General features: G+C 42.8%; 1 protein-coding gene and 1 long non-coding RNA gene across 3 annotated transcripts; both read right to left on the reverse strand.

The window, feature by feature from the left end:
- Positions 1-21,274: 21,274 nt before the first annotated feature.
- On the reverse strand, positions 21,275-22,092 carry LOC113624040 (uncharacterized). Its single transcript, XR_003434178.1, has 2 exons — positions 21,791-22,092; positions 21,275-21,513 (listed from the first exon to the last, which is right to left on the reverse strand). It is a non-coding gene; the product is annotated as an uncharacterized LOC113624040 (long non-coding RNA).
- A 4,624-nt stretch (positions 22,093-26,716) lies between these two features.
- DDX1 (DEAD-box helicase 1) lies at positions 26,717-60,468 on the reverse strand. 2 transcript variants are annotated; one of them, XM_027113790.1, is made up of 26 exons: positions 60,369-60,467; positions 57,296-57,347; positions 56,927-56,990; positions 55,897-55,926; positions 54,823-54,919; positions 52,682-52,729; positions 50,935-51,018; positions 50,613-50,696; positions 50,168-50,244; positions 49,528-49,600; positions 47,874-47,950; positions 47,647-47,761; positions 46,785-46,923; positions 41,671-41,731; positions 38,509-38,607; positions 37,617-37,706; positions 36,700-36,888; positions 35,694-35,745; positions 33,859-34,005; positions 31,430-31,521; positions 29,638-29,710; positions 29,412-29,484; positions 29,285-29,327; positions 28,079-28,174; positions 27,705-27,825; positions 26,717-27,053 (listed from the first exon to the last, which is right to left on the reverse strand). In XM_027113790.1, the coding sequence occupies exons 1-26, from the start codon at positions 60,382-60,384 to the stop codon at positions 26,923-26,925; spliced, it is 2,223 nt and encodes a 740-aa protein (XP_026969591.1). In that variant the 5' UTR covers positions 60,385-60,467; the 3' UTR covers positions 26,717-26,922. The 2 variants fall into 2 exon arrangements, with proteins under 2 accessions (XP_026969591.1, XP_026969592.1); XM_027113791.1 differs by having other exon boundaries at positions 27,044-27,096; positions 60,369-60,468.
- Between the last annotated feature and the right edge of the window lie 11,621 nt (positions 60,469-72,089).

The raw sequence follows: 72,089 nt of genomic DNA on the forward strand, positions 1-72,089 counted from the left end.
ATTGGGACTGGACACCACTTTCTGGCTTAGATCCACATTATTCTACTGCTCTCTTTGGAGTAAAGCTAGTGAATTTTCTAAGGAAAATGCCTTCCTCTGGGAACAGAAAAAGAAAAAAAATAGAAAAGACCTTTCGAGATAATGAGCAGAAGGTTGCCATCAACTTGATGCATGTCAGATTCTCCAAAGATGAGCTGCATGCAGCAAACGCCCTTCTTTCAAGTCCTGTTTATGGTTGCTTAAGTAAGCAATGGAGTGATCTGTCACCCCCGCTCTCCAGCCCATGAGCTGAGAGAGCAACAAGCCAATCTGATGTGAAATGATTTGGACAGTAAGTAAATAAATCCCACCTTGATAAGCCGGCCTCTGCTGCAGCTCTTCCACAGGCCCCAAACATTTTGATGAGGGCTTCCCAGGGGGAGGCCAGATACTCCTCCTCGCTGGAGGTCCCTGCAAAGAGAACCTCACCTCATCTGTTGACGATCGTTTAGGTGGAAGAGGGTAAGTGGGGAAAGGGGTGAGCCAGGTGACCTTGTTAGGTCTTTTCCACCAAGGAGGCTTGAAGACAATATTCAATTCCCATAAAGGCAACTAACTCAACTTGGGAGCATGGGTCCAGCATAGGACTTGCACCAAATTTCTGGTCAACTGATGCATTGAAGGACACACTGATTCATGGAGAGAGGGAGGAAGTTTCAAGGTTGCTTTGCCCAAGCAATTTTCATAAGTCTAATTACATGATCTCTCTGCTGTCTGAATGGCAGATTACTGGAGCAGGACACATAAACACCAAATCACCAGTTTATTGAGTAAGGCGTCTCTCTTCCTGTTTGGGGAATCTCCTGTGTTCTTAGTGGAAACATTTTTTTTTTCCCCAATGAGAGGTGGAAATGTTTTATTTATGTGCAGCCTTTCCTAGGTTTATACCTATTTCCTAATCACTAACCATTCTAAAACATTGCCCCAAACCAAGAAGCCATTTCCTTTAAAATGACCCGAAACTAACTGCTTGCTTTGTTTTTCTTTTGTTGTTGTTGTTGTTTTTTTAGTGTTTTGAACTACTCCAAGCTCTTTCCTGAATTGAATCTCATTCAAAGCGCAGAGCTGTCCCGCGGCATAGGGGTTACGACCACATACAATTCACTAGACAGCCAGATTGCCTGGATTTGAGTCCTGGCTCTATGTTTATCAATCATGTGACCCAGGGCAGGTTCTTTAGCTGCTCTATGCCTCATTTTCCTCATCTGTACAATGGGGATGATAATAATTTCTAACTTGCTGGGCTGTCCTGAAGCTTAATGAGTTCATCTATGTGAAGCGCTTACAAGAGTGAGGGTTTGCTGTCTTTCTTGCAACTCACAGCAGATCAAAAGGTGATGAAGCAGATAGAACCACTCCCTTTTGTCAAATGAAGACACTAGAGATTTTCCAAGGCACATGATGAGGGGACAGCCGAGCTCAGGCTAGAGCCCAGGTATCCTCTTCATCCCAGTGAGGGCTTTTCCCAGGCACCTAATTAATGCTCAACTACTACCTAATATTATCCAATATTGAGTGGGCTAATTGTGGCCCAAGGTTATTTATTACTGAAAATTCTGAGAGCTTTGCCTGAAAAATGAGAATTTCAGCTGTCAGGCAGGTCCACAAAGATGGGCCTCATCCAGCCAAGCTTTGGGGAGCATGGCCATGTCATACTCCCTTCTCTTCCTTTTCTGTTTGGATTTTGAATACCGTGGTACTTTTTGATATCGTTCTCTCTTTCTTCTTCTTTTTTTACTACTCAGAAATTCAGTTACTTTTCAGAAAGTTTGTTTCTTTACATTATAACAGTAATACATTTTATAGTGTTGAAAATTGGTGAAGAAAAACATTTTTTTAACTATGTATGATCCTATCACTCAAAGATAATCATTGTTTTGGTTTATTTCTTTCATGTCTTTTTTCTGCGTATGTGATAAGTATACATATGTTTGGGATTTTTTACATAATTTGGATCTTGGTGGAGGTGATGGGAGTGGAGGGAGTGGTCTATGTAACACGCTTCAAGCATTTTGTTTATTTACCTTTAATTGCTTTGGGGTTAATTCTTCAAAATATAGATAAAGTAGCAGAGTACAAGGATTAAACGCAAGGCAGCTTGGGTCCAAGTCCTATCTCTGGTACTTATTAGCTGTGTGACCTCAGACAAGTTACTTAGCTTTGCTGTGTCTCAGTTTTCACTAGGTAAGATAGGGATAATGATAGTACATGCCTCTGAAGGTTGACATGCTCATAGAATTGATTGACTTAACGTTTGTACTAAAAAAATATTAGAAAGAAGTAATATAGGCATCAACTTGGAACTTGATGATTTTATTTTGTTAGTCTGGACTACAGCTACATTCCCTATAGGATTTTTTTTTTTTTTTTTTTTGCGGTATGCGGGCCTCTCACTGCTGTGGCCTCTCCCGTTGCGGAGCACAGGCTCCGGACGCGCAGGCTCAGCGGCCATGGCTCACGGGCCCAGCAGCTCTGCGGCATGTGGGATCTTCCTGGACCGGGGCACGAACCCGCATCCCCTGCATCGGCAGGCGGACTCTCAACCACTGCGCCACCAGGGAAGCCCCCCTATAGGATTTTTTGGTTGCAAACAGCAGACACACAGGCCAATTTAAACCAAAAAAAAAAAAAGAAACCTTAAAGGATATTAAGTAGGATACTCAGTCTTCCAATGGGAAGGTTTAGATGATGACCACAACCATTGCTTGAGTACCTACTGTGTGCCAGACACACTGGCTGTTTTAGGCGTGCTCTCACCATCATTTCATTTGTCCTAAGTTCCTTGTAGGAAATATTAGGTTCTTCTTCTACATATTAGGCAAGTGAGTCTCAGAGGGATTAAATGACTTGCTCAAGTTCACACAACTGAGGAAATACTGGAACCAAGATTCAAACCCAGCCATGACCTACTCCACAGTGGAGCTCATTCATTCATTCACTCACTCACTCACTCATTCATTCATTCAGTATTGTAGAGTGCTTCTTCTATGCTGGGCCAGGGGTTCTCTGTGAACACACAGGCGTGATCCCTGTCAGCATGGGGCTTACAATCTAATGAGGGTGAAAGATGCTTGTCTAGTTATCACACGAATAAATGAGACATTGCAGCTGCAATGCAGGCTCTGAAGGAGAGGTCCATGGTGCTCTGAGAACCTGTACTTGGGATCTGACCTTGACGAGAGGGCATGGAAGATGCCCTTGAGGAAGTAATGCTTGAGCTGAGATGGGAAGTGTGAGTAGAGTTCATGGGCCAATGCCTGGCACCCCAGGAGGGATTCAGAAAGAGGAAACTGCAAAGTCTCTATGGGAGAAAGGAGCATGGAGTTAAGAGAGACTGACAGATGCCAAAGAATGTATCTGAAATGGAGGAAAAGAGAGGAAGGATGGAGAGAGGGGAGACCAGCGAGAGGAAGGGGCAGCCTATGTAAGGTTTCCAAGTTAATAAAGGAGCTTTGACTTTTTCTTAAGGTCAACGGAAGTCATTAAAGAATTGAAAACAGGGCAATGACACAGTTAGCCGAGGGACGGTCAGGGGTCGAGGATGATGCCGGGACTTTGGGCTTGTTTAACCGAGACAACGATGGTCTATTCGCTGACCTGGTGAATACTGGGGAGGGTCAGATTTGAGAAGGGTGACTACCAGTTTCGTTTTGGGGTAAGTTTAATAAGTTTGAGGTGCCGTTAAAATGCCCCCCAAAAAAGATGTTAAACAGGAAGATCCAGAGGTCTGGAGTCACACGGGACGCCCGGGACGCAGTTTTGTAAGCCGGTAACTTCATCTGTGGTTGAAGGCTGCTGACCGTTTGTCATTCTTTTGGGCTTTCCCTCATCTAAACCCGCTTCTCATGTTTGGGAAATCCCTTGTCTTAGGAGGAAAAGCCCACTTCCCAGTGTAGAAGCTGAGAAGGCCCGCTTTGGGGATGACCTGCCATTTAGATCTACGGCCATACCTCCCAGGACCTCTGTGGCCCTACAAGCTTCTGGTTTGGCTTGGCACTGAAGTAGCTCCTTCTGCCAGACAAGGGCAAGTCTTTCCCCATTTTACAGCTTGTTAAACCAAGGCGTAAACATCTCAAGAGAGGTGGTATGAGAGTCACGAAGGAGAATGAGCTGGGAAGGAGTCAGGAGGACTGGCTCTGCCACAGGGTGGCCATGTGGCCACGGATAAGCCCTCCCACTCCTGCTTTTGCCACGCCCCACTCCCACCCCTCCCACCTCAACCTACATGAGGTTGTGGACCTCAGGGATCTCCAAGGCCCTCACTGCCACTGGTAGATATGTACTTGCCCTTAGCAGCTTAAGGACAAACAGTCAGAGCAATCACCTGGTTAATTCAGACAGAGCAATTGTCTTACTGGTATGAGAAAGCAGATTTTATTTTCTGGCCCTGAATAATCGAGATTATTCATCCCCAAGGCTGTAAATACGCCGCCCAAAATAGCAAAGAGTTGAAAGAAGATGAGCTCATCAGCAGATTTAAAACAAAGTTCTTTTTTTTTTTTTTCTCATTAAGATTTTTTTCTTTTATTCTACATTTTCCCTCAGTATGAACTTCACCTCATTTTGCTTACCTAAACGAATGGAATAAACCAGTCCCGGGGGGGTATGGTGACCGATAATTGAGACAAAGCAGAAGCAATTTGGGCCCCGAGAGGTTTTGCCTGCATGATAGGCCAGCGCTGTCCAATCGAGCTTTCTGTGATGACAGACATTCTATCCTGTGCTGTAATTTAGTAGCTACTAACAACATGTGGCCAAGGCAATTAAACAATAGAATTTTACATTTTAATTCGTATAAATGTAAATTTGAAAGAACCATATGTGGCCAGTGGCTAATGTACTGGACAGGGCACTATATGTTTACAGCCAAGTGGACCTTACCAGGGACACGCCTTCTGTCCCAATAAGGGGCCCCAGGGTAAATCCACATTTCTCGGAGTTAATCATTGGGAGTTTGGTTCGGGACAGGGGATCGGGGGACAGGAGCAGAACTCACTCTTTCCCAGGGCTGTGTGTGGGTTTATTAATTGTCTACATGATTGCTTTTGTGAAGGGACTACCTCTCTGAATCCAGAGTCAGGAGCTCTGAATTTGAAGGTATTTATTAGGCTTAAATTTATGTGGTGTGAAATCTGTTAGATCATTTGCTCATCAGTGGGTTGTCTAGAAAAAAGGCCCATCTACAAAGGGTTTTCAGGGTGAGGGTCACTGGTGTAATAAGAAACATACCAACCCTGGCCTCCAGCGAAAGCTTGTGTGCTTTCAAGTCAATTTGGGGTTGGCGAAGTGGCCTTTTGAAGACCTTGCCCTTGGTAACGTTTCCTCTCTTATTAAGGAAAAGAGAGAGAGGCTGAGAGCACAATCATTTTCACTCTCGTTCAACTTAACCCAAAGGGGGAAGCCCCTCGTGGTTCACACTCCAGGGTGCAGAGCACGTGGTGCGACCAGGCTGGGCTGGAGCCTTCAAGCTCATAGGCAGGTGCTGGGATGCAACGACAAGGTCTGGTTAAAACGTGGACGAATCAAGCAGTAGGACTGGTCAATCCACCCCGATGGTCAAAGGCATGGTGATATTCACTGCAGTTCATTAGAAGAAATAATCCATCTTGGTTTTGGAGATCAGCTCATCCATTCAACAAGCACTGGCCATGGGCTACGTGCAGACTGTGAGCAAGGTTCTGGGGACACAAAGATGAAGACGAGGCGGCTGCTGGCCCGAGGGCGGCTCCCAGTGCACGGACCGGGGAGAAATCCGGATGAGAGGAGCTTCACCCCCAGGAGGGGGCACAGGCAGCCCAGTGGGGCATGTTATTTTTTATTTGTTTTTTACTTCATATTTCTGACAATGTCCAAAACGTTTCAAAGGAAGGAAAATAGAATAAGGGAACTTCGTAAGTGCTCAGGGATTAATTGAATCTTTATTAACGTTCTATACATTTACGGGGGGACAAGGGATCCTCAAACCGATATATCCTAACACTAATTACCGAGGCCCTTCCCTCCACGCTCAGCAATCCTGACTCACACCTTCTTCTGGGGCTTCTGCCTGATTCAAGAAATTGCTGGCAGGGCTTCCCTGGTGGCGCAGTGGTTGAGAGTCTGCCTGCCGATGCGGGGGACGCGGGTTCGTGCCCCGGTCTGGGAAGATCCCACATGCCGCGGAGCGGCTGGGCCCCGTGAGCCATGGCCGCTGAGCCTGCGCATCTGGAGCCTGTGCTCCACAACGGGAGAGGCCACAACAGTGAGAGGCCCGTGTACCGCAAAAAAAAAAAAAAATTGCTGCCCCAGGAGAGGACGGTGCCCCCCCTCACGCTGCTGTAGGGCTGCGGTGCGCCCGGGTTGCTCCCGGCCACGCTGGAGACACGTTCCTTCCACCTGATCGTGTAACGTGCTAAGTGCCACAAACACAAAAATTGTGGACGTTTCCGCGGGGTTGGAGGATGGCGTGTGCTGGGGAGAGGGGAGGCTGGACCTTCAGGCCTTTGGTGCCTGGCCGGGGAGGCTGGAGGCCACGGGAGGGGCACGAGCTCAGACTGTGTTAGGGGAACAGCACGGTGGCCAAGTGGAGGCCACAGGCCCGGTTAGGGAGCCTTTGGGACAGTGCACGTGAGAACCTTGTCACTTAAGGCAGCGTGAGGCCGAGGGCAGGCGGAAGGAAGGAAAGACGAGGATCCACAGGCCGAGGGGGCCGTTAGCGTCCGCACCAGCTCTTTCCCAGCAAACCCCCAGCCCAGCCACTGCCGCCCCCCACCCCCCCGGCACTGCCTTAATGCTAACCACCTGGCACCTGCCATCGGGGGCCTGACGCTGGCCAGGCCTCCTCGGGCACCTTTCATGTGACATTTCTCCCTCTTCAGCCTTCACAGGACGAGGGGTTACTGCCCGTGGCGCTGGAAGACGAGAAGCAGGCCCCGGGGGTGATGAGGGGTCCACTGGGGACCCCGGCTTCCCCAGGGCAGGGGTCTCAGCTCCGGTTCCCACAGGATCCAGAGCTGCTGGAGCTGGATGGGAGGGGTGAAGACCAAGGAGGGGGTTATTTGTGCTGTCATTTCGACGCCCAACCTGCAGCCGCAGAACATCACCAAAAGGCCCAGAGAAGGTGACAACCCCCAGCTTTTCCGAGGGACCCCGAACAGACACCAACGGTCAACAGGCGTGAGTGGCACTGATGGACCCCTTCCGAGGATGCGCTTCACTTCTGCAGAGCCTCTTCGCAAAACTGCTTGGTCTCCGGTCTCTCAAAACAGGGAGGGAATTCAAAGTATTAGGCATCACGACCAACGCTATCACTGTATAGGGAAAAATTATTCGAAGTTTATGGGTAATCTCAGGCATAAATCTCTTACAGCCAAGGTAACACATGAGCAGGAAAAGAAAAGGTAATTGGGGGTCCGGTGGTGCCAGGTTCAAGTCCTAAGACTGACACTTAAAGCCAAGCGACCTCGGCTTAATCGTGGAACCGAATTCCTCAAGGCGCAGAGACAATCCTGCCTATTATCCGAGGGTTAGGACGTTTCAAGGGGTGACAGCTGTGAAAACCTTCCTGGAGGGCCGGCGTGGGGAAGGGCCTCGCCTCTTCTAGGTGCCAACCGTGCGTCAGTGGGCTCCGCACGCCGTCCCAGCCCATCCCCAGACCACGGCTCAACGCCATTCTTTACGTCCCTGTGTTACAAAGTGCGGTTATTTAACTTGTGATGTGCGGTCTCACATCACACGGCCAGGAAGTAGCTGCAGGTTTTGGATCTGAGGTCGGTCACCCTCCACCATTTCACAGGCCGCGCGCGAGTGTTAATTAATGTGGGGAGCGGATCCAAAGCTCTGCCGCAGGAGATCCTAGATGGCGGGATGAAGCCTGGGAGGGCTCGGTGTCTGGGTTCCCAGGCACCCCCCGAGGGGAGGCAGGGAGGACCCGAGGGTGGTGTTGGATGTCTGTGGGAATCTCTGAGCTCGCTGGTCACTGGAACTGCCCCTCTCTGAGGGGTGATTTACACGTGGCAGCTCCGACGCTGTCCTGTTTGATCTCTGGCCTGAGTGCATGTAGGCGGCCATCCTGCCTCCACCCCGCAGGGCTCCCGTTACCCTCCTGGCCCGGCCACGCAAAGGGAGGGGGCCTGACTTTAGGCCCTGGTGGGCAGGCAGCCGGGGCAGAGGTAGGAGGGGGAAGGATGTTCTTCAGCACTATTTCCAGGGGGGCAGAGCAGTGGGGCAGAAAGAACAGATACCAAAGTTCTAAACTCAGGCCCAGACTTACCAGTTGGGAGGCTCTCGGGCATTTTTTGAACCTTCCCTGAGCCTCTATTTCCTTACTTGTAAAGTGGAGGTGGTCCGGCCTGCTTTATAGAGATGTGGGCTCAACAGGGACAGATAAAAGAGTCCAAGTCTCTTGTTCAGAGAAGCACTCACTAAAAGGTACCCATAATTTTATTATTCAGTCAGGAAAACTAGCCCTGCGACAATAGCCCATCATTGGCCCCAGCTTCTAGTTTGCATTAGTTAAATGAAAGGGAGTTTTCATTTAACAGGGCTTTTTTCGAGGTGGCAAGTCCCCAAGTCCTTCCCGCCTGCTGAGGGCCACGCAGCCCAAGCTGGTTCTGGGCGAACTGACCTTTGGTTCTGACTCTGCCTCGGGTCAGCGCACCCCAGCCCTCTGACTTGAAGCCCATGCGGGAAGGTGGGGGGACTTGGATGAGGCTCCCCTGACTCAGCTGCAGAGGTTCCCCAGGTCGGAAGCGTCAGCATCACCACGTGGTGAGAGTCCTCAACAATCATCGCTTTTAATGCTGCAGGAGGCGACGTGGGGGCGCAGGGGAGCCTCACCGTATAGCTGGCGAGCTAGCAGGGATGCCGCCTAGGAAGTCAGTCCTTTTCTAAAAGGAGGGAAAGCAGAGACATGGCAGCCATGGCAAAGCAGGCGCCATGAAACCACCGCTCTCTCAAATCCGGGCCCACGGGACTGGGTGGGAGACATCTGGGGCATGTGTAGCCCAGAGGGTGAACCTTAAAAGAAGGGACCCCTCGCTGTGGGAGGAGTTTGCTCCCAGCTGCCACCTCCCGGACTTCGCACACTCGTATGGGACACAGCATGCCTGAGCGCACAGCAGTCCTGAATACCTGGTCCCTGTCGGTTCCTTCATAGCCCGGTTTTGCATCAGGACCCAGGTCTGTCCTTAAGTCCCTGCTGAGTGGATGACCCCGGCCACCCCACGCCCCCCCCGCCATTCTAAGTCTATGATTCCAGCTTTCCACGCTGTCCCAGGAGTTGCCACTGCCTTTGTGTCCCCTCCCTGTGACACGTCCTTAGAGATGACACAGGGAGAGAAAGGCCCTACCCTGCCCCTGAGCACAGGTGGGGGGCAAGGCCCAAGGTGTTGCCTGATGAGTGGCTGGGCGACCGGAGGGACGGGGCGCTGAGCGGGGAGAGGCAGAGGGAACATACGGGAACAGGGAGAGCGAGAGAACCGAATCCACGTCCTACACAGGACGCCGGGCTCCCGGGCCAGGAGGCTGAGGTCCCAGGCCCCTCGGGCAGCTCCTGGAGGCACCCCAGGCAGCTCTGCAGCGAAGTGCGGCCACTCCTCCGGGGCAACAAGCTGTTGCATCTCCCGGGAAAGATGGGCCCAAGCTCAGATGGTCAGGACCGCTGTCCTTGGGAATTCCCTGGCGGCCGAGCTGTCAGGGCTCGGCGCTTTCACTGCCAGGGCCCGGGTTCAATCCCTGGCTGGGGACTTGTGATCCCGCAAGCTGTGCTGCCCAGACAGAACAAAACAAAGTGAAGAAGAAAAAAAAAAGAATCGTTGTCCTTCATGAGGTGAAAAACAAAACAATTTGGGAGGGTGAGAGCGGTGGGGATCCTGATGGGCCGACGAGGTGCTAACAGGGTAAGCCACAGATTTGGGCTCAAGATGCCAATTATTGTCAAAGAAGCAGACGACCTAACGGCTGGAATGGCGTGAAGGCTGAGGTAGAAAGGCAGCTGAGCTGCTCCTAAGATTTGACGGCTGCCCACACTTCAGGCCACCTGCGGCTCCATTAATAGAGGTCCGATGTCCAGTTCCAAGGAGGTGAAGACACTGCTTCATTCCCCACCAGCCACATCCTACTTAGAGCATTGCGTCGGTCCTGGGTTCCGTCTCTCATCGCTTGAGCATATTCAGAGAAAAGTGACGAGCACGAGGAGGTCCTTGAAGTCACTTTATAGCGTAGAGGGGCTCTGGCTCTGTGCCTGGAGAAAAGCCCAGTGGGGTGCATTTCTGAAGGACTTCACGGAGTAGAGAGAGACTTATCTGGTTTAGGGGGCGAGCATGTGAGGAGCAGTGGAGGGAATGACAAGAGTCCACATTTCAACACAGAGTTAGAATTGGTCCAGCTGTGACACCATGGCCTCACACAGAGCGAGCTTCCCATCCCAGCCTGTCACGTGGAAGGCTGGAGAGAGCGGGCCTGCGACGTGGAGGAGTGAATCCCTCTCTCTTTTTCGGTATCCTTGAGCTGAGATCCTGTGATTCTAGGAATTCTTCCAGTGGTGAACCCATAATGCAAGATGTGCCTGTCTGGATGCAGAAAGGCATCAGCCACCATGTTCTCCCTGCCGACCATGTGGACGGTGCAAGTTCATTGAGTCCAAGGAGCTGAGCCTCGGGTCCCCACCAGAGGTGATGTCACCGTGGAAACACGAGCGCTCTAGTCCACACCTTTCCAGGTCACTGAGCTGTCCCTGCAGCAGGAAGAAGCACTTCCTGGCCCTGGTCTCCTCTCAGGGGTCCCCACCTGGGTATCCTGTTTCTGGTGGGGCAGGGCATCCTGTGGCATCGCTGGAGCCTCCGGAGCCTCTTGGGGGGCGGGCCTGGCAGAGCCCTCGGTGCCGGCTACAGACATCACAGTGTTTACGTAGCTGGGGAGTCAGGCTTCCCCGAGGACAACCTGAGGGGCTGCACATCCCATGGGGGGAGGAAGTGGAGCCCGGGTTCCAGAGAAGACCTCCCTGTGGTCCTGTCACCACCCTCACTCCTCTGCAGCCAATTCTCTAATAAAAGCCTTTCCCCGTGTGTCTGACACTGCCCCTAAAAACCTTACCCAGCGCCTGCCATCTGCCAGGCCACGCCATCAGTGGGAAGGTCACCACAGGGCAGGCTGGGTCTGTCCCTGAGGGGTGCTCTGTGTGGAGGGGGCTCAGTGCCTAGTGGCGCCAGGGTGTCTGCCCCCCAGGAGCCCGAGCACCGCAGCACAAAGCCAAGACGACTGTGCTGGTTTGGCTCCGTCCACACTGGAGCCCCTCCTGAGGGGGATTGGTGGTCCATCAGCTCTGAATTTAGGGCCTGAGTACATGGGGTGTGGTCTGTTTGGCCACAGGTCTTGAACTGACCAAAATCATAAAAGACAAAAAACACCTTAGGGAAGTAGGACAGACCGTCCAGATGATTTCGTCCAGTATGCAGATGGGGAAACTGAGGCACTGGTCAGGCTAGCATTTTCTTCCTCTAGGTTCTAAAGCCTATTTCAGGCACTTCCCTGAGCAAAGCCACCAGGCTCTGGGTGTCCATGGTGTAGGTCATTCCCGTCCCACAGGACATGCGGACACCCTGCCCTGGGGCGCCACCCAGCTCCCGGCTCGTCCTTGACAGCCCACTGGCAAATAACTCAGCTGAAGGCAGGCAGATCAGACCCAACCACAAAGCCGTGGGACTGAACGGGGTCCCGCTGTGGGATCAGTGATGACAAAGACCACCAGCTTTGCCGTCAGAGAAATCAAGGCTCCAGTCACCAGCCACAGATGCTGGATACGTTATCTAACCTCTTTGAACCTCATCGTTTTCATTAGTGAATGTCCACCTCAATACTTAGCACACCTACCCATGCCTATTGTAGTGGATGTTTGACGCTCAGTCACCTTCCTTCTAACCACTGCACTCCAACTTCCCTTGGGGGCCCACCTTCCTTCCTCATCCCTTTCCTTTCCGGTGGCGGTCTGAGCTCTGGGGATGCAGCAAGCAAGCAACCTGGGCCTGGCCAGTCCTGCACCAAATCCCCAGCCACAGGGGCTGCTCACGAGTGGGGCTATGATCTGTGTTGTTCGAATCATCATAAAATATCCGGGTCTTACACAAGAGCAGTTCTCTGCTTGGCTGGACTCAGGGGCTCTGGGCCTGGGACCGATGGGAGGGGGGTCACCAGATACAGCCTGAGCACGAAGCCATCTCAGAAAACAGCAGAGCCAAGGAGTGCAGAGAAACCGAGGCTCGCTGCCATCGGGCGAGCCCCTGGATCAAGTCCTGTCTGAGGCCACTCTGAGTCCGGGCTTCTTGGTTATGTAGGCTGGTACGTTCCCTGTTAGGCTTAAGCCAGTCTGAGTTGCATTTGGTATCACTTGGAACCAGGAGGTTCCTAACTGATACATCTGTAAGTTTCTCATTTTCTACTCATACGGTCTCAGCGAAGCAGGAATTGCTCAGAGGATATTTCCGAGGAGTTTCTGCTGTTGTTGCCGTGGTTCATGCTTGTATAGAGAACCGGTCGACACACACCTGCTTAAATAAGTAAACATTCCTATCTTGAAGTACTCACTCCTCCGAATCATCCTTCCAAATTTACCACTGTCACCTCCACCTAGACGCTTTCCTTGAACTCTCCAACCTGCACCCAGTGTTCTGGGTCCTCAGTGTTCTCTCTGCCATCATACTTGTGGATCCTACTTGTATTCTGTCTACTTGTCTATCTCCCGCACAGGAGGAGGAAAAGATCTGGGTATTAATCATTTAGGCATGCAAGGCATGAGCAGGTAGACTGAGGAGTAAGTGACTGATGAATGACACAATGGATGGGAAAAATTCACATGCATGGACACCAAAATCACACAACTCCACCATCAAATATATAAAGTGCATGTTGCAGAGGGTGTTAGTTGCCTCTCCAATACCCAACTTTCCATTCTGACTCAGGCACAGAACCCCAAAATGCCTGGATAAGGAAGGAAAGAAGGAAGGAAGGGGGGAAGGGAGGGAAGGACGGAGGAAAGGAGGAAGGGAGGAAGGAAGGGAGGAAAGAAGGAAAGAAAGAAAGGAAGGAAGAAAGGAAAACAGAAGGAAGAAAGAAAGGAAAAATGAAGGAAGGAAGAAAGAAGAAAGAGAAGGAAAGATAAAAACCTACATGTTCCAGCCTCCCTTGCAGAGATGTGGCCTCTAGTTCTGACTGAGATGTAAATAGAAGTTGTTGGGTCAGACCTCTGGGAAGGCCCTTTAAAATCAGGTAGGGAGTTCCTTTTGCCCCTCCCTTTTTTCCCCCTTTCTGCTGTTCTAAGAGCACACGTGATGCTGGAGCCCCAGCAGCAAGCTAAGCCCATGAGGCATCTCTGAGGATGGAAGCTATGAACTAAGTATGGCAGAGCAGAAGGAACCTGGACCTCTGATGATGGAGGACCAGCTACATCAGCCCCAGACTGCCTGCCTCCACATCTTTTTTTATATTTAAAGTAAATAAATAAGTAAATAAGCAAGTAAATAAATATTTTGCGTTTAGGTCACCACTATTTTGAATATGCTACTGTATGTAAATGAACCTAATCCTGATGTAATATATCACCAAATTTCTACACTGATACTCACTGACAGTAGGTATTTCTTTTATTCTAATTATAAAAAGAAATTTTAAATCTATGTCCGACATTTGGCATAGTGCCTCTGTGCCAGATATCCTGAAGACACAGATATACAGAAGAGGAGAGGGAGACGTTTTATAATTGATTAAAATGCACGTACCAGTTCATCACTTTCCCTGGCAAAAAAAAAAAAAAAAAGGGCGAACCATTTTACTGATTTTATGGTGTGGAAAATTAGAGATTGTTAATTTTAAAGTTACAGTTAAAGCTTATATTTCCTTATGTTAATTCTAGTCCCTTCTGCCCCATCAACAGCAGGTGGGAAGGCTCCGGGTGGTCAGAGTAATTCCTCAGCGACTCCCTGCCATGGAGCCTGCGTGGATCAAAAGGCCAAGAGAATGAGGAGACTTTTCTCCTTCAAAATAGCTCCGCGGCCCCTTGAAATGAATGAGCAGCTTCTTTAACAGACTTTTCACCGCCCCCCCACCCTCCACCCCCGTCCCCGCTCACATTCCCCATGGTTGGTGAGGCAGAAAATTCACAAGAACAAAGCTCTCACCCTAAAAAGATCTTCTTTTCACTTTAGGGTCAATTCCACATTGGAGGCTTCCAGAAGAGTCATCTTTAAATTAAGCAAAGGAAAAAAGGGGGCCCTTGCACAGAAGCCAGGGAAATCACACACACGAAGGTGCCCAGCGCCCGCCCTCCTGCCTCGCACCACACACATATCCTTCAGGGGGACCCGTAAATAGAGCTCCTCAAGCAGGCTCCCACCACGCAGGGGTGCACCAGGAATCACTGAAGCCGGGAGGCCAAAAAATGGGTTCATCTCCCTGCCCGCTGTGAGTCTTGGGCAACTTCTAGGGGCTTCATCTTGTCCTTCTGAAAAATGGGCAAACACCCTGCCTTGCTCACATAGCAGAACGTCTGGCCCCAAAGATATGCCATTTGTGAAGGCGCTCTGCCTCCTCTCTGCCCCCCGGGGCAGGCGGGCTTGTCGCTCCAGCCTGAACACGTGGTAGCCTCCTGGCACATAATCTACCTGGGATCCCCTTCTCTCCACCAGCCTTTCAGGACGTATCAACATGCACTTGGGCTAATTAAAGTCAACATTCTTTACATTTCACCCCTTATAAAATGTCAGAAAGCCAGACTCCACCTGGAGCTCGGTCTGGCTCAGCTGGGGTGCCAGTGCCACACCCTTGTTCCTAATCTATCAGTCTGGGGACAAGATTCAGCATCTGGGGCTCCCTGGGATCAGCTGCCCCCTCTGAGCGGGGCCGGCCCTCTCCAGGAGTGGTACAGGACGGGGAGGTGTGGCCAACTCCTACTTCGCGCCCCGGGGCCAGGTCAAGGTGATCGAGTTTCTCACTCCAGTCAGAGACCCCATAACCCCTGGCTCCAAGGTAATAAACTCAATCTTGGGGCTTGAGCTGTAACACGGTTCATTTCTGGGCCAAATCCCTGAAGCTGAAACGTTTATTTTTAAGGACAAGCAGTTTGCTGTTTTCAGCGTTTCTCATCAGAAATAGTGCAGTTCAGCCCGATCTGAGCTGGAAGCATAATTTATCATCTCACGCAGATGGCTGACAAAGGATGGGGAGAGGCTTACGTTCCATTTTAGTTCAGCAAACATTTCCTGAGCTCCTGCATGTGCCAGGCACAGAGCAAGGCGCTGGGGAGGCACAGATGGTAAGGCAGGCTGCTGGCCTTGAGACACTCACAGTCTAGGTGCGAGGCAGACCCCCAACCCCAGCTTTGGCATCAGAGAGTCCTATTGTCTATTGGACGATAGCCATTTACTACTGGGGTCATGCTGGGAAATTTACCTCACCTCTTTCTAGCTAAGGTTTGTCAAATTTGTCGATCTTTACAAAAACACCAACTTCAGGTTCTGTTCATTTCCTCTGTTGTTTTTCTATTTTCTGTTTCACTAATTTCCACTCTAATCTTTCTTATTTCCTTCCTTCTGCTTGCTTTGGGTTTAGTTTACTCTTTTTTTTCTTTTCAATGCCTTGAAGTGGATGGTTAGTGTATCTATTTGAGATCTCTCTTCCTTTTTAATATAGTCACTCACAGCTATAAATTTCCCTCCAAGCACTGCTTTACCTACATCTCATATGATTTCCTATGCTACGTTTCCTTTTTCATTCATCTCCAAGTATTTTCTAATTTCCCTTTTGATTTCTTCTTTGACTCATCTGTTGTTTAGTATTGTGTTGTTTAATTTCCACATATTTGTTATTTCTTTTATTGACTTCTAATGTTCTCCCATTGTGATTGAAGAATATATACAATTTCCATCTTTTTAAACATACTGAGGCTTGTTTCATGGCCTACTATGTGGTCTATCTTGGAGAATATTCCATGTGCACTTGAGAAGAATGTGTGTTCTTCTGTTGCTGGGTGAAGTGTTGTAGAGATATTTGTTATTTCTAGTCAGTTTTTAGTGTTGTTCAAGTATTCTATTTCCTTGTTCATCTTCTGTCTAGTTGTTCTATCCATTGTTAAAAGCGGGGTATTGAAGTTTCCAACTATTATCGTTAACTATTACCTCCCCTCTTTGAACCTCTGTTTCCTTAGAGGAAAATAATTATTCTTGCCTTGCAGAGGTGTAGAGACCAAAAAAAAAAAAAAAAGCAAAGCATGGTGGTACATCTACATGTTGGATATTGCTGCTGTGTCTCAGAATGACTTGACAGAAGAGAGGACATGGTCGTGAGGATTTCCTCCAAGAACAACCAGGTGGTTCTGGGTTAAGCCAGTACAGTCAGTCTGAAAAACATTAATCCTTCTTAAAGACAAAGGTGAGGCTTGGAGTCTGTCTATTTCAGTGGCCTTGTATTTAGGATGTGCAGATCTCCTGTCCAAAAAATAAAAACTAAGTAGGTAACAAATCCTAACTTCTCATCCTTATTTTGCTAGCCAATGTCTAAAGTTCCTTCATAGAAATTCCTCGTGATAACTCGTTTATCCATCCATCCATCCGTCCATCCATTTTTCCTTCCTTTCTTCCTATTTCCTTCCTTCCAACAGAACAAACGTTTACTAAACGATCTTCTTGGGGTCAGACTCTGGTCCAGGTACTGAGGATGCTGAAATCAGACCTGCTGTAAAGGATCTACCCTATCTAGGAAGAGATCCTCACATGGAAGCAGGTAAATAAAAACGTAGGAATATCAATGTTACAATAAAGGAAGGAACAAAAGATTTGGAGGGCACAGAAGAGGAAGTGACCTGCCTAATGGGGAAAAGAGAAGAGGAGATCAAGACAGCTTCCCAACAAATGTTAACAAAACTGAAAAGAAGTTGTCGACAGAGGCTTGAGTTTCACAACCCTCTCTGCCCCTGCCAATCCTCTCAGGTAGGAGGGGACCCATGGGAGGAAAAGGAGGAAAACAAGAGGATGTTACACAAAGTGAGTCATCCAGCCTCAAATAACCGAGAACTGCAAAGGCAGAAAGTTCCTGACTTGGAAGTTCGCCAATTTTAATGCTACAAAAATAACCGTGATGAATTCACATATTTCTCTGCAAGTATGGGTCCACCATAACACTGAAACCTCAGCCATGGGGTGTCGGAGCTTTGGGCCCCGTATGTTCAAAATCATGCTCATGTTTTGGCCAAATTCTCTTGAAGAAGTTAAAAGCTATCTTCTCCTATTGAAAGTGGTCCTGATCTCCCATCCTGTCCTGGCCATTCCTGCTCAGGGTTAAAAGTCAATAGATGCCTTTTGGTTTTGGGCCTCGGTCTCCGTAGAATGGTCGTCACTGTCAGGTAAGTGGATAGACTCTTCCCCGTGGCGTGAAAAATAAGGTAATCAATATCTGTCATATGCCAACTATGCACACTGCAGGAAGAGAAAAGGGAGTAGAGCCCAGAAACCCTTCATGAGAAGTACTTTGGATCCACCTGAAGACACAGAGGGGACAAAAGTAATGAAATCGTTTTTTTAGAATTAAGAGCTATCTAAAGTATAAGGGCAAGACCAAGAGTAATGTACTGGAAGGCTTCCTAAAGGCAGAGCATGGAACCAAAAATCATAGATTCTGGAGCCCTGATTTAACCTTCTGGCCTCAGTCTTAACCTTTCGGAACCTTGAATTCCTTATCTGCAGAAAAAAAGAACATTGGCTCTTACATGAGGCTGCATATAAAATATCTGGCTCATGGTTGGTATTCAAAAATGGGGTGTTCTCTTGCCCCCCACAAAGGAGGTAATAGTGACTCCGATGCCCGAGGCTGGGTGGAATCTGACAGGCAAAGGGAAGGCGGGAAGGTCTCCCAGGAGGCAACAGCGGCCAGCGGCAAGAATGACAGGGCGTAGTGGATACGCGCCTGCATTCCAATGCTACAGCCACTGCTCACTAGCCAGCTGATCTTAAGTAAATCACTCACCGCTTGGAGCCTCAGTTTTCTCATCTGTAAAATGGAAACACTATCAGAACCTATCTTCTGGGGTTATGAGGGTTAACTGAGTTAAGACGAGTAAGCACTTAGAACAATACCTGGTAAACAGGGATGGGTCAATTAATGTTAGCTCTTGTTATACATGGAGGTAAATGAGAAGACCAAGTTCAACGTGACTTGGGGAATAAAAGAAATAAGGCTAGGAAGGCTAGGACCAAATTTTAGAGGGCCTTAAGTGTCCAAGTTATTCTGGACTTAATTAAGGCAATAAAAGCCCATTTCAGGTTCTTGACTGGGGGTTGACACGAATTAATTATAAATTGAAATGGTGAAAATAAATGAATTCCTGTTGTAGTTTTAAATTATACCAGAAAAGGCTGTTCTTGAATAATGACTCAAGGCTCCTGCGTCCACCCCGCAAGATGTTATTCTTTGCAGAAAAGTAGAAAGTAACGGACAGATCACATATGTGGTCATTGTTCCCACTCAGATCTCTCTTAACCTTCAATCCCATGAAGTCACTTGGTGGGCAGGGAGACTGGCACTTGGGGTGTCCGCTTATCATTTTGGCTTTTCAAATAAGGAGGCACAGCCACTTTCTGAAGTGACTAGGCTCTTTGTTTGGGCTGCCTGTCTGAGCCCACACATCCTGCCCTCACCCCACCCCTTCCCACCCACAGGCAGGCCAAGTCAATTGGGGATCATCACACAAATCTCCACCGTGCTCTCAAAGGGCGATGCCGTAATTCCTAGGATCACCGGATGAATGGCAGGAAGGTGAGTGGCGTTAACATGATACCCCATTGCCCTGTGTTCAGATCTGGGCCTTTAGAGACAGGCAGAATCAAGGAAATGACTGAGGAAAAGCAGCCTGCGTTCTGGAGATGGTAATGAGAATGGCAATTAGCATAAATGCAATTCTGACACGTGTGGAAGTTCTTTTGTACAGAGAACTCCCGAACACTGGGCCCGGGGTGCAGTGGTCCCATAAGTGCTTTGTAACAGGAGAAACCACTGCTGCACAAACCGGGTAAAAAAAAAAAAATCCTAATTCTCATCTCTTGGCCTTCAGGATCCAGAAAAAAAGACAACAGACTCTGACAGATGTAATGGGAAATAATTCCTTTGAATCTGTGATTTGCTTAGCAGAGAAAAAAAGGAAGTCAGGTAATCCTTAAGTGACCCCAAGTGGTAAAAATATCCCAGCATAAGGGTTTAGGTCTTTGTGGGTATTCACAGTGTGACACTAACGCCACCTGGTGCACTTGGCTGGAAATGACAAGCCACGGACCCCAGAGAGCTGATGTAGGTAGAGGTGGGCCCTGCTGCCTTTGCGTCATTTCTCGTGGTGCTGGGTTGTGAGCCAACAGCGGGGAAATGAATAAAAAATTTATGGACGGAAGCATATAATAGAGTTTGTTATTACAACCAACAGAACTAACACCAATATTCTAAGTGAACGGTATTTAATGATATGGATATAATTCAATGTCTCCAAATTGCTAGCTTTTCAGAGCCAAACAAAATACCTCAAGCTTCCAGCCTGTGCAACTACCGCTGAGCCAATTCTCTCCCAAATATGGCTACGAAGTCGTGGGTGCGCCTGCTAAACCTGGTTGCCCTGAGCCTGACTGCCACCTTTTGCGCGCTTTGGTTTGGACGATTGCTCCAGAGGGTTTTCTTGTCCCCTCCTGCCATTACGTAACAATTTCCCACGGGACAGGGTCCTAACCAATTCCCCCACTCTCCAACGTCTCCCTGTCCAAACACGGACAGAGCCCTCCTTTTACTACCCAAGTCATACCGACATACCTAAGTGCCAACGCCCTGAGCAACATTTGAGGATTTCAGGGGAATCACATTGTAGGAAAGGAAAATCGAAACTCATTAGCAGACACTGCTGCTCCTACGAGACTCAGTTGATGCCGTTCCTGCTGGCCATCACTCTCCACCTCCACACTCACCCTGGTGACTCCTATTCTGATCAGGGTTTCCCAAGCTAGACTCTCCTCCCTGAGACCCTAAGCCACCACAAAAAGTAGAACGCCCTTACCATCCAATTATTGCCCTGCAGAGAGACAACCTCTGGCTGCCCCCTCAAAGTCCTACTTGGCAGTAGCAAGTATTTATCCTTTGGGATTTAAGTTAAGGCAACATACAGCCAACAGCCAACCAAAGCCTTTTCTGGTGAACAGGATGAGTTACCAAGCTGGGGAACAAGGTTTAAGGTAAAATAATGAGTTGAGCCAATGATTTCCAGAGGCTTATAATGTGGCTCTGTGGAAAGCAGAGGAAATGGTTCAAATACAAACAAGTGGCAAAAAGAAAAAAATTAAAAGGCCGAATGGGTTTTGAAAAACCGAAGCACCCTTAAAAAGATTTGTCTGAATCCCTAAAGCAACAATTTTGAAAGGAATGAAACTCATCTGGCGGCAAAATTTATTTTTAAAATAACCTTATTAGTCTCTCAAAAATGACAAATGGTACCACTTTTATCAAAGTTTTCCTCTACAATAACCTCTGCTGCATGGTATAACCAGCAAGGGCTCCAGCATGAATCTAAACTATATTTAACTTTAAGACACGTATCGGCTGGGCCATGTGCAGAGGGCACACGATGATTTGCAGCAGGATCAAGAAACATCTGGTCAGGCCGCTTAAAGCAGCAGCTCTCAATGCATCAGCACCACCGGGGATACCAGGCCCCACCCCAGATTAATAAAACCAGAATTTCTGGAGGTGAAGTACAGATACTGGTATTTTCTTTTAAAGCTCCCTAAGGAGGTCCCAATGCACACCAGGGCTGAGAACCACTGACCTAAGGGAAGGAACCTCATTAAAGGCAGTGGATCAGCCCTGGAAGCCAGGCGATTCTAGTACTACTGCAAGCACCTCCCTCCCAGGTGTCCTTTTCAGTCACCTTGCGTGAGTCTTGGGGTAAAAGACTGCAGTGGGAATTAAAGATCTAAGAGCCATTTGTCCGTAACAGCGTTTCCTGATGTGTAGTCTGAGGTCCATCTGCATCACGATCTTCTAAGGAAGTTGTTAAAGTGCAGCTTCCAGGCCCCACTTTAGACCTGGAGATCTCTGCCTGTGACTTATAACTAGAAGTCAGGAGCACTGCTAGGATCAGCTCCAGGCCTATCTGACTCCAATTCTTTCCAATTCCTATCCCTATTTCCAATTCCCTATCAACACTTTTGACCAGTACAAGTCGAATCGCTGTAAGAAAAACCAGAGCTTTAAATGGTTTTAATGAAAGGTAATTATTTAAATCCACAGGACGGAAAACAACAGTAAAAATTCCCCTGCCACTCCTCCCACCAAAGGAATCCTCCATCAGTTACTCTAGAGTAGCAAAACACTATCCCTCCCTTTCCTTCCTGTTCCACTGCATTTTTTCCCTTTTAACAAATATTCCTTTTTCTCCCAAATAAGGTCACCTGGAAAAAAATTCCTGATAGACGTCAGCATCTATAGGGAAATAATAAAAGTATTATATAAAGGAAACTACCCCAGATCTCATTTATATTTACCTACACATTTTTCATATTTTACATATCTCATTCAAGCTGCAATAAAGTATACAGTTCCCTCTTAAGTCAGAAGAATAAGGTGAAAAACTTGACTACGTAGTTTTGCCCATTTAGAATTGGCTGGGAACCAACTTTTATTTTTAAATCTGGACCGTTCTCGATCACTGCCACACACACACTTCTACCTTAAAAAAAGAAAGAAAGAAGCCTTGTACCTTATTTACAGTAAATTTGGATCCTTGTTTGTAGCATAATGATGGCGGTGGGGCAGGAGGGGGGAGGGCGTGGAGGCTAAGGTGTCACGTGCAGAGAAGCTGCCAGTCTGGACATGCGGACCTCCACTCACCAGCACCAGCTCACACAGCGCGTGAAGAGACAGGACAAAAGCAAACTTTAAATGCAACAAGTACTATTTCAGTTTGTAAAATAAGTTGTATAGGGATTCCCTGGTGGCGCAGCGGTTGAGAGTCAGCCTGCCGATGCAGGGCACACGGGTTTGTGCCCCGGTCCGGGAAGATCCCACATGCCGTGGAGCAGCTGGGCCCCTGAGCCGTGGCCGCTGAGCCTGCGCGTCCGGAGCCTGTGCTCCGCAACGGGAGAGGCCACAACAGTGAGAGGCCCGCGTACCGCAAAAAAAACAAAAAAAGTTGTACAGTTCTTTCTATATTGTTAATGTGAACGGCGGCCAGTACCACCCTTTCAGAAAGCAATCTGAAAATGACCCTGAAAAATCTTCATAAGCTTCATTGGTTTTAATTCAAGAATCCAGTTTCTAGGAATCCAGGTGAAGGAAAGAATCCAAAAGATAGAACAAAGATGTTGACGGTAACACAGGACAACCGTAAACGGTGTAAATACCGTAAAATGTGGTATGAGCGCCTCTTATCTGCTGACTTTAGCTGAATGTTTAACATAATCCTGAGTGATGAGAATTATTTTCACCATTTTTATAAACAAAGAGACAGAAGCTTCGAGAGCTAAGGACCTCGCTTCAGTCACCTGCTAGTAGGGTCAGAGCCGGAATCGCATCCGGGCTTGACATCTGAGATTCACATCCTCTTCAGTTTCCCTCAAAGCTCATGAGTTACAGACCACAGCACTTTCAGTGGATTATGCAGCCATTAAAGTATTTATAACAAGAAAAATACTTACATTAAATGAAGATATAAAAATTGTACATATAGGTAAGATCTAAACTGTACACCAAAAAATGTACAGAAAAAAAGAAATGAGCCAAAATGTTATTTAGTGGTGACTTTCTCTGCGAGTGGGAATATAAGTAAAAAAGTAGGGAAGGGTGGGGATTACTCTAACCTGAAGTTCTCATTTCTGTTTATAATAGAAAAATATGTATTAAGAACCAGGTACAGAAAGGTTCTGGCAATCTATAACTAATTCCACTAGTTGGAGCCCTTTAGAATCAGTTCTCTTGAGGCAAACATCCCTAGGCAATGAAAGCATTTGGTCCTTCTGTTTAGTTTTCTGTGTTCTCTCGGGTGGCTCTGTCCTAATAAGAGGCTCCCAGTATCTTCCAGATTAGCAATACAGTGGAGACACAACCCAGAGTTAGAGAAGCTCATTTAAGTTTATTCAAATTTGGATAGCAAAAAAAATTCCCCAAACACAAAACCACTCGTCACTATGAAAAGTATAATTCTAACAGAGCTTGAAGGTAGCTTTGAAGAGAATGAATGGTGAACAGAAGATGAGATGGTGACAAGGAGAACGTGCCGAGACTCATAAGACCTGAGGGCATGTCTATCAGGTGTTGAAGGTGGGGCCGGTCTAGGCATTTCTGTGCAGAGGGGAGACTGACAGTAAGAGATCTGTGAGTACACTCATAAATTCTTACACTATAATAGTAGGTAGAGCTGACTCTGTGAGTCGGAAATACTAACATTGGCTGGTTAATATTTTAACATTTTCTGGACCTTCAAGTGCCTCTAGTGTCTGTGTTAACTGGGGACCTAAACATACTGTGCCAGGCAGCCTCTGAGAGAGGGTGGCAGCTCTTCCACAAGGCCACCCAGGTTCCCTCTGTCTTACTGCTCTGCCACTCCCCAAGGATAACACTTTTCTAACGGTGAACACTGACTCACTAATACACCAGGTTCCAGCCTGAGAGGGGAGGGAAAGGGCAGGTGGAAGGACATGACACATCACCCATCTCACACCCCACTGACCAGCATCTGGGAGGGACCGTCTCCAGCCAGGTAATCCAGTACCAACTGAAGCTCAGGAGGCTCCATTTCTAATAGGAAGGAGGGGCAGTGAGCATCTCTCATGGCTCAGTGACCACAACATAACCAGAATTTAACAATCATTCACATCCTTAGCATTAATCGGAGGCTGAACAACGGGCACCTGGAAGCAGGGACCCAGGGACTTCCCTGGCGGTCCAGTGGTTAGGACTCTGCGCTTCCACTGCAGGGGGCACAGGTTCAATCCTGGTCAGGGAACTAAGATCCCATGTCCCGTGCGGCGTGGCCTAAAAAAAAAATTTTTTTTTAATTAATAAAATTTTTTTTTAAATAAAATGGAGGCAGGGACCCAGCATAAACGGAAGGATTCATGGTGATGTGAGTGGAAAGTCAGGTCTCCAGGCAACCCCTCCACTGGTCTGATTACATGTCACTTCCTCTTTTAAAAACTCCATTGCCTGAGTAACGACATTTAGACAGTACTTTGAGGAGAAAAACCAAATACCCCTCCACAGACTCCCAGCTCTATCTAGCATTCCTCTCTAACCTCCCCATTTGGACCTGAGAATCATCTTCCAAATGGAGACCCAAGAGTAAAAGCTTAAACTAGGAAACCCAGGTTCTGGTCCTGGTTCTACCAACTGGGCTGTGTGAACACATACTCCTGGAAACTCAGTTTCTGTACCTATAACACGAGAACATGAACAAGATCAGAAAGACCTCTTCCAGCTCTAATCGTTTTTTTTTTTTATTTATTTAATTTTGGCTGCATTGGGTCTTTGTTGCTGCACGCAGGCTTTTCTCTAGTTGCAGCGAGCGGGGGTTACTCTTCATTGTGGTGTGAGGGCTTCTCATTGCAGTGGCTTCTCTTGCTGTGGAGCACGGGCTCTAGGTGCGCAGGATTCAGTAGTTGTGGCTTGCGGGCTCTAGAGCACAGGCTCAGTAGTTGTGGCGCACGGGCTTAGCTGCTCCACGGCATGTGGGATCTTCCCGGACCAGGGCTCGAACCTGTGTCCCCTGCATTGGCAGGCGTATTCTTAACCACTGTGCCACCAGGGAAACCCAGCTCTAATCTTAAATGCTCTAAATCTCAAGACTTTTCCTTGCCATTATGTCAATTCAAAACTTGTTTCTAAAGCAGTGATTAATAATGGGCATGAACACGGCAAGGAGCTCATCACATAGCTTTGAGATTGGTTATGGTAGTTCTAGGAAATCACCAAAGACAGTGGTCTAATTAATATGTATAAAATAGATAACTAATGAGAACATGCTGTATGGCACAGGGAACTTTACTCAGTGCTCTGTGGTGACCTAAATAGGAAGGAAATGCAAAAAAGAGGGGATATATGTATACATATAGATGATTCACTTTGCTGTACAGTAGGAACTAACACAACATTGTAAAGCAGCTATACCCCAATTAAAAAAAAAAGTTATGCCAAAGAAATATTATGCAAACATATGAATAACTATGTGTAAAACTGTTCTCAGTATTGTTGAAATTAGTGACAAATTGGATTTACCCTAAATATCCAGCAATAGAAGACTGTTAAAATAATACATGGAACACCTAAACAATAAAATACTATATAGCTATTAAATAATTTTTTTATAGAAATCTCTTTGCTTTATCTCTTGTTTTACTTTTGTATCAATATCTGGAAAATAATATACACAATGTTAAAAGTGTGTTTCTCTGGTGTTGGGATTTTGAGTAACTTTTATGTACTTCTTACTTACAGATAATGTATTATGTAAATTAAAAAAACTATGTAATATAAAAATAGAAAGATCACTAAATATATGGAAACTTATTCTTAATAGCTGCTAATTAAGAAAAGTCACAGGGCTTCCCTGGTGGCGCAGTGGTTGAGAGTCCGCCTGCTGATGCAGGGGACATGGGTTCGTGCCCCGGTCCGGGAAGATCCCACATGCCGCGGAGTGGCTGCTGAGCCTGCGCGTCCGGAGCCTGTGCTCCACAACGGGAGAGCCACAACAGTGAGAGGCCCCGCGTACCGCAAAAAAAAGTCACAAAAGTCACAAAAAAGAATTAATCTATTCTGTAAACCACCCCCCTTACTTGCTAAATAAAAGAAAAACTACTTGTTCTATGTAGTAGAAGTAAAACAAAAAAAAAGCAAAGACAGTGGTCTAGATATAAGTGGAAGAATGGAATCCTCATAATCATTTCACATAAACTATGACTCAGTATACTAGGTAATGGTTTTCCCACTGCTTACACAGTGAATTTCACTCAAGATTTTGCTTGAAGAAAATATTTCAGTGCTAAAAGATTTAAAAACCATCATACAAGGAATTATAATAGCCTGTGCTATTAAGGAATCTCTAGGGTAAGAATAATTTTCCCAAAGATACTACTTTATAAATAAGAGTCAAAAGGTACAAAGCAACAATTCAATTGTATCTATATAAATTGTCCCTTTTCCTTCTGGTATTTTAGGCAAGAGGGTTTGAGGAAATGTATTTCAAAGAACGGCCTTTAAATTTAATTTTATGACCTAGAGGGACATTAGAATAGTTTTATCTTTACAGTATGTATCACCTGGAAAGAAAGGTTCTTAAAAAGAAGATAAACCTTCAGAAATACATCTTCACGGTCACCATCACCAAATCAGTCATCAGTCCTTAGACACAGAACCTTTTCTAAGTCCCTAAAAAACTCTAGGCCTCCAAACTAACCCAGCTGTCCTTCCACCTTAGGATCATACACTTTTCTTTCATGCCACGACTCTTCTCTAGCTTCAACATATACCGAGGCGACCATGACCGCCTCAAGGCTGTCTCTATCTAGGACCACTTCTTGTGAAAATTCCACACAGGTCCTCTGCCGAATGCACATACCCATAAACTTTACTTCATAAACCCAGAGCTTCCTTGAAAAATGATGAAATAATTTTAAAATAAGACACAAACTTGCATGAAAATATAGTCATCAAATTTATTATTTTCATTAGGTTGCCATTCTATGAAGAATTCCTAAGACTGATGTTTCTTGACATGCAAGAGTTAGCGTTAACAGCTTAAGTTACTATAAATACTGCTGCTTGGAAGCAGTACAACTATTTTAGAGTTTTAAGACTATAGACTTCTATTATTCAAACCTTATTCAGTGAATGTTAAAATCAGAAGGTTCTGAACAGCTGGTTAGGAAGATAGCCAAGATGCAGGAAAGACGTCTGTGCCTCCTTTTCAAGGGCAGCCAGCTCTTGAACCGTAGGTGCCAAGATATCCACGTGGCCTTTATAGTTTCCACCTGTGTCACACACACGAATCACAAAGTGATGTGAGCGGCAGGCCTGGAATAACGTGTCAGCAATGCTTTGGCTCAATTACATCAACTTAAACGTTGCTCCTAGCGATAAAGAGGTACTACTGTGCAAGTTATCTACAAAAGAAACTGAGTTCTAAAAGTGTTACATCAATTAAAATGAATGATTAGGCCCTCCTTCCTAGCAGCCGTCCCAGTACCCCTGCCAGACCCTCCCCCAGTCTCTTTTCCTTGGTTTAGAAGCCACCAGTTTAGCCTGAATCTTTAAAAAATGTCCGGAATGAGCTAAGAGCATTGCAGGCAAAGGGAATAAATAGTATCCTGGGTTACCCCTTGTTCAAAATTACCATTATTCTCTTGTTTCCTAATAATTCCATACATTTTCAACTACTCTTATGACATTAACACCTCAAGAGAAACAGCGAAGCTGCTGTCCATTCACATACAGATCACACAATAAAAAATGCTGCAAGACAAGTATGAATAAAGTGCTGTAAGACTGATAAGGAGGGAATGATTAATATGCTAAAAATATACACTAAACATAAGGACATGAAGTACTCTCTTCTTAAACTGAAGCTCAAAAAAGGGACCCATTCACATTTAAAACAGTATTAAAAGGAATTCAAAGCTTACCACCAGCAGCTCTTTTTTGACCGTAAGTAACTTTCCCATCAAATTCATCCACTGGTACCTTTATATCTGGCTCAACCTGCGAAATGGTACAGTTCAGATGTTCTTCTACCTCAGACAGCAACTAAGAAAGGGAGAGGAAATCGACAGAGTTGCGTTTTAACAGCATTAAATAAAACCAGGAAGGCTGTAATACTTAGTATAAATGGAAGTAAGATTTCTGAAGAGATGAACTCACAGGTTACAATTTATGAACTACCATAACATAATCACTCATTAATTCTCACAGTTCACAAATAGACAAGAGCTGATACATAACTTTTACAGATAAATGCAGTCTATTCCTCCCAATTTTAATAAGACTCTGTGAGCCTTACCTGCATCTCATTGTACCATATGGTACAGCCACCATCTTCCTTGAGTCTTGTGTTGTAACACCCTTTTCCACGGCTGCTACATACGTGGTACCAAACCTACGAAGATTAACATGTACGGAGACTGAAACATGCTAGACATCTTTGTTCTCAGTTAGTTTTTTAACATTTTCTGTCCTCAGAGCACAAGAAAAACAGATTGCAGGTATGGTCTGTCATCCAGTTACTACCACTATTAGTAGCTCACTAACTAGGTCTTTTGAAAGAGTTCTTTTTGAAAGGAATCCAAAAGTTTTTCTAAAACAGATGTCAATTATAGAAAGGAATTCTCAGATAAAAATAATGAGAAAAGTAAATACTGGAGAATGCTATATCAAGATTAGTATCGAAAATGAAGTTCAAATGTTTTCCATAAGATATTTTTTAATTTTTTAAATAGATCTTTATTGGAGTATAATTGCTTCACAATAATGTGTTAGTTTCTGTTGTATACCAAAGTGAATCAGCCATATGCATACATATGTCCCCACGTCCCCTCCCTCTTGAGCCTCCCTCCCCCCCCCCCTACCCCACCCCTCTAGGTCATCGCAAAGCACCGAGCTGATCCCCCTGTGCGATGCTGCTGCTTCCCACTAGCTAGCTATTTTACATTCGGCAGTGTGTATATGTCGGTGCTACTCTCACTTCGCCCCAGCTTCCCCCCTCCCCGCCCGGTGTCCTCAAGTCCGTCCTCTACGTCTGCATCTTTATTCCCGCCCTGCCCCCAGGTTCATCAGGACCATAAAGCAAAGAGCAAAAAGCAAAACGAACAAGTAGTTTGGGGAGTGAGTGTGTGGGAGTCCCTTACTCGTGCAGCTTTTCTGTAAACCTGGATCAAATTATTGTATCAATTTATATCAAAATAATAAGTTAACCCTCTCTCCCATAAAAAGTCTACCATGGCATGATGCCAGAGAGGGTTTAACTACTTTTCGCTGAAAATTATATGAAAGCTATTAGGGAAAATTACATTCCATATTTTTCCTTTCTAAACTTCATCCTACTAGTCGTCCATTCAATGAATGAAGAGAAAAAGATGCCATTAAAAAGTTCATTTATATTCCATACGCAACTGAATTCAATGTAAATGAAAAAATCAAACTGCTTTCATTTCCAACATCTAAAATGACGACACAAACAATGAGTATAACACAGCACTGAAAAGATTACCTTCTCTTTTTCTGTTGCCACCAGGGAAATGGCCAGCCCCATCCTGAAAGATTTTAAAAGTCTTTATTAGACTTTATTCCTGAAGCACAGAAGCTTAGAAAGGACAAAAAAAAAAATGACAGAGTACCTTTCAGCTCTTCCTACTCTGCCGATTCGATGGACGTAGTTTTGCTTTTCATCAGGCAAGGTGACATTTATAACTGTAAACAAAAGCAATTACTACCAATTGACAATAGTTCCTAAAATTTTCAAACATATGTGATGTTTGATGTTCTGAGTATTTCAAACATATTAAATGGTTTCCCTTGAATTCCATAAAATTCAAACTGCAAGCATAAAAACTTTCTCTTTACCATAAGGAACACCATGGATGTCAATTCCTCTGGCGGCTACATCTGTGCAAATCAAGAATCTTACATCTCCTTTCTAAAGAGGACAGAGAGGAGAGAAAGGGCTTTATTAGTACATATACTAAAAACACCCCACAAATACCATCCTTCCACTAAATGAGACCTCTAACAACTAACGTATTCGTATCATATTAGCCGTCTAGTCATTCATAATTCACTGGAACAAGTACTGCACTTTTAAGTTGTAATTTGCTGAAATACGACATTTAAGGTGAATGAATGAATGACTGGATTCATCTTTGCTTTTTTCACATAAAAGTTCTTAAACCATTGCTAAAATTTGGCTTCGTCTTTAGAGATCCTGACTGGTAATTCAAAACATAAGACAGGATAAAATGTAAAAAACATAAGCTTTACTTTTACCCCTGTATTAAAATAATTCAGAATACTAGATATTTTACCTCAAGGTTACACTTTTTGTGACAACAGATAAAATCCTGAAGAGACTGGGCCCCTGGTGTTCTCACCAAGAATATACCAATTACCCATCAGATGTCATTTGTGCTGCAAGGCACAGCAAGGTTAGAGATTTGGAGGGGGCGAGGGGCATACTGACTTCTGGTCCAACAAAATGCCAGGATAGAGAAGGGTGGCATAAATGCTGAAATGAGGCCATGTGATTTTTTTAAATTAATTAATTAAATTAATTAAAAAATTAATTTAATTATTATTTTTGGCTACGCTGGGCCTTCATTGCTGCGCGCAGGCTTCCTCTAGTTGCGGCGAGCGGGGGCTACTCTTTGTTGCGGTGCGCGGGCTTCTCATTGCGGGAGCTTCTCTTGTTGCGGAGCACGGGTTCTAGGTGCACAGGCTTCAGTGGTTGCAGCACATGGGCTCAGTAGTTGTGGCATGCGGGCCCTAGAGCATACGGGCTTCAGTAGTTGTGGCTCACAGGCTCTAGAGCACAGGCTCAGTAGTTGTGGCGCACGGGCTTAGTTGCTCCATGGCATGTGGGATCTTCCCTGACCAGGGCTCAAACCCGTGTTCCCTGCCTTGGCAGGCAGATTCTTAACCACTGTGCCACCAGGGGAGTCCCCCGCTGTGATGTTTTAACATCCACACCAATTACGCTCAGCATGGAAACATAATCCAAAATTTTTAAGCCCAGTACTTCCTACCTCTTTTCATATTATGGGTCTGAGAGAAATGATATTTGTACTATACACTGGGTAAACACACTGTGATAAATGATGAGAATGCTTGTGGGTGGAGGCCACTGACCTTGAGTTCTATATGGCTCAGCCCAACCCGTCTACACCAAAAGCTATACAACCTGTTCATGAGCTGAAATCACTTAACTGTGACAGTCTATCCCAAATAATTCAAAATATATTTCATTCTACAAAACAGGTATTCTGATACCTGTCTGAATCTACAAATTAAGTTCCCTATGGGTATTGTTACAATTTATTAAAAAAAAAAAAGGCTCACAGACATGATTTAACTATCTAATGATACGTCTCTTAAAAATATCTACCCAAAAGAATTTAACTAAAACTTCCTTCAGTTGAAAATTCTTGTCAAGTAGTGTTGTGCTGCTGGAGAACATGTAATTTACCATTTGACTGTTAAAGATGACAAAGCCCTGCTGTGATGAGGACGTAACAATAGGGCAGAAGTATTTTGTAATTTCTAGGACAAGAATTGCTTTAACAATATTAACTGGAACTGATTAAAACTAGATACAACTCCCCTCTTACGTGTGAAGGAAATGCAGTCAACTAAGTATCAGTACCTTGAATCTTTCCAAGTTTTGCTTCCTCTCATGAGGCTTTCTGTCACCATGAAGACAAACACATGAGAACTGGTGCCCCTTTTTATCAGGTCCTAGTGAAAAGCACATTAAACAGTTAACCTTGGACAAGGTGACGACTAAGACTATGTCAAAAAAACCAGTAACATTTAGACTACCAGCTGGGGTATAATTCTACGGAGATCTATACCCCAACTTGTCATAAACCATGGTTAACACAATTTCTGTCATAGGTGAAATACCCTTAAAATAAACTCCACGAGCACTAAAACTGATTTGCTCTGAAGGACATTTTAAGTAACCTTTCCCAAACTGCAGTGGTAGTTTCTGCGTACACCGGGAACCTCACCTAACCCACGTAAAGCGAAGAACCAAAAAGTAAACAAAAGAGATTATTCTTGGAAGAAGCAAAACGGGCATCAGGAAGTTCATGCCCTTACTAAAAGGCCGCGATCACAAGCCTGCCCTCCTCGAGGTATTCTAAACAACTTAGTTATCTGGTTTCTTGGCCAAAGCAGATTAGAAGGAAGCAGCAAACTGGAAGGATGGAGAAGTGGTATTTTAGAGGCGAGTGCAGTGGTAGCCAATCCTAAAAAAGAAAGTCTTCAAGTAGACACAGTAACAAAAAGCAGTGCAGTTCAGACCAGAGCAGTAATAGTCACTGTGAGAATTCTTTCCATTTTGCTATATGTTTGAGAATAAGTGTTGGGAAAATAGATAAAGTAAAAATAACCATTAACATTGACTATACTTGCTTTACCACATATCTATCCATCCCTCTATCCCTCTATCAACTCACTTCTATATTTTTGAAGCATTTCAAGGTAAACTGCAGGTATCAGTACACAGTTCAACATGCATATCATTAAGTAGAGTGCAGTATTTGTTCAGGTTTTTTCTCTTGTTGACGTTAAAGTTACATACAGGGAAATGTACCAATCTTAAGGGTACACTTTCTGAGCTTGGACAAATGCATACACCCATGTAGCCCAAAGCCCTATTAAGATACAGAACACGAATACCATCCACCAAGTACCTTCACGCCCTTTTTCCCAGTTATCCACACTCCCACCTTCCTGGGGACAACCACTGTTGTGGTTTTTCTCTCATCGTAGATTAGTTCTGGCTCTTCTAGAACTTCACACAAATCGAATCAGACAGCCTGTACTCTTGTGTAAGAATTCTTTCATTCAGCATAATGCTTCTGAGATTCACCCACCATTTTTGGGCCCATCAGCAGTCCATGCCTGTTCAGTGCTGAGTAGTAAGTATTCCACTGTACAGATATTTTGCATTTTGTTTAGCCATTCTCCTATTAATGGCCTCTTAGTGTACAGTTTGGGGCCATTATAAATGAAGTGCTATGACCATCTTGCACACATCTTTCTTCAATATATATTCTCACTTACCTTGAGCCAATACTTAGGAGCTGAATTGCTAGGCCATAAGACAGCAATGTTTAATTTTATAAAAAACTGTAAGACCTTTTGCCTAAGTGACTGTACTTCAACAATGTATGAGCTCCGGTTTCTCCATATCCTCACCAAAATTTGGTGTTTTAAGTATTTTTGATCTAGTCACCCTGAGTGTACAATTGTATTACATTGTGGTTTTATTTTGCATTTCTCTAATGACTCATTATACTGAACATTCTCTCAGGTTAGTTTATATATTTAACATTAATTATGAGGAGCATAAAATTATAATCATCATATCTTCATTGTAGATTGAATATTTTATTACATAGTGACCCTTTTTATTTCTAGTAATATTTTTGCCTTAAAGTCTATGACATCTCCATTAATACAGTTAGACCAACTTTCTTTTAATTAATCTTTTAACTGACACATACATATATTTTTTCGTTCCCCTTCCTTTCAATCTATCCACGTCCTCAGGTTTTAGGTATGTTTCTTGTAAACAATACACAGCTATATTTTATCCAGTCTAACAATCTATGCTCTTCATCAGAAGACTTCAGTCCACTGATAAATACTATAGTGTTTATCCATACGCTCAGATTTTTCCACCAGCCGTTATTACCCTATAATTTCCAACTGCTCTGCTTTTTCTCATTTTTCCCCCCTTCCTTTCTTACCTTTTTTTTAGATGAAGGTTTTTTTTCTCAGTTATTGATTTAGAAGATATACATTCTATTATTTAATGATTACACTTGAAATTTTAACATTAATCAAAAACTTTACCCTTCTTCCAAATGATATAAGGGCCTTGGAATGCTGCGATTCATCTTCACTGTAGTGAAACTGTACCTATGTGGAAAATTGTCTCATTGTCTTTCCTACATCGTTGCTTTAAAATCTGGGCATCCACGCTACACTGCATCAACATGAGACTAACAATCTATTAAGTGAGAAAATAAACACGATTTATTTCAAGTGAGGAAACATTACCTCCTCCTTGTTGCATAAAATACTGCTCCAAGTTATCACAGTCGATTTTGGTTCTACAGAAAATAATTGCTTGATCCATCTTGTGTTCCTTGATTGCTCGGACAGCATACTCCCCCTTCAGGATTTTAATAGCTTCAGACCACATCTCTTGAGTAGCACAATAACAACGAAAAAAAAAACACAGAATTTTAATCTGAAATTGTCATGAACACACATAATTACAGACTTACTGCTTCACTCACCTAAAAAACTCTACTTTAATACAAATATTATAGACAAAACCAAGAAATAAAAAGATGGGGTGAAATGGTGAGATAATCCACTTGCTCATTTATTTTTGTTTCTCTTAATGTTTTTTATGCCAGTTTACGGGATACCAAAACACCTATAACCATACCTCTTATAAGGGAACATGCACATGTACAAACACACACACACACAAATAAACAGAAATACATACCCACAGCAAAACTTTGTTCCTACCTCTCATTGAGAACTAATCATATTCTGCCTTGCATTAACTTCCCTAAATGCTCAATAAATGTTCACTCAATTACTTTAACCTCTTTAAAAAATAATAAATGTACTTTCTAAATCAATCTGAACACCAGAAAGTTCAAACGTCACTCTATGAAATAAACATTTTACGTCAAACCTAGTTAGTAACTTCTTAGTTGCCATCCTCCAAATGTCTATTTTTCAGTGTGAAGCTGGGCTATAGTTACCCTACAATCATATAATGCAAAATTTTAATTTTGTAATCCAACATATTTCTAAGGTCTCTCTAGTCGTCTCTCATTGTAGTAAAAACTAAGCAAAACTTTTACAAGGAAAAATATATGAGGCAGTAAAAAATTTTTATTTTATAAAATGCATTCCCAAACAGCGGGATGACTGATACATTATTATTCTGACTATCAGTGTCTGCTCCTCTCCAACAATAAGGCTGGCTGAGCACACACCTCATAAATTTGGACCTACACATAAATCTGAGTTCAAAGGAACTGTCTTTAATCAAAATTTCAGATAATTCACCTTTTAGATACTTGTTAAAAATCTACCAATGAATCCAACTATGAACAAAATGCAGTCTAACCCTTGCCAATGATCCACTTGAGACATGTGATATCAGACATGTGGCCTAATGGGTTTCAGATCTCTTCTAGGTTCTCTAAACACTATCCTTGTATCATGCTGCATCTTCATGTATCTTTGAAATATTATGTACCTGATACAAACTGTCTCAATTCTGCATAGAAGTATCTTCATTGAATCAATTAATTTTAGGCTTTTTCAAAATTGATAAATATTTAATGATATGGAGTTTCAGTATGGGAAGATAAAATAGTTCCGGAGATGGATAGCGGTGACGACTGCACAGTAGGCATGTGCTCAATGCTACTGAATTGTACACTTACACACAAAAAGAACCATCTCAGGATCACTTCTGTATCTTTCACAGGGTTGTAGCTAAAGACATGTCCCTTTGTTACCCAATTGCCAGATATGAAGAATCTACATGACATTTCTCTTGGAATCCAGGGCTAAAATACAACCTGTAGCCAGAGAAATTTGCTGGCTTCCTGGAAAAATGAGAACTGTATAATCCAAAGTATTTGTGATTTGGATGCCAGGAGACTAATACCTTAAATTCAGTGATTAATATTCCTCTAAGCTGACTGATATCAGCTTTCCCCCCATTTTTAAATTATTTTTGTTCCTTGTATTTTCAGATTTCCTGTTCCTTCATGAGAGGAGACAGGGCACACGTTCAGTAAAACAGATCAATTCGTTTTCAAAATCTTTCCACGATTTTATTGACTCTTCTAACTCACCTGGACTGTTTGCACCAGGTCTTGTATTATCTTTTGCATGTACTTCATCAGTCTGTCAAAAGGAAAGGATAAAACAGAAGTGGGGAAGGGTTAAGTGATGATTCAGAACAGGTATCTTTTTATAAAGGGAGAACTGTATCTAACTTTAGATTGCATTTCAGACATACACCTTTATAATCTATAGGCAAAACCATTCTTCAGATTCAGAAAAACCCTTTATTTTTTTTTTTTTTAATTTTTATTTATTTTTGGCTGCATTGGGTCTTTGTTGCTTCAGGTGGGTTTTCTCTAGTTGCGGCGAGTGGGGGCTACTCTTCATTAGGGTGGCTTCTCTTGTTGCGGAGCATGGGCTCCAGAGCGCAGGCTCAGTAGTTGTGGCGCACGGGCTTAGTTGCTCTGCGGCATGTGGGACCTTCCCGGACCAGGGCTCGAACCTGTGTCCCCTGCACTGGCAGGCAGATTCTTAACCGCTGTACCACCAGGGAAGCCCAGAAAAACCCTTTATTAATTATAGGTCTAAGGCTAATCAATTTTAAATATAATAATAAAAAATCGAAGGTGGTTTTCAAAACATTGTGTATTTAGAATAAGCATACCCTTATTATATAAAGGTAAATTTAACAATGGTGAAAAAGTGAGATGATGGACTCATGAAACTGATATTTAGAAAAATAAGGCGCATCAAGAAGATTCTAAAACGCTACTAAAAATGGAAATCATTATATCAGAAATTAGCCCTAGATATACACAGGTAATCCTATTTATTTACAAAACCTATGTCAAGAAAGATGATTACAGAAGTAACATTATACAGAGAGAAAAGGAAAGTACGAGCCCATCACTTATTCCATACCTAACAGACCTACACTCTTCTGGTCAACGTGCCAGACTTCTCTTTTCTTAAAGGTACAATGTCTGGTTGCTTTAAGCATCACGAAGAGCTCAAGGTTAAACTAGTTTATGAATGCTTTACTCTACACAAATGTGAACGTTATAAAGTACTTACCCTTATGTGGTTTTTCCCAAGCCTTTCCCAGATTCTGTCAGCTTTGGGATTCACTGGGACAACAACATGGTGGACAGTATCTGGAACAGAATCTTCTCCTTTCAAATCAACCCAGGTGGGAAAGTGCATGATCTTCTCAGACAGTTTCTTCACATCAAAAGAGTGCAAAGTGGCTGAGCAAACAATCACCTAAGAATAGAAAAACCAAAATTTAGATAAGCTTTTATAACAATAATGATTCTAGCATATGAATAGAGATGTGGGGCACGAAGTACGCTAAGCCTGGAAACTAAGACAAGTTCAATACCTGACTCTGTAGCAACAACTAGTGGTGTGACTTTGGGCGGGTTAATCTCTCTGAGCTTCAGTCCCCTCACTTGCCACAGAAATCATGCCATCTATTCCTCAAGGTCCTACAAAAACTAAGTAAAATGAAAAGGTTTTTAAAAATCTAAAGCCATAAACTTGTCCCCTTCTCTTAAAAGCCTCTCCTCTTGAATTCTTCCTAAGAAAACAGAATGAGAAAGAGTAATATTTTAAGAAATAATTACTAAGGAAATAACTATTTTTCTACAGTTCAAGACATTTCTCCTTCAAAGAGGAAGCAGTACTCAGAGTCTTGAATATAAACCCTAAATGCTCTGTAGAAAACAAAAATAACGATTAAGAATTTTTTACTTATAGTCTTCTGTTACACCTAAGTAATTTCCTTAAATTCTCTTCACCTTTATTTCTAAAAGCAGCTCATAAGACTGTTTCCTTTCTGTGTACTACTTAATCAGTTAATGAAGAAAATGTTTCATACAGCAGTTAATGTAATCAGAAGACACTAAAATGTGAATGTAAAACAAAAAAAGTAAGCACGAATACGTAACGATTGTCTACACGTATTTTAAGATGCGTTAGTTATTTCATACCTGAAGTCTTTTTCCATCAGAGGTAATCTGAGGAATCTGATTGTGAATCCTATTTATAAAATCAGAGTAACCTTGAGAAAGAAGCCCATCCTGCATAAGAAGCAAAGAAGAACATAAGTTTTGTAATCAGTACCTAAATCTTTCTTTTCTAAATCAATTGCAAAATATAAGATAAAGAAACTAATTCATACATATCTCCATACTTTCAAAGTAATTATTTTCTACTGGATATTTAAAGACAAGTTGTAAATTCAACTTTAAAGCCCATGTGACTATAATATGAAAAAGCTGACAATAAATAACTCAAAAACCATACTCTGGTATTCTAAAATGAATACGAGAGTTAATAACTCCCACATCTCCTTCAGAATACGACTCTAATATGAGAAAGCAAAGACCTTCAATGTTGAAAAACTACCTCATCTTGAAAATAACTTGGAACTATATCTCAAGAGCCCAAAACATATTAATGTAATTTGTAATGTGTTAAAAAAAAAAAAAAGTTATGTACAAACAAGATAACTATTTGGAGTACAAAACAAACCTACATGTCTAGTAATAAGGGTGGTTAAATAAGCCGTGAAGTGTGCATATAAGAGACCATTAGACAGCCTTTAAAAATTGTTCATAAATAATGACATGAAATACTTATGTACCATATTTTTCTAAAAAAGATTTCCCAGATTCTAAATAGCCTGATTGCAACTACATAAGATAGTATTTACTATAAATATAAGCAGTGAATGAAAATACACCAAACTTGTAACTATGTTTCTCTCTAGGGATTGGGATCATGACTAAATTGTATTTTTTCTTCACCATTTCACATATTTTATCCCCCAAAACATAAGCAAATATTTTTTTTTAAAAGCATGAGTATATTTCAACATACAGCTTCATCCAGGACCAGGAATCTAACTTGGGATAAGTTCAGCTTTCCAGTTGACACCAAATCATCCAGTCTTCCTGGAGTGCCAACAACTATATCTACCTAAAAAATATCCAAAAAAAGCACCTTAAGAAAACTGAAGAACTATTGTAATCACCTTAGAATAGCAACCAACAATGGTCTACTTACAATGAAAACATGCATATTGAAGTAGTCATAGTCAGCTGTAAATGTGCGAAACAGGAGCTCTAGATAATGCTGTATTATTAAACTTATACTTGCTTTGAAATTAATGCGAAGACTCTGGCAACTGATTGTAACATTTTAACCTGTTATAGACAGTCTAGTATATAAAATTTGTTTTCCAAGTGAAAAATCAAATGAATTTATAGGAACTCTGAAATTAAACCAGGACTCAAATCCCAGCTCCACCATTACCCAGCTGTGTGACCTCAAGCTACTTAATCTCTTCTAGTTTCAATTTTCTCATTTTTTAAATGGGTAACATTTTCTGCTTTGCAAGACGGTTGTGATAATTAAGAGATCAGATATGTAGTGCATTTGATGCCCAGTGTGCCAGGAGCTTGATAAATTTGGTTATAATTAATAATGAAGATGACCTAATCCAGGAAAAACAGCAATAATTACTACTTGTCAAGTGCTTATAATGAACATGTGCTGTGCTAACCTTTTACAGGTATTATATCATTTCATGTTACCGCTAAGGAAAACACTACTATTATTAGTCCTGTTTTTAAATGAGGAGACTTAAGTTTAGACGTCTAAAGTCATAAGAACTTAGATGATACAGCTAGTAAGTACCCCAACTGGGATTCAAACTCAAAGTCCAAACATGAGAAAAGGTCTAATTCAAGTAACAACAAGTTTTATTTAGCTTTTTATTATAAAAATTTTAAGACATCTACAAAGAGAGTATGAGCCGCCAATGCCAGGACACCCAATTAACCACATTTTCCGTTTTCACACACACACCTTTTAATCAAGTCCATGGTAGAGTGATTAGGAACATAGGCTTTGAAGTAAGTTCCACCTATGAGTTGTAAGATCTGGGGCAAATTACTTAATATTTGGTATAAGCCCTCTTCCTGATCTGTAAAAATGCGGAAGAGGACCATCACAAAGGGCTATTGTGGGAATCGAATGAGAAAATGTATGTAATGCACTTAGCAGGGCCTGGCCCATTTCTAGAAGGTAATCAATAAAGGATAAATATTTCTAAAGTGTGTATATGGAGGTATGTGTGTGAGCACAATAAGGTATTATATAAAATCATTCAATAAATCAGACAATTCAAAACTTCTACTCTTTATCAACAGGCATAAAAACTGACTTCTTTTTCACTTGTGTTCTCCACTCTAGACTAAAACCGTAAATATCTCCTAACAAATTCATCACTATAGTCTCATTACTTCAATATCTCACCCCTTGAAAAACTGAAAAAGTACTGTGCTGAATGGACTTTTAATTTGATCCAGTAGAAGGCATTTAAACTCCCATAAAAAGTGAAAGACATTTCTGAAGCTATTGTTTCAACTATGTCGATAACTGTAAGCAAGTCTCAGTTCAATCTAGAAAATACTGTCTGAAAATAAAACCCACTCAATGTATTAAGAATGTACTATGTGCCAAGCACTGTGCTGGACACAGCAATGAATACAATACCATTCTGGTTCTATGGGTAACGTCTCTTTACCAAAGGATTCTAACCCACTGTGCGAGTTTCCTCCCTTCTCAATTTCAGCAGGTGGTCAGCATGAAAACAGAAACTCGGTCTCTCAGGTTTAAAAACAAAAAGTCAAATTGGAAAAGCCTGAGAGAAATAGCTGTATGACTTGGATAATGGCTCCAACCACTTCTTCAGGCCTAACTGCACATGTTGCATAACTGGGCAACTTTAAAAGACTAAAAAAATTACATAGTTCTATTCTCTGACTCCAAAGCTGACTTCTGCCTGCAGCATAAGACGTAACACAGGGCTAAGGGTGCCAGAGGATGGTGGGAGATAACAGAAGTAGACAATGTAAGATGCAAGGAAGAGCAGAAACAGAATATATTACATCCCCTAAATAGAATGGAACTGAATCCTGCCAGGAAAGCTATGGAATAACACTCCCTTTACTTTGCCATTAGCTTCAGCCAGTACCAAATTTTAGATCTGCCTGGCAAAAGCAGATCGAATTCCCTAAAAGCTCCGGAGCTGGACAACGTAAGTTAAGAAACTTAATAACTTACGTGGAAAATGAATTGGGGTTTGAGGAACCAAGATAGGGAATGAACATGTTAAATCTCTCTTATAACCATTAAAATATAGCAAATCAAATAAGAACATAACAAAGCCATGTTACTGTCTTAGAATAGTATTAGGTACAGCAATGGTTCCTTGCTCTTCATATGCCACGCCAGTCAAATCAAAACCATGCAGCCTGACATTTCATTTGACAGCTGAGGGGAGAACATATTTGCTCACCGTAACTCAGTATCAAGCAGTTTAGATTAAACGATAAAATGTTTAGGGAAGGAAATGAAAGAGAAGTTTGTAAGGACAAAGTTACTTCATACATACAAAATATTTTATGAAGTTCTACCTGTACCTGAACTGACAGGCAGTTAAAGAGTTTCCCAAACTTCTTCCCCAGTAATGAGGATCACAGTCCGAGCTTCGTCCTCGGTAACAGCACAGCCTTTAAGACTTGCCCTTACACAAATCTGAACTCATCTCCCGTCCTACTAGAACCACTGCCTTACCATCCTTCAGCCCTCCCAAGGATCACTGCCAAAACTACCTTCTCTGCAATCCACCTTATCTCTATTTCTATTCTTAACTCCAGCTGCTTCTTTTTCAATTATCCCCAGAGGAAATAACTAAATGCATGAAAATGCGAAGGAAATTCGCAGGTGCTCAAAAGATAAACCAAAAAAAATTCACATATGTTGGAATTTTGCATGAGGTGTTTGGAAGAAACTACTATGCTGTACACTTTTGGGAAAAGAAAAGGCATAATTGTAAGATATTTTTGAACATACATACACTCTTTAGAACTTGTTTAATTTCAGCCTCATTTGACTTTTCTTGAAACACAGCAGAACTATATTGCCAAAATGACAACACAGTGTTACTTTTTAAAAATTAAAAGTACAACTTACCCCATTATCCAAAACAGAGAGTTGATCCCGTGCTGCAACACCTCCAATTATCAGAAGCTCCCTGAAATAAATACCAGAATAATAACGTAGAAAAGGATTAAAGCCTGCTTTATTGTTTGTTTTTTTTTCAGTTTTGGGGAGGTGGATATTACAACTGAATAACTGAGAAAGAATCTACAATGAAGGTCTGGAGAAGGAAAGAGACAAGGCACATCATTTCCAGGAGCTACATAAAATGTTAACGCACAGTAAAGCAACTAAGGAGAATGCGAAAGCTTGGAGCCCAGAAAACATCAGTCCTCATCTATACATCTTTCTATATTAGGATAATTCCAGGTACCCCAAACTCTGGTTTCAATCAATCTTTATAGACACATGTGGTTGTACGTGTATAAAATATATACTCTGAAAGAATATATAAATATTAATTTTTAAAAGTTGCCTCCAGGTTGATAACCAAAAACTGGGGAATGGGGTGAAAGGAGACTTACTTTTCACAGAATATCCTTTTGTGTTTGAATTTTTCTCACTCCAAATACTTCTAAAAAATATGTTTAGATTAAAAAAGATTACTTTGGGACTTCCCTGGCAGTCCAGTGGTTAAGAATCCACCTCCCAATGCAGGGGACGCGGGTTCGATCCCTGGTCCGGAAACTAAGATCCCACAAGCCGCGGGGCAACTAAGCCTGCATGCCACAACTACTGAGCACGTGGGCCACAACTAGAGAGCCCGCGTGTCACAACTACAGAGTCCACGTGCCACAACTAGAGAGAAGCCCGTGTGCTGCAACAAGGAGCCTGTGCACCACAACAGAGATCCTGTGTACCACAACTAAGACCTGACGCAGCCAAAATAAATAATAAAATACACTCTAAAAAAACAAGCTTTATGCCAAGACAATTCTATGGGGGGAAAGAACAGTCTTTTCAACAAATGGTGCTAGAACAAATAGATATGCATGTGCAAATGAATGAAGTTAAACCTCTTCTTTAGGTCACACATAAAAATTAATGCAAAGTGAATCACAGACCTAAATATAAGACTTAAAACTACAAAACTCTTAGAAGAAAACGTAAGAGTAAATCTTCATGATCTTGGGTTAGGCAAAGTCCCTTACAACACCAAAAGATGAACAAACAAAAAAGCAACAGATGAAAAAATAAACTGGACTTCATCAAAATTAAAATCTTTTGTACTTCAAAGGACACTACCAAGAAAGAGAAAAAGCCCACAGAATCACAGAATGAGAGAATATATTTGCAAATTGTATATAATTAATCATAATACTACATGTATATATCTTACAACTCAACAATAAAAAGACAAATAACCCAATTGAAAAATGGGCAAAGAATCTGAACAGACTTTATAAATGGCCAGTAAGCACATGAAAAGATGTTCAACACGATTAGCTATTAGGGAAATACAAACCCAAACCACAATAAGACACCACTTCACACCCATTAGGAGGGCTATAACTGTAAGGACAGATAATAAAGTGAGGATGTGGAGAAACTGGAACCCTCACACATTACTAGTAGAAATGTAAAATAGTGTTGTCACTTTGGAAAACGGTTGCGTGGTTCCTGAAGATGTTAAACGTGAAGCTACTATATGATCCAGCAATTCCACTCCTGGATGTATATTCAGGAGAAACGGAAATGTACGTCCACACAAAAGTCTATACACTAATGTTCATAGCACAGTAGCCAAAAAGTGGAAACAACGCAAACATCCATCAACTAATGAGTGGGTTAATAAATATGTGGTAAATGTATACAATGGAATACTTTTTGGCAATAAAAAGGAACTAAGTACTGATACATGCTACAACATTGATGAACTTGAAAAACATGATGGTAAATGAGAGAAGCCAGTCATGAAACAGCACACATTGTCCAATTCCATTTATATAAAATGTCCAAAACAGGCAATTCTATATATGGAAAAGAGATCAGTGGCTGCCCAGGGATAGGAAGGTGTGAGGGAAATGGGAGTGACTGCTAAAAGGTAGTGTTTCTTCTGAGGGTGATGAAGACGTTCCAAAATTGGTTTTGGTGGTCGCACAATTCTGTGAATATAATAAAAACTAAAACAACCTGTACACTTTAAAGAGTGAATCGTATGATACGTGCATTATATCTCACTATAGCTATTCACAAAAAGATTGTCTCTTTTTTATAAATAGCAGACAAAATTACTTCCTGAGGCAGCCAGACAACTTTCAATCAGAAGTAGCTATCAACTATCTTCATCTATTAATTTTACTCTTATTTAATCAGTCATTTAAAAAATACCATAAAATACTGGGAAAGTGGGTGATGTTGACACTGAGTCTCATAAATTCTATGACTGATGAAAAGAAACAGCTTCATGGTTGCCTACTGTCATCTTAAGCGATTTATAGAGTTTAAAGAAAAAAAAAAAGCTTTCTAGTCTGTGAATGTCCATTACCTTGGCATAGTCCTTCACCACCTACCGCTAGAGCCACGTTGCCTAAATCCGGTAACACCAGATGCCAGACTGACTACTTAAGAATCACCTGGAAGAGGTGGCATTCTTCCTTAAAAAACAAAGAGTTCCAATTCCTATTCCCTGGAAAATCTGATTCAGTATATACAGAAGAGGGACCAATAAATCTGTATTTTTAAATAAGGTCCCTTAGTTCCCAGGTTTGGTAACTATGGTCCTAAATCTATCATTTCTTTTATAAAACTTTACTCTTATCCACTTTCCTAATCAGATACATTTGTTTCTACAAATTTAGCAGAAAACTACACATACACGTAACAATCTATGCTTGTGTGCAAAGCACTGTAGGGTTGAGGAATATAAAAGACCAGCCCCTGTCTTATGGAGTGTAAAACTTAGTTGGGACGAGTAAAGCTATGCACATTTAAAACAAGGAACACTAACACATGACAGTGCACAGGCATTATGGGGAAGCAAACACAGCGGTATCCGAGGAGGGAGAAAGGACCGAGCTGGCACCAACACGTTAGCTTCACAGAAAGACCAGGACTTGAGCTGGGTCTTCAAAGAAGGAAAAGGCTCATTTGTACTGAATACCGAAATGAGTAACACAATTTTACCATCTTAGCAAATAAATTGATTTTGTCATCTATCTTCCCTTTCAGGCTTTGTCCAGATGCACGTTAATCTTTACACATAATTAGAGCACAAAAATCAACTTATATTAGCGTTTTACATTCTTCCAAAAACACTCTCTTGTGAAGAGTTCTGAGTCTCTTACACCAAGAAGATGCTCTGGTGATGTACTCTTGTAGTGACTCTCCGTGTCGTATCCTTAAAGCATTTTATCACATTACTTTGGTTGTTTCTCTACCTTCCACACTATCTCCACACTCCTGCACATAATTCTATAAAAGCAAAGATGAATTCTTGTTGTTATATCCTGATCCCTAGCCTAAGTCTTCACACATGGTAGGTATTCAAATAGTTACTGAAAGAGTGAAATGCATCAATCATCAAGAAAAAATTAGGAATCATTTTACCTAAAAAGTTTTACTAAGTATAAATTTATCCCTGAATAAGTTTAACTTATGAGAAAGATCAAGATTAAAAAGATGGGGGACTTCCACGGTGGCGCAGTGGTTAAGAATCCGCCTGCCAATGCAGGGGACACGGGCTCAATCCCTGGTCCAGTAACATCCCACATGCTGCGGAGCAACTAAGCCCGTGCGCCACAACTACTGAGGCTGCGCTCTAGAGCCTGCGAGCCACAGCTCCTGAGCCCGTGAGCCACAACTACTGAAGCCCGCATGCCTAGAGCCCATGCTCCGCCACTAGAGAAGTCGCCGCAATGAGAAGCCCGTGCACCGCAACGAAGAGTAGCCCCTGCTTGCCGTAACTAGAGAAAAGCCCGCGCACAGCAACGAAGACCCAACACAGCCGGAAAAAAAAAAAACTCAGACATCAAAATAAGATTTTTTTAAAAATAAATAAATAAACAGATGGGCCCACAGGACATCAATAATTCAGAGTTTCTGAAGTTAGATAGTGGTGATGGCTGCACAACCTTGTGACCATATACTAAAAACCACTGAATTGTACACTTTAAATGGTGGATTTTATGGTGTGTGAATTATATTTCAGTAAGAAAAATTAAAAGAAAAATTAATAAAAATCAGGTGTCAAATCAACTGACAGAGCAGCTTACTTATATGGTATGGCTTTCCTAAATTAAAAGGGATTGCTACTGAGCCAGAAGTTCTCCAAGATCACTAGACTTACGGTCTCCCCGCAGTGGCAGAAAGAGCCCTCGAACTAGAGGGACCAGTGTGAACGCCCACAGGGAAGATGGTCACCACTAGGAGACAGGCTAGAAGTAACCTCGCCAAGCCAGGTTTACCAACACACTAGACAGACAGAGATACATTTTCTATGCAAATGAAGTGATAAAGCTAACATTAAATGAAATGGCCCCTTTAAAGAATTAATTTTTACTCTGATACAGTTTTGCAAACCATGACACTTTATATAAGAGACACAGGAAAAATCTCAATTTACTTCTTTTTTTTTTTTTTAAGGATATTTATTTATTTATTTTTGGCTGCGTTGGGTCTTCGTTGCTGCGCGCGGGCTTTCTCTAGTTGCGGCGAGTGGGGGGCTGCTCTTCATTGTGGTGCGCAGGCTTCTCATGGCGGTGGCCTCTCTTGTTGCAGAGCACGGGCTCTAGGCGCGCGGGCTTCAGTAGCTGTGGCACACGGTCTCAGGAGCTGTGGCTCGCAGGCTCTAGAGCGCAGCCTCAGGAGTTGTGGCGCATGGGCTTACCTGCTCTGTGGCACGTGGGATCTTCCCAGACCAGGGCTCGAACCCGCGTCCCCTGCATTGGCAGGTGGATTCTTAACCACTGCACCACCAGGGAAGTCCCTCAATTTACTTTTTTTAATAGAACTCTTCTCACTTAAACAGGAGTTTTATATAGAAACTAATTGCTACTATATGTCACAGTAAATATATTTACACACTCATACACATGCATATGTACACACTCTGAATTTCTGTCTCATTTTTTTCCCTACTTTACTCTTCTTCTGAAACACCTCAGACCTAAGGACAATAGGCATTTGAGCACAAAGGGAGGCTTTACCTTAATTTAGGATTATCGACATATTTCTTAAACTGCTTGACGTTATTCAAAGTTTGTTCAGCCAACTCTCGGGAAGGTTCGACAATGAGAGCTTTTGGAGCATTGGGGAGAAACTTCGCTTGTGCCACCTGGGCGTTACCTTAAGAAAATAAAGAAGATTAGAATACATTCAGATCACACCTCATACACCTTTATCGGTAAAACACGAGCACAAATACGCCAGTATCAAAAATTTAAATAACAATTGCCCAGTGGTATAGGTGATAGTCAAACTAAACACAATAAAGATTCTTAAAATGAACTACAGATCCTTTACATCTACTTGCAGTAATTTTAATTGATTATATGCTTTGTGATAAATTAAATGAGCTGTGAAATGTACTTTCTTTAAATAACTGGAAGCAGATTAGGCAGCACAATGGGGTGAGAGTGTGAGCTTTGGAGTCAGACTGCTTGGAGTTGAATTCAGTTCTACCACTTATTTGTCCTGTGACCTTGGGCAAGTGACCTCAAGTCCCTACTCCTCAAGTTCTTTGTCTATAAAACTACCTTACACGGTTGTTATGCAAACTAAATAATGCAGGTGAAACACTTAACACAGTGCCATGGCGCTTAATAAGCACACACATTATAAATGCAACATACCACCATCACCACGGTCAGCTTCCCCAAAATGCGTGAACTGAAACCAAATACTTGGAGTTTACGAATTAGGTTTTGAAACTGAATTTTACTGACATGTTCAATAAAGATGCATGACTAAACAGGCAAGGGGAGTATCTGTACCTCACTACAACAAGCCTTACTTACTGGAGTTTTCAATACCCCATTCTTGGAATCTTTACCCTCTCAGGTGCTATACCTGTGTGCTGTGATTTGACAGTGAAACTATCCGGTGCCTTGGAAAGGGCAACAAAACCATCTTTTGGTGGAAACTTAAATTCTTCTTCCCCGAAGTTGAATTTTAGTTCAGCATTCTAGCATTGAATAAAGGAGAAAATGAAAATGCTTAACCTAAGAGCAAACTAACCAATATGAAATAAGGAAGATCAAAGTAGCTTATAATCACAGCAAAATGTCTCTAATTACCTTCAAAACACAGGCAGGAAAGAGGCCTTGGTTCTTCATATGTGGTGGTATTTCAAATGCCAGGCCAAGGTCTTTTCCTTTAAAAAAAAAGAGAGAGAGAAATTGAATTAAAACTACCAGAAAAGAACGTCCACGTGCTCACACCACCAAATCTAGCAGCCGACGCACATTCACACGCCCCCTCCTGTTACTGCAGATTAACTGTGCTAATACCAACCTCTTCACTTTTTTACTTTACTCCCGAAATTGTCCCCTCTCCCCCTCTACAATTTTAATTATTCCCTTCCTACGGGATTGCTTCCAGTAGACACTTGAATTAGACAAACCTCCCTGAGCTCAGAACTTCCTCCATCTGTCCTTTATTTTTTCTTCTCCTTTTTGTAGTAAAACTGCCTGATTTCCACGTTGACTGTGTCCACCTCATTTCACTCCATTCTCTGTTGAACTGATTCCCAATCAGGCTCCCCCTGCACACCCCTCGTTCCACCACAACGGCTCTTTGTCAAGCTCCTTAATGATCTCCACTTGCCAACCACAGTAGTTCTCATTGCTCATCCTTCTAGGCTAGACCCGTCATCAGCACTGGACACAATCTGATCCTTCCCTCCTCCTTCAAAAGCTTTCTTTACCTGAACTGCACGGCCTCAACCTCTTTTGGCTTTCCTCCTCATTCACTTCTGCTGGAGTCTCCTCAACTTGCCAACTTCTAACCACAAGAATACCCTGGGCCTCAGATCTCTCCTCTTCGTTACCTACTCTCATGCCCTAGGTGATCTCATCCAGACCTATGACTGGATCATATATAAGCCAATAACTCTCAAAGATGTATCAGTATCTCCAATCCTGGTCCCTCCCCTGAACACTTAACTGCACATTTAACTACTTACTTGACGTCATCACTCAGATGTCTAGTAAGTGTCTCCAACTTAACTTGCCCCAAACAGAACTCCTAGCATCCACCTGGTTCCCTACCTATTGTCACCACCCAGTGTTTTCAACAAAGCAGCCACCACAGTGATTGTACTGTTAAAGACAGACGATGGCAATTATCTACTCGAAGCCCAACGGCTTCCAATCTCAGTCAAAATAAAAAGTTTGTATCATAGCCTATAAGGTCCTATATGGCCTGGCCTCACCACCTCACTGACCCAAGATTCTACGACCCTCCCCCATGCTCAGCGTTTTCCAGACCCACTGGCCTCCTCACTGTTTAAATACCCCAAGCACGCTTTCATCTCAGGACCTTTGCAATTACTGGTCTCTCTGCCTGAAATACTCTTCCAAGATATTTCTACTCAAATGTCACCTTCTCAGAGAAGCCTTCTCTGACCCCCCAGAATGCTCTCCAGCCCCTTACCCGGATTTATACGCTCCCTCAGTGCACTGTTCCCACCTAACACATATATTGTCTGTCTCTCCCTATCAGTAGCTAAGCCTCACAAAAGTGTACATAAATTTATCTAGTCCATTTTCTGCTGTATCTCCAGCACCTACCAGTATGCCTGGCACACAGCAAATGCTCAATAAGTATTTGTTCAAAAGAAAGGCAGGGAAGAAGAGAGAGAAGATTGAAGATGGTAAGGAAATTTTAAAAAAATCACAAGTAATGAATATCATATGTACTCTCTAACAAAATGGTCCCTAGAAAGCTTACCATTTTTGGAGAATTTGACATGCCCTTTATCCATATCTAGGTAACATCCAATGGTATCATGCATAGTGAATTCCTAGAAAACCAGAAAGTCAAGTGCTGTTAATAAAAAGCAAAATTGAAAATAAGGTTAAAAGGTCAAATACAGCTGCATCCACAGTATGTGTTAGTGTTGCATAAAATTCCTTAAAATTCTAACGTAGATTTAAAAAATGCCTAGTACAGCATATCATATATAATAGTAGAAGCATCAGACAGACTTTTTAGCATCAACATGATATTAAGGCTCCTCCACATTACCAGAGATGTCGGCTACCAGAACAAGTGTATTTGGATTTAACATGACTCAAAATAAGAAATGAGAGCAACACAAGTATTAAAGTCAAAGCCAAAATCAAAAGGGGGTGAACACAGAAAACAAAGTAATATACTTTGGAGGGGCTAATAAATGGCATAAAAGAAAAATATTTTTCTCATTTTGTAACATTTCTTCACTGAAGTCCCAATCTGAACTTTCCGCGGAAAATATTCAGAAAATTCACTTGAATTTCACAATCATTTCTATACCCTCAGTCATGTCATGAGTGATCAAGTATGCAAGAAAACTTACTAACACTATGATTCAGTCATTAGTACAACTTACCTCTCCATAATTATCAAATTGTTTATTGTGAGATTTCTTTCCTGTTCCACCAAAGCCAAATCCAAACTTGTCAGTACCTAGATTTTAAAAGTATTTTATAAATGTGGTAAGAATAAAGTTAAAAGTACCATAAAAGTTCATAAGTTGAAGATATTTTGAAGCGTCTACACAGTATCGTGTGGTACATATTAACGCATACTAACTTTACTGACTTCATTCATACCCTTAACCTTATTCCTCCTGATTTTATGATGTTATAATATCTATTTTTTGGTACCTCAAATCTTTCTTGGAACAAGGAGGGTATAGGTAAATATTATTATTTCCATGTCTCTAAATATAAACTTTGTATGGTTGAGTTTACTATTTTGCTCCCCACTAAAATAAAATGTTAAAAATTCACAAATGTAAAACAACAAATTCAGTTGATTTTAGAAACACTTACCTAGGTCTAGGGAAGCCTGCATAGAAGACCACCCAACTCTGCACAATCCTTGGTCATGACAGGATACTTCATAGTAGTGTTTCCCTGCAAGGGCAAAATACTTTGAGATTTTTATAAATTATACACTTATGATTCATTTACCATGTAGCTACTTTCCCATTGTTTCTGAATAACAATTTGTATCTTCCAAATGAAGAATGGAAGATCTTCCTGTAACATTAAAAATCTTTTCAGATCCTCGATTCAAAGCTACTTTAAAGAAAGTTCACGTATTAATACATCACCCCAAAAGTTCAGACAAGTACAAATGTTCTTTAAATACCTTTCGTTAATCCTTTAGTAGCTCTACATCCATGCCATTCCTTTACTTCTCTGCTCTGACAACAAAGACCATCTGACCCAATTGCTGGATTTGAGAAAAACACAGAAAACCATGTCAATACAGATTACATAAATCACGCATTCTGAAATAAGGATCGTTCAGTCTCACTAATAAGATAATTCATTTCTTGGTGCAATGTTCCAGGGACTGAGACTTGCCGATTCCTGAAGGATAGCAATGTCTTCCCCATGAGTAGCTGCCCTCATTCAGCCCCTGGAGGGCGGTGGCTTACGCTGAGGACTAGTTTCTCTACTGTTATCTGTTGGCCAGGACAGGATTTTACCGCAACAATTCTAAAAAGGCATCAACACAGCACCTAACCTGACTTGTACTACCGCAGCTGCATCACCAACACACGTTTAGACAACTGTTCTCTAGAGTTCTTTAAAGAAATGGATAGTAAGGATGACGCAGCACCCACTCATCAATACTTGTTGCTCTGATTTTATGCCGAAATTAGAGCTTGAGTGAATGCTACACTAAAAGAAAAACAGAAACTCTGGCTTGTTCCCTAATCCGTGGATCCAGAAACCATAAAGGGAAAGCAGGAAAAGCCTGAACAAATAACCCTGTAGCTGTTATTTGCTAATATTAGGGCTCTAAAAGATGAAGTTCTATGTTATACATCATAGTCAGTCATAGTGCTTATTGGTGCTTTTTGGCGTTAAGTAAAGCATTTGGCTTTTGTCTGTACTGGAAACTATAACTTCCGTCCTGATTCAGGCTTGCAAATCATATTCGCCACCTGAATGTAGAAGAAATGTTTTAAAAGAGCATCTCGTCACACATTTCCCTTCACTTATAAGAAATTCAATTATTTATTCAAAGTATAAATTCTTATTCATATGGGTACATTATATAAACCTCTGAACTTTTAGAAAAGTTCTCTGACAAGGGTAAATCATAAAAATTTTTGTATTTAAAATGCTTTATGCATATATACATATATAAACTTTTACATAAATTAGATATCACATGGTAGAGAGCAGCAGCGTGGGGTTGTTTGTTTCTGTCATGATTCCTCAAGGCCCATTTACCTTTCTCTGCATCCTGATTTTCTTACTCATGGACACCTGGAGAAAATTCCTCCAAGTCAACTCTGCAGTTGCGACTTATTCTTCATAACAGCTACACAAGTCCTTGGATACACCCCAATCTTTGTTTGCCATGCTAGCAGTATCGTTTACTTTACTGGCAGTTTTTATCATTACAGACAATGTGGCATCAAACAGGTTTGAAAGTATATTCTTACATACTGGCACTTTCATTCCAATGAGCTTGACCTTCCGGGAATATATGTTTTTCAATACTAACAGGTAACGCCAAACTCCTTTCCAGAGAGGCAGTAATTTGTAAGTCGGTTATCACCCTTTTGGATTCTTGCCAATCAGACGGGTATAAAACAACATGCGCTGTAACTTTAATTTCCATTTCCCTGCTACCTGTAAACTTGACCTTTGTGTGTTTACTGCCATTTGGATCTGGTTCTCCTGTAAACTGCCTATTCACATCCTTTGCCCATTTTCCACTGCCTGCTTATCTCTTTCTTACTAAAACAGGTGACACTTTATCTGCCGTCAACACAAGAACCCCTTACCAGTTTACAAGGACTCTTTATCTTTCCTCAACATTGCATTAAAAACAAGTTTTTGAATCACAAATGTGTTGCTCAAATCTATCCACTTACCAAAAGCAGATCCTCTGTCATATGGGTTCATTTGCCATTTGTTCAGCACTAAGCAAATTAGAACAAGAAAAGTTAACCCCAAACAAACATAATTTAAAACAGTCTACAAAAAATAAAGCAAATATTTAATATTTTATATGGTATCTTAACTCCTCTAGTTCCAATATGGTTTCACACACTATTTGGAATGTACGATTAAAATTGCCGCTGTTTTTATTAAAGGCAAAACTGAAACTGAAAACTGAAACAAGCCAAAAATAATAGTCACTGGCCCATCCAGGGCAACCTCTTCTGTTCACGTGCTTCAGTGCCTTTTTATCAGATGGCACTGATCTTTGTCATAACTATGAAAGCATTAATTAAATGAAGTTCTGGTGACTTCAATCATAACGAAAATAACCCACCAACATATCAGAATCTAATTATCACTTTATCATTATTAAAAGAAAAGCAAGTCCTTTATTTTAAATAATTCATAAGTCACAAAATCTTTTCCTCCTCACTTTTATGGGATCGGCATTTTCCTTTTCTAAAACATCTTAAGAGTCTGGATAAGCAAAGAATCACAATAGCTAAAGAGAATGCTATGTGTTTTTAAGCCCAATTTCCACCCAAGGTAGAAATCTTTTCTAGATTATTTCTGGTCAAATGATATCTATCATCTGCTTAAACACCTGGAATGATGGAGAAGTAACGTTCTCTGGAGGGTCTCTATTCATTGTGGGCTCAATCAAGCTACTAGGAATTAAACAGTATTTTCTAGAACAATTATTCTCTCTCCAGGTCCCAACAATGATTTAACAATTATACCACCTCCCTTTTTTATTTGTTTCTCCATGTTTAAATATCTAGCTTCCTTACTCCTAATAGGACATGATTTTTGGAACTGCAACCATTCTGGTTATCCTTCTGTGGAAGCAGATAGGATACTTCTCTTTCATCACTCTCTCTGATAAATGATGGTTTATAGTTGCTACAAATTCTGAGACTATTTTTAAACAGACTAATAGTCTAAATAGTTCATATCCATTATCTCACAATTCATTTATAAATGAGTTGATTCTACAAACTATGTAACATTGTTACTTTCAACTACTGAGAAGAAAATGTTGATATGCCAGCTCACTCCACTTAAGCCTGCAATTTTGTCACAATCCTATTTTGTATCATGAAACAAAAGTGACTTAAAATATAACAAAACCATAGATTACTCAAGATAGAATGGAATTCACAAAGCATTTAATAAAAGCAACAAAATTTAAAGATGAGAAAACTAATGTAAGATTGTTCATGGCACAAACAGGACCAGTCTCCCTGGAGATAGGACTGAAAATAAGAAACTGACTTTAAAATGTACACTTTACATTTCAGCCTCCTGGGCTCCTTCTTTCTTATGTTAAAGGAAAATGCATGCCTCTTTTCCCTGTAGAAGGCAGTATTTCCTACCACCATGGGTTTATACTCTATCAACTATTTGTAAAATCTTTCCTTAATGCCTTTGTAAAATACTGTACCAATTTATCTTCAATATTATGCATAAAGTTATCAGGCTAAGAAAAACATTAAAATAACTAAATATAATTTCTAAAATGTCAGTGTTTTCTCAAAGACAACACTGTTAGTATCTTAGGAGGGACAATCTTTCAGTGTTTATGCTCTAAATAGGATGACATTTAGGATGACATTTAGCATCCCTGGTTTCCAGGGCACCAAATGACAATACCATCCCCCGGATATTGACAATAAAAATGCACACTCAAATTTCACATCTGGGGCTTCCCTGGTGGTGCAGTGGTTAAGAATCCGCCTGCCAATGCAGGGGACACAGGTTCAAGCCCTGGTCTGGGAAGATCCCACATGCAATGGAGCAACTAACCCCTTGAGCCACAACTACTGAGCCTGCGCACCTAGAGCTCATGCTCCGCAACAAGAGAAGCCACCGCAGTGAGAAGCCCATGCACTGCAACAAAAGAGTAGCTCGCCACACCTAGAGGAAGCGCGCACACAGCAACGAAGACCCAACGGAGCCAAAAATAAATAAATAAAATAAATTTATTAAAAAAAAAGCTTCACATCTGTAAATGCAAGGAATGAGAATTACTAATTTATACAAAAGGAAATTAATAATATGCAAAAATTACCTGCAGCACCAGTTTTAATTGTCGCTTTTCCTTTTTTGCCTTCTTGTTGGTCTTTCAGAGTTTCATAAACTATCTGGATAACTGGAATACTGAAAGCCTAGCAAATAAACAAGAGTTCTCTATATTAGTATTCAGATATCAGTGACAGTTCAGTAATCAATATAAATTACAAAAATCATGCACGCGCCTTAAATAATGACACATATTCCTGAGCGCTGCTCCAATTTGCCCAAACCCAAAACACCAGTAAGATAACAAGAGTTGACTGAATGAAGGAAATAAGAACCAGCTGATAGCCCAAAACAATAAACAATCGGGACCCACAGAATGAACTAAACTAAAAAGGGTAAATATTATTCTGACAAACCGTTTCTCTAGTCTAGGCCAACAAGAGATCAACCTCTATTTGCAACCTCTTTATTACTAGAGCCACTGCATTAAAATTCAGAAGTGAGTATAAATACTAAAGATACTGTAACTCTTTCTCCAAGACCAGTTTTAAACTATATTCTTAAAGCCATACTCTTATAAATCTTATTTCAGAATGAGCTGGCAACAAAAATATTGTTCTCTGTGGCAAGCAACCACTTTTTACATTTTGGAAGGAGGATACTTGATTAAATACTTCAAAGTAAAAACCACTGTTCAAAGTTGCTTTAAAAATCAACTCTTACCGGCTTCCCTGGTGGTGCAGTGCTTAAGAATCCACCTGCCAATGCAGGGGACACAGGTTCGAGCCTTGGTCCAGGAAGATCCCACATGCTGTAGAGCAACTAAGCCCACGAGCCACAACTACTGAGCCTGCGCTCTACAGCCCGCGAGCCACAACTACTAAGCCCGCGTGCCACGACGACTGAAGCCCGCGTACCTAGAACCCGTGCTCCGCAACAAGAGAAGCCACTGCAATGAGCAGCCCGTGCACCGCAACAAAGAGTAGCCCCCGCTCACTGCAACTAGAGAAAGCCCGCGTGCAGCAACGAAAACCCAAAGTGGCCAAAAATAAATAAATAAAATAAATTCATGAAAAATAAAATCAACTCTTAAAAAGTAAGTCAATTTAAGTTTATTACTTACACCAGTTTTTCCACTTCCTGTTTCTGCAGCCTAAATGAAAAAGAAAAAAAAAGTTTAAGTTGTCAGTTAAGGAAATCAAATTAATGTGATACCATGTAGAAATCTTTAACAATTCACAAGCTACCTTTATTTCCACAGTGTCTCCAGATTATTAAGATTTCCTCATTCAACTTTATTGCCAATCTTGCCATTCCTCTTCCATTCCCTCAAGAATCTGTTCTCCCTTTTCTTTTCCCATTGCTACCATTCGAATCTAAACCCTTATTATTCTAACCAAGATTATTATAAAAGTATCCTAACAGTATCTCATGTCTTAGAGCTACACTACAAGCTGCTATCAAAGCAGTCTTCATAAAAACACAATTCTAACTGTGCAACACACCCCTAGTTAAACATTTCCAATGATCCACACTGCCAACAAACACCCAACTTCTTTAGCATGACACTGAAGAAAGGACACAAGTAATCTGACCCACTGTATACTTCTCATCTTATCTCAAGTTACACTCTCCACCCCAGACACACGTATTTTATGCTACCATTGAAGTGAATTACTCTGGGATCATATCCTGCATTCTCCTATTCACGGTTTTTGTTGATGTGCTCTCTACCTAGAGAGCATTTCTCCTTTACCTTCCCTTGTCCAAAATCTACTTCTTCCAAGCAGAGTCCTTTATGATTCCTCAAGCAGAAGGGTAACTGGACCCCACTTGAATCTTTTCATACTTTGCACCTCTCAGGCAGGTGCCACATTTTCCCTTGTATGACATTTATCCATGTACATGTCTTACTGTGCTACTGGGTGGAAGCTTCTGAAGGGCAAAGACTGCATTTTATTCACCTTTGTGTTCCCCACAACTTCTACCTAATTACTTTGAATGCAGCATAGGTAGCTTAAATGTTTGTGAATAAATAAAATTAATTTGGTGAAAATACCATTTTTAAGCCTATGGAGTTCTTAAAGTGGGTCATAACAGCCCCAGAATTGTGTCTCCCCAGCTTCCAACGACCTCACCACATTTAAACATACCATAAGGACATCACCTCCTCCTAGGATCAGTGGGATGGACTCAGCCTGGATATCAGTTGGGAGACTAAAAGAATCATATTTTGAAGAATGTTAGTTAATTAAAAAAAAAATCACCTAAGCTAATTAAGTCATATTAAACTATAAACCTAAAAGAGAATTTTATTTGGTAAATGCTACCAATCTTTTTCAGCTAAAAATATATCAATGTTTAGAAAGGAAACTCTATGATTTAAAGAATCACAGGAAAAAACTGAATTTCACTTACCCAACTGGGCCCAAAAATATTTGATAAAAACACTAACCACTATTTAAATTGAAAAACATTGTTGTCACAGGTACATTTAAGCTTTTCAAGATGGAGGTACTTACAGCCAATCCATCTCCTCCACAGCTTGAGCAATTTCAGGCATAACACCCATCTCTGCAAACAAAAATTCATTTTAAAAACTCCACAGACTAAACTTAAATCATATTGCTCTTAACATTACTGTTCAGTGGGGAAACAGGTTTGAAGCATAGCTCAGTTACATAGTATCTGTTGAGTATAAATTTTGGAGAAAGACTTGATTGAGTTCAAGTTCAAGCTCTCACTAGCAATGTGACCTTGGGCAAGCTATAAAGCTATTTCGTCACACAAAATGGAGCTAATATTGCTTATGTTGTAGGAATATGGGACGATTACAGATAATCATATGAATGCATCCGGCACACAGTTATCACTCAGTACATAGCATCCACCAGTGAGTGTTTCCTCCCTATGGTGAAAAATCTGCCAGAGTTGGAAAGTTCTAGACCAGTACCATGGTTGTTTCACCTAGAGATAATGTGGAAATCATGTGCCTTGACTCTTTGAGGACCATGTGAATACCCTCAGCGATCTGAGAAAAATGAATAGGCAAGTAGAGAGAGCCCACATTTACAGGCAGTCATAATCAAAACTCTGGCAAACTGAAAAGGGAGGGGCTGCTGGTGAGAACTTGGGTTAACTGGAAATGTCAGCTGAAGAACTACTCTGTTCTTAATTGTTCACATATTTAAGTAATTTACATCAAAGTGAATCCTAAATGAATAGATTGGGTTATTTCTGATTGGATTTTGAAATTTTATCACTTCTCAAATGAACTGTAGAGGGTATACATGGAATAGTGAGTTGTATTACTTAAATCTCCTTTCCAAATAAGTGATCTTTCTTTTAAGCCTGCATTTTTTAAATGTAGCTTTTATTATTGTTATCTTTACAAAAGTATATATTTCTATTAAAAAATGAACAACACTCAAATATATCCAAGCCCCAGAGATAACCTATTTGGAAATTTTGTATTTCTTGTAATCATTTGTGAAAAGGCATAAAATAAAACTACAATCTGGGCTTCCCCGGTGGCGCAGTGGTTGAGAGTCCGGCTGCCGACGCAGGGGACGCGGGTTCATGCCCCGATACGGGCGATACGGGCAGATCCCACATCCCACAGAGCGGCTGGGCCCGGGAGCCATGGCCGCTGAGCCTGCGCGTCCGGAGCTTGTGCTCCGCAACGGAGAAGCCACAACCGTGAGAGGCCCGCGTACCACAAAAAAAAAAACACAAAAAGCTACAATCCACTGCAACAGTAGCTTTTTCTTTGTATCAGGTGAGAAGACACATACTAGCAATTAACAATAGATACAACACTAACATTTGGTATAGTAAACTAGTCAATATAAACATTGATGACATGGGAAAGGGTAAAAATCTTTTTCTTTGTATCAGGTGAGAAGACACATACTAGCAAGTAACAATAGATACAACACTAACATTTTGTATAGTAAACTAGTTAATATAAACATTGATGACATGGGAAAGGGTAAAAATCTTTTTCAGAAAGGCAGGCTCTCCTACCCCTAAATCTTTTCAGAAAAATCCACAGATTGCAAAACTACTCAAGATCAGAAGTTGTATATCCAAGCTGACCTTTTTAAAAATTGCCCCCATTAAAGTCTGGTGTATTCTCTCTCCTACAACGCAAATTGCTTAAAAAAAGGGAGTGATGGTCTTCAATATGCTTCATACAGAGTACTGCAAGCTGAAGCTGCTTGTGAAACTATTATATTGCAAGCAGCAACCACAGACAGCTTTCAGCAAATTCCAGGCAAGTTCTTGTTCCATTCTGGTCATGTTTTCTGCAGGTTTGCTTTGAAACCATGTTTTCTTTAAACAGAACATTTTTAACACTCAGAAGAAAAATAGGAATATTCATGCTCTTTAATTCCACTTTTGTCTTTATTTCACATCACAGACTCTTCTAGTCCTTTACTCTAATATTCCTGAAATCTGTGCATGACTCCCAAAGAAGTGAACCTATAAAATGACAACCTGGAACTGCTCTACACACCTTGGCTCTGAAATCTTGTTTGAGGAGAGAGCTGGGCAAACAAAAACAGCTCCCAGTCTGAGCAGATTTCCCCTTGCCTATTATGAAATGCAACTAAAACAATCGGAAATCCTCTCTCACGACTAAAAACTTGGAATTCCTAATGTTCTAATAGGAGAAAAATGAGGAAAGTACAATACTCTGTTATATCTGAAGTCATCTTAATAGATTAACAATATTAAAAGATAGTAGGCCTAAGTTGATACATTTATTGCTGTATAACATATGTACGACTTTTAGTCTATAAGGCTTACTGCAACTTGTAAAACTGTGGATGTATAAAGGAAGGATGATAAAGGAAAAGAGAAAAACAACTGTCGGGTTAGGTAAGCCACCTAAAATTCCTGTTTGGAATAACGGAGGGCATCATCAGCAAATAAACAACGATTTTCAAAATCTGTGATGAGCTGGTGTGTACGCGGACGAAAATGCTTTCCCTTTAGCTTAGATATTCAACGTTACTGTTGATATAATAGAGCTTAACCACAAATAAATATCAGGTTTGTGCCTGGAACTTTTAGTTTTGGAAGGGCCTGAAAAAAACTAGATGCAGGATGGTCATTTCCAACTGACCCCTCCCCGCGCCCTGCTGCTTCTCGACCAGGCCAAGCCCCTATCGGGCGCGGACAGAAAAGGGTTCCTGAGCACCACTGCCACGTCAAAGAGCAAGAGGCCGGGGCTGCGAGAGCGGCCGCAGCAACGCCACCGCATCGTTCTCGCAGCCCCGGGTGTCCCGGCAGGACAGCCGAGTGAAGGGTGGCTGGAAGGAGAGAAAGAAGAGATTGAGCACGGGGAGGCCCGGCCCGGCCAGCACCTGGAGGGAAAGGCTCTCCCTGCAACACCGAGGCGCACCGATCGGGCCTCTCGCACCGCCACTGATCAGCCCGCAGTGCGGGGACCGAGGGGACAGCTTTGGACAGCTCCCTCCTGTCCCGCGCGGCACCTGTGCGCCCCCGCCCCAAAGGCTTCCCTCCAGCCGGCCCAGGGCCGAGGGGTGCATCGGGCCGCCCGCTCCAGCCCCAGCTCCGCAGACGCACCGGAGAAAGCCGCCATCTTCGCCCAGTCCTCCGCGTCTCAGCTCGCGCTCCCTCCCTCCGAAAGGACACGCGGCGCGGTAGCGGCCGGCGCTTCCGGCCCCCTCCCCCGGCCCGAGTGTGCTGCTTTCCAAGTCCCGGCAAGGACCCAGCTCCAAAAGAACTGTTCCGACCAAAGAAAAGACCCGCCGCGGACTCCTCGGCGCGGACCCAGTTCAGCTGCCCCTTGCTTTTCCTGAGTAGCCAGGACCCGTCATCATTAGACGTACTCAGAGTTACCTTTTATGTAGAGCATGCTACGTGTCATCAGGAGCACTTTTGCACGTGCAAGGAAGCAGACGTTACGTGATGAGGGTCACACAATGGCCCAGACAGCAAAACTGTGCCATCTCTCCTGCCTCACTCAGACCCCGCAGCCTCTCAAAGATAAGCAGGGCTTTGTGGTGTGTGAATGACCTGGAGAAAACGTACCGAATTCATCGCCCAGAAAACCAGCGCTAGTGAGCGCCTGGCATCCAACAGTCATTTACTAAATACTTTTGACTGATTTCGGTCTCCCAACCTCCCTTCCCCGGTGTTTGATGGAGTATTGATAATTTCACATTTATTTGACGTCCTTACAGTTTGACTCTTCTCTTTGCAGAAAGACAGGAAAAGTAAACGAATGTTTAATCCTGCCAACAACTCTGTCAGCTTGTATTAGCATCTTTAGACGAAGATACTAAGTTTCAGGAAAATTAAGTAACTTATCTAAAGCCATATATAGCTACTGAATGGCAGCATGGTCTCTGAGCCACATCCGCCTAACTTCAGGGTCCATGCTGTACCTAATGTGTGGCCTGCCCCAGAATGACATGAGAAAAGTCAAACCCTCAGGCAAGATGTTTTCGATGGACTTAGAACTACAACTTTTGGAGCCATACTCCCTGCGTTTGAATTCTAGCCCTGCCATTTGCTAGCTGTGTAACCTTGAACAAGTCTGGGCTTCAGTTTACTCATTTGTGAAATAACCATGAATAATAGTACCTATCTTGAAGGATTGGTATGAGGCTTGTATAAAATAGGTAAACACCTACAACAGTGCACAGCACGTGGTAACAATATATGTGTTAGCTCTATTATTATACTATTACATGTAATAGGATTCGCCTAAAGTTCCAACAAGGACAATCACTCAGGCCTGCCTGCAGCTTCGCACCTCCAGGGGGCACCATTCACATTATAGTCTATATTCTCATTATATTTTGTATAAATTTATATGTGATACCCCCTGAAAGTTAGGCAATGTAGCAGTTCTGAATAGATGCCACGTACCCCATATTTTTCCTCTCTCAAGGGACAAAGCATTTTCCAGGGGACTACTCAGAGGACTCTTGATCTCAGGAGTTTGGGAAACAAAAGGCATGCTATGAGAAACTGTGACTAGAAGGCCTCAAGGCAGCAGGGCAGGAAAAGAGCCAGAGGGAAGAGAAGCCAGCTGTAGGAGCAGACCACTCTTCCAACAACTGTGGGGAAACCCAGGGCTGACTAGACCTGTGGACAGTGGACTTGAAGCTCTCTTCAAAGGGAACATGCCCAGGACTTCCCTGGTGGTCCATCGGTTAAGACTCCACACTTCCAATGCAGGGGGCGCAGGTTCGATCCCTAGTCGGGATCCCACATGCCATGCAGCCAAAAAAAAAAGGGGGGGGAGAATGTGCCCAAGAAAGCTGCCTGGAGAAGCTAAATGATGCAGCAGACAGACCCCCAAAGGACCCTGTTTTATTCATACCTTTTAACCAGAGGACAGACATCACCTGCTTCATGGAAGTTGCATTTGGAGGATACCAGCAGAAGAATCTCCAAGAAACCAACAAAAAGTACCCCTGAGCTAAAAAAAATCGACCTTGGGCATTATTGAGCCAGAGAGCGCCAGATTCAGATCACAAAGGCACCAGCCAAATAAGGGTGGGTCTCCTCCTCCCCAAGGGTCGGAAACAACAGCTAATGGTAGAGGGGAGAGCAGAAAAGAGATGGACTGCATCCTTCACCACATTGCTAAACTGGGGAGGGAGGAAGCTGCTGTCATTTTGGTTAAAGTTGTGAGTTATGATCATGACACTGGACCCAATAGTTTAATTACAGAAATGAGACTATAATTGTGATGAAAATAGCCAGGCAACATTTCGTTACCTGGGAGTGACCAGAAAAACTCTGGAAGAGGCTGGAGACTCCGTCTAGGTCAGAGGAAGAAATAGTCTCTAGAGAGGGTTTCAAGGTAACAGATAATGTTTTCTGCTCATCCCCTATCAAGTTTAGCTTATTTAGTAAATATAATACGAGAGAGATATAATACCTTCAATAATGTGAATTGGGATATAATGTGATTGGCTCCCCTCTTCGGCAGGTAGGACAAGGCCAAGCAAAGAAGTGGCAGGCAACCCCTTCATCCAACCAAGAGATAAATGATGGGTGTCCCCAGTCCAGTATCCTGCTGGTCCATTCTGCCCAAAGCAGGCTGATTAAATGGGCACATACTATCCAGGGAGACAGTCCTGTAATCCTTGCCTGGCTCCAGAAACCCACCTACATAAATCATTAGGTAGGAAGACAACCACCACTAGGTGGCGCCAAACTGCAGTTGATCCCGGTAAAGGTTGAAAGGGACGTAAAACTCCCAGCTGGCACTTTTCCCTGGACATTTACTTCTATAACCTCAAAATAACCCAGTATCTTATTGGGTTGGGTAATTGGACCTTTTGGACCCATAGCCAATCACATATGGTGGAATTTTGCTGTATTATCCATACACCCAGAGAGATGTGTGTTATGTGTTGAATTTTCAAGTAAGCTGTACTTACTAGGCCACTGCAGACCAGATGGATTTGCAGCTACAAAGTCAGGCCTACGAAATAGGTCCTTGAGATACCCAGGCCCTTGAGAGTATACAGAGGATTTCCTTAAAGAAAAAAAAAAAAAGGAAAGATCTGACTGGAAGATACCCTTTGTCCTCTGGAATATGGACATGGTACCTGGAAAGGCAGTGATGAGCCTTGAAGATGAAAGCTTCATGCTAAGGCTATTGAAGCAGGAAATAGGAGGAGATTGGATCCTTGATGGTGGTGGTGAGCTACCAGCCCAGCTCTGTCTGCCTCAAGAGCTCTTGTGGCTGGAGAATGCATTAAGTAGTTGAACCACTGTTAATTCTCTCTGGCTCACCACCCGACACATACCCAACAGGTACAGAAAAGAAAGGAGATGAGACATTCATCAGTATAGATTTTGTGTAATGAATCACTCCGAAAATTTTTTCAAATGTTCTAGAATAGAGCAATAAGAAACCTATCGTGGCTCCAAGATGGAGGCGACCTTGGCTTGAGTCATGAAGACACCTTCAAAAACAACCCTTGAGGAATGGCGGTCCAGTGGTTAGGACGCCATGCTTCCACTGCAGGGGGCACAGATTCGATCCCTGGGCAGGGAACTAAGATCCCACATGCCAAGTGGTATGGCCAAAAAAAAAAAAAATCACTTGAATTAAAAAACAAAAACAGCCCTATGGTCATTTCCTCACAACCAAAAATGAAGATGAAATGTGCCATATGTAATGGAGGAAGTGAGCCTGAACCCAGCCCAGGGAATATAATTCAAATCAGGTTGTTTACTTTGTCCTTTCATTGGCACCCAGCCACACTCCCCAGTCCCTATCCCGGCTCCTTCTGGGCCCTTGTTCCTAGCTCCTAAGGATCCAGCCACCACCAAGAGGGAAGCTGCAAGAGAGAGTTGTTTTAATGTAAAAGAAGTCAATTAGAAAATGCAATATCTTCATTACGTAGCTCCCCACAAATCCTTCCTCACAATACATAATACAAACCCACTCATCATGCCACACAGGTAACTGCAACTTATCCCTCCTCAAAGACTCCCCAGGAAGTTTGCCCTCAGATCTATGTCTTAGGAGAACAGAGAACTTGGCCTCACCTGCTCTGGATCTTGAATCCTGCTGTGAGCAGATGTGGCCAACCTTCCATCAGGACACCCTCTCCACTTTGATACAGCTCTTGGTGGGTAAGACTCCTGGTTCCATCTTCCTCAGGACGGCACACACCAGACCCTCCAAGTCTAACCGCCTGCTTCCTGCCAGCATGTACCCTTGGGGTCATTTTACCCTCCAGCATGTCAAACTATATAGAATTCCTTGGGGATTCCCTGGCAGATGAGTGGTTAGGATTCCGTGCTTCCACTTCAGGGGGCACATGTTCGATCCCTGGTTGGGGTGCTGTGCAGCACGGCCAAAAAAAAAAGAATATTAGAATTCCTTGCATACGGCAGGTTGCCTCTCACCACTGTGTATTTCCAATGCTGTTCCCTCTCCCCAGAATAGCCTTCCCCTGTTAGTTTCACTTATCTATTGCTGAGTAATACCCCCAAATGAATACAACGACCAATTTATTGGTCATGATTCTGTGAGCCTGGAATTTGGGCTTTCTCCACACGGCCAACTTGGACCTTCTCACAGCAAGATTAATCCCAGGGAAGACAGACTTCCTATGTGGTAGCTGGGTTTCAAGAGGATAGGGCCCCAAAATAGAAAGCCAAGGCTGCGTATCTCAAGTCAGCTGTGGAAGTAGCCCAGTGTCGCTTCTGGCAGATTTTATTGGTCAGTACAAGTCACATGATCAGCACAGCCCAGACTCATGAGGAGCAGAAACAGGCTCTACCTCTTGATGCAAGGAATGGCAAAGAGTGTGCTGCCATCTGTTGTATACCACGCCTCTCTTCTTGGCAAATTCCTAATTATTATTCCTAAGCTAGCAACTTGCAGCAAATCCTGCTCTATGCCAATCCCTGGCTAACAGATACTGCTAGTTTGCCCCGATGTTTATTTCTCTTTTTCCTTAAATTTCTGACTTTAAGCCAGATGTATGGCTTCCCAGAATAAAGACTCCACTTCCTAATCCCCCTGGTGGCAGGGCCGTATGCCTGTGTTCTGGCCAGTGGCATATAAAGAGAAGTGCCCTTAATGGAGCTGGTGCATCCTTCTTGCTCTTGCTCCTTCCTCTTGCTGGAACAGGGATGCAATGGCTGGGGTTTGAACAGCCATATTGGACCATGAGAAGAAAGCCACGTACTGAGGATGGCAGAACAATACGAGAGAAGTAGCTTGAGTCCCTGGCACCAAGCAACACCATATCAGCCAGAAATGTGACTCTAGATTTCTTACATGAGCGAGAAATAAACATCTATCTTCTTTGTTTTGGGTTTTCTTTCCCAAATGACCAAACCTAATCCTAATTTATATATACCCTCCATTAGCTATCTATTGCTATAGAACAGTGACCCCAAAATGTAGTGACGTAAAACAGTGAACATTTATTATCGCTCACACTTCTGTGGAGCAGGAATTCAGGAGCAGCTTGGCTGGGCGTGTCCTCTCAGAGCCATTCTTGCTGTTGTAGTCCAGCTGCTAGCCAGGTTTGCAATCATCTGAAGTCTAGGGGCAGGGGCGGGGTGGGGGTGGGGAAAGATCAGCTTGTAAAGGTCACTGGCTCTTACGACTGCGTGGCAATTAGCAGGAGGCCTCTGTCCTCCACTTGGACCTCTTCCAGGGCAGTCTGAATGTTCTCATGAGATGGTTGCTGACGCCCCCTACACCACCCCCCTTTGCCACCGAAACCAGTGATCCTAGTAAACAAAGCAGAGTGGGTGATATCTCTTACAGCCTAGCCATCCATGTCACACTGCCACTTCTGTCATATCTCATTGGTCACAGAGGCCTGTTCACAGGCATGAGACACACACACAGGCATTTAGGGACCAGCTTAGAGGCTGCCTTCCACACACCCCTGCTTCCCTAACAGACCCCTTATTTGTTCAAGTAGCAGGTGGCAATCCCTCAACATCAGGAAGAAGCCTGTTCATCCTCTGGGGTAAATCATGTTCCTTCCGGACCAGCCACTGTTGTCCTTAAGTTTGTAGTTGGCTTAGCCTACCCTGTTTTTCACAGTTTACCTGACTCAGAAAGCAGTCTGGAGACAGCGAAGGCTCATGTTTAAACATCCTCTTTTTTCCCTCTGAATCTCCTACAGCTTCTGAGCTGAGCAACAATCATTGAATTTTATGCTTTTGTCAAAATAAGCTGTCAGAAACGGGTCCAGATCTATTAGAATGCAACATCATTCTCGCTGCCCCAGTGTTCACCTTACGGTACAGGGACCAGAGAGAGCCCAGCAAATGGACATAAATCCAGAGATCTATAATTCTCTATCCCCTGAAGAAGTGGCCATAAAGTCCATCACTCCAGATATATGGGAAGCAGAAAACAAAGGACACGCGGATGAGTTTCAGAGGGGCTGTAACACAGAAAAAGAGATCTTACTAACGGCGTCGGTCTCGTTATAAGCAAGCCAGGCAGGGACATGATTTATCGCTGGGTGCTGAGTAGCCCGCAGGCATGAACATCACTCCGACCCCCCTGCCCGCCAGCTCCTGTGCTGATCAGCTCCTGCCGGTGACGCCAATGGCTCGTGGGGAAATGGCTCCACACTTAGAGTCTGAGCAGGAGAACACGGCCTGAAGGTTGTGGGTGTTCAAGAACAGACTCTGCGCCAGACAGATGTCCTGAATCCAGCTGCCCAGAATCTGCCAGGACCCCTGAGTTCCATTACCTGCAAAAGAGACACATTTTGCACCTGCACCCAGGGTGCAGGCTTATTTTCTCAGCCCCTCTCCCCGGGTCCTTGTTTTACTGCACTTCCTTCCTGTCTGTGAAACTGATCACTTGTTAACAAGGTCTGTGATTTTTTTCTTTACTTTTTTTTTGTGTGTGTGTGTGGTACGCGGGCCTCTCACTGTTGTGGCCTCTCCCGTTGCGGGGCACAGGCTCTGGACGCGCAGACTCAGCGGCCGTGACTCACGGGCCCAGCCGCTCCGCGGCATGTGGGATCTTCCCGGACCGGGGCACGAACCTGCGTCCCCTGCATCGGCAGGCAGACTCTCAACGACTGCGCCACCAGGGAAGCCCTTTTCTTTACTTTTTTTGGCCACACCACGCGGCTTGTCAGACTTTAGTTCCCAGGCCAGGGATCAAGCCTGGGTCCTCGGCAGTGAGAATGATGAGTTCTAACCACTGGACCACCAGGGAAATCCCCAAGGTCTGTGAATTTTATCTGAAGCAGACTGAAACAAGACCACTTGCTATATTTAAAGAAGGAGGGGGTTGATAAAAAGGGTGGTCAAGAATTCTTCAAGGGCTTCCCTGGTGGCGCAGTGGTTGAGAGTCCGCCTGTCGATGCAGGGGGCATGGGTTCGTGCCCCGGTCCGGGAGGATCCCGTATGCCACGGAGCGGCTGGGCCTGTGAGCCATGGCCGCTGAGCCTGCGCATCTGGAGCCTGTGCTCCGCAATGGGAGAGGCCGCAACAGTGAGAGGCCCGCGTACGGCAAAAAAAAAAAAAAAAAAGAAGAATTCTTCAAAATGATTTATTCATATTGACAGACCCAGGGAGAAGATAAATCCATCTTCCTGTGGAATTCAATGTTCCACAGGGCCAAACGGAAGATTTTGGTCTGGAGTTCTGGTTTTGTATTTCTGTTTGTTTGTTCTTAATAGCTGAAACAATCAGTCATTATCATAAGCCTGACATATTTTTTTCAGTTGCCTTCATAACAGAATTATGAAGTTCAAATAACAATTATGCAATTGCCAGGGAAAATCCAAAAATCTTTTTTCCAAGACAAATATAGGTTTTATATATATGTTACTCCAGTGGGCAAAGTCCATGTTGATGGGTGAGAGACATTCCGGGCAAAGTCCATTCTCCAAATCTTCACAGTTAATGACAGCTTTGCTGTTCATACTCCAGGTGCATCAGGCATATAGCTAAATGATTGATAGATTATAGATAGATAGGACAGCATCCAGAGTGTATTGAAAATAGCTCATATTTGAGAGAGATTATCTAACAGGCTATTTAATTGCTCTGAGGCATATGCTTTGAGTTCCTTTTGTTGCAGCTCTGTATCCTTTTGTGAAGTCATAACAGAAAAAAGAGGGCCATCAGAAAAATTATCTGCTCCAATTTTTTGTATTTTGCAAAACTACATTTGAAAAGAATATCCTCTTTGATTTTCAGGTTCTCTTAACACAAAGACCTATAGGAAACATTTCAATTTGAGTTTACTTAGCCTAGGTTAAAATGAAAACATGCACAGAGCATATGTGACACATTTGCTCTCCCCAATCCCTTCTACATGCTCAGAACCCTTAGCAAGAAATTCACAGTCTGGGTAGAAAGCAGTTTCCTTTAGGGAATCAATACCATCCATTTTCCTTCAATCTTTGTATGGTCTCTGTTATATTATGATCCCGAATTGCCGTGTTTTGTGTTATAGTCACTCATATAGATCTTCTTTAATCCTTTCAGATATAGCTCATAAGCAACAGGAAAGCAAACACTGTGATCTCCTAATCCCCTAATGTAGCACCTAGTACAAAGAGGGATTCTGTAAACATTTACTGAATAAATTAATAAAAGATATCAACATAAAAAAAAAGAATTCTTCAAAATGCCTGGAGAAAATAATCCTCAATATGGTGGAAATGTATTCTGCCTGGTCATCTAGTTTCCCCTGATGTGACAATAGCAAGACTGGGAATTCGTAAAGGCTGCTTCAAGTGTCTCTCTGAACAGTGATGTTCCAGTTACTATGACTGCATAAAAAATTACCTCAAAATGTAGTGGCATAAAAGCTTCATTTATTATGCTCATAGATTCTGGGAGTGAGAACCCTGCACAGGGCACAGCAGGAAGGGCTTATCTCTGCTCCTCAGTAACTAGCACCTCAGCTGAAAAACTTGAAGGCTAGAGGTTAGAATCATTTGAAGGTTCCTTCACTCACGTGACGCACTGATGCTCATGACACAGGAACCCTAGCTGGGGCTGTTGGCCAGCTGTGGCCTCTCCGTGTGGCCTGGGCTTTCTCACAACATGGTGGTTGTATTCCAAAAGCAGCATCCCAAGGACCCTGTGGTCTTTAATGACCAAGCTTCAGAGGTCAAGCAGTGTCACTTCCTCCTCTTTCTACTAATTGAGGCAGTTACAAAGGTCGGCTAGGTTAAAGGGGACCATAGATTCCACCATTTAAAGGGGGAATGTCAACATTTCATTGTAAGAAAAGCACGTGGGACAGGGGATAAATTGGTGTGGCCATGTGTTAGGCACAGTTCTCCAGAGGAACAAAACCAATAGGATGTGTATATGTAGAGAAAGAGATTTATTTTAAGAAATTGGCTCATGCCATTATGGAGGTGGACAAGGTCAGGATCTACAGGGTGGGCTGTCGGACTGGAGAACCGGGAGTTGCTGATAGTGCAGTTCAAGGCCAAGGCTGTCTGCTGGCAGTCTCCTCTCGCTTGTTGGAGGTCAGCCTTTTGTTCTATCAAGGCCTTCAACTGATTGGATGAGGCCCAACTTTACCCAGACAAGTTAACACATAAAATTAACCATCACGAGTCCACCCCTTGTCAACTTGGCATCTCCTTAAACCACCCTTAATCTCAGAATAAAGATAATAACGAGGTCATACTCCTGCCTAACATGATACAGCTATCCTGTGTACAACTGAAAACTCACTAACCCTTTCTCCAGGGGAGGAGGCAACATCCTTGCATGCTGTTTACTCTCGTTGATACCTTGTAACTTGAATACCATGATGCAAGATTATCAATACTTAAATATTATGACATAAAATAAATACATCTTATGTTGCACGATAAAGGGATTTTAAAAAGGGCGGGAAATGAAGCTGTCTGTCGTGTGTGTGTGTAAATATATCCATATACGTATGGCTATGAATCACACGTTCATAACAAAATAAGGAAGAAATACTCATGACAGTTGTAGTCCACATTTCTGAAACTGGTCACGTGGTGGTAGCTGGTATTTGTAATTACCTTCTTCCACTACCCATTCCATATCCCCTTGCCCTTGGGCCTCATGCCTTCATTACCACAATATCCCACTGATTAGAGACCAACCCTATTCCACGTGGAGGGGAATACACAAGGCATGAATGCAAGGAGGCTGGGATCATTGGAGGACAATTTGGGGGATGGGCTTCCACACCTGGAAATAACAAATATTTCTCCATTTTTCAGATGTCAAGTTCAAGTCATAAAATGGATAGAAATAAGGCAAAAGTGTTCGGACCAGGGAGGATTGTGTATGTCAGATTAAGAAGATTGGTTTAATCTCGTAGATGTGTGGCTTTCAACCTCAGCGTGCCCTCACCTGGAGGACTTGTTAAAATGCAGACGTGAGGCCCTCGTCCCCAGAGTTTCTGATTCAGTAGGTCTGGGGTTAAACCTGCCATTTGCTTTGCTCACAAGTTTCCAGGCGATGCCGCTGCCGCTGATCGGGGGACTGCAGTCTGAGAACCTCTGTTGTGGGTAAAGCAGATTTTAAGCAAGACAGTGATGGGACCAGATTTTTATTTTATGTAACTCTTTCTGGTGATTTTGTGAAGCATAGATTTGTGTAGGCCCCATCACAGGCTTTCAGCCATACATGTAAGGTATAACTGAAACTTGAACTAGGACAAAGAATGTCCGGCTGGAAATGACAGGTAAGAGAATAATCATGAAATGTCCCTGTCTGATGGCTCTTTGGATTTGATGGGGGTGGGGGAGGAGGGAAGAGTGGAACTGGAGTAGATGAGAGAGGAAAAAAGGCCTTAGTACAGCTCTCAAGTTTCTAGTATGGATAACTGGGTGACGGCATTAGCATCAATTGAGAAAAAAAGAAGATGAAAGGAGGGGGCAGCAGGTTGGCAGCTGGTGGATATGCTGAATTGAGTTGGAAGGAAGGACTTCTACCGGAGGAGCCAGCAAATACGTGGTTATATGAGTCTGAAGCCTGGAGGTAGAGACGTGGATTTGAGAGTCATTAGCAAATAGGGAGTGACCCTGGGAATTGATGAGCTCACCCAGAAAGTGGAGCAGGGAGCTGGGAGTGAGCCCTAGAGGGGCGCTTCTCCCCTCTACCGTACATAGAAATCACCTGGGGATTCTGTTAAAATACAGACTCTGATCCAGCTGGTCTGGGGTGGGGCTTGAGATTCTGCATCTCTAACAAGCTCCCAGTGATGCCAAAGGCACTGGTCTGAGCATTCCTGTAGTAACGAGGCTCTAGAGAACACCAGCACTAGAGGGGCCAGAGCAGTGCAGAGAACTGGGAGAAAACTGAAGGAGATACAAAGTCAGAGAAGTATGAAGACAATTCAAAGAGTGCGTTATCACAGAAACACACTCTATTCTATTAAGAGAATAGACCTTCCAGAAGTTTACACAATTCTTAGTGTTAAATGTGTAGGGGAGGAAAAGTATCTGTTCCCTCTACCCATCTGAGGTTCATTGGCTGGGACTCTGTCAATAAGACTGACGAAAGACAAATTAACAACAGAAAAGCAACAACATTTACTAACACGTGCATCCCACACACAAGTGAGAGAACTCAGAGGAAACTCAAAGGGATGGTTAGAACTTGGGTTTATATAGCATCTTAACAAAAGAGCAATACATTTTTAGAATAGTGACAAGACAAAGAAAAAGGACTTCAAATTTCTAGGGGTATGAATTGTAGGAAGGTAAATACATAGGAAAACTAATGAAAGGTAAGGGCTAGTCAGCAAAGTTTGTTATGTAGATCTCTCTGGTGCTCTCTCTGGGCTGACAAGGGTCTAGAGTC

Source organism: Aethalodelphis obliquidens, unplaced genomic scaffold (assembly GCF_003676395.1).
Source record: "Aethalodelphis obliquidens isolate GAN/ISIS:26980383/991018 unplaced genomic scaffold, ASM367639v1 scaffold12, whole genome shotgun sequence".
In the NCBI taxonomy this organism is placed as follows: Eukaryota; Metazoa; Chordata; class Mammalia; order Artiodactyla; family Delphinidae; genus Aethalodelphis; species Aethalodelphis obliquidens.

Bases quoted from the DNA above. Each gene is read 5' to 3' on its own strand.
- DDX1 (XM_027113790.1), bottom strand. The intron at 46,924-47,646 runs GTATAGCACCTG...TATTTTCTTAAG, and splicing joins TGTCAAATCACAGCACACAG to GTAACGCCCAGGTGGCACAA. The intron at 36,889-37,616 runs GTATGAAATAAC...TTCTATTCTTAG, and splicing joins CTGATGGAAAAAGACTTCAG to GTGATTGTTTGCTCAGCCAC.